The sequence below is a fragment of the Trachypithecus francoisi genome, unplaced genomic scaffold, assembly GCF_009764315.1.
Source record: "Trachypithecus francoisi isolate TF-2019V2 unplaced genomic scaffold, Tfra_2.0 Lachesis_group7, whole genome shotgun sequence".
NCBI classification, from domain to species: domain Eukaryota; kingdom Metazoa; phylum Chordata; class Mammalia; order Primates; family Cercopithecidae; genus Trachypithecus; species Trachypithecus francoisi.
This window is the reverse complement of record NW_022681472.1, coordinates 56,631,168-56,702,873: the sequence shown is the minus strand read 5'-3', so window position 1 is coordinate 56,702,873 and position 71,706 is coordinate 56,631,168. Positions and strand designations below refer to the sequence as shown.

At 43.2% G+C, this 71,706-nt stretch overlaps 1 protein-coding gene and 1 non-coding gene across 4 annotated transcripts; both read left to right on the top strand.

Annotated features, from left to right (window-relative positions):
- Positions 1-32,947: 32,947 nt before the first annotated feature.
- LOC117079706 lies at positions 32,948-33,071 on the top strand. The gene has a single exon (XR_004435561.1). It is a non-coding gene; the product is annotated as a U6atac minor spliceosomal RNA (small nuclear RNA).
- A 16,686-nt stretch (positions 33,072-49,757) lies between these two features.
- On the top strand, positions 49,758-69,307 carry PABPC1 (poly(A) binding protein cytoplasmic 1). Of its 3 annotated transcripts, XM_033202917.1 has the most exons (15): positions 49,758-51,365; positions 54,466-54,659; positions 54,858-54,973; positions 57,101-57,240; positions 59,954-60,048; positions 60,347-60,484; positions 60,677-60,772; positions 63,722-63,994; positions 64,234-64,324; positions 65,423-65,533; positions 65,615-65,769; positions 66,740-66,824; positions 67,348-67,478; positions 68,005-68,098; positions 69,025-69,288. In XM_033202917.1, the coding sequence occupies exons 1-14, from the start codon at positions 51,173-51,175 to the stop codon at positions 68,095-68,097; spliced, it is 1,911 nt and encodes a 636-aa protein (XP_033058808.1). In that variant the 5' UTR covers positions 49,758-51,172; the 3' UTR covers position 68,098; positions 69,025-69,288. The 3 variants fall into 3 exon arrangements, 2 of the variants coding, with proteins under 2 accessions (XP_033058808.1, XP_033058809.1); XM_033202918.1 differs by lacking the exon at positions 69,025-69,288 and having other exon boundaries at positions 68,005-68,282; XR_004435319.1 differs by lacking the exons at positions 65,423-65,533; positions 65,615-65,769 and having other exon boundaries at positions 69,025-69,307.
- Positions 69,308-71,706: the final 2,399 nt, after the last annotated feature.

Here is a 71,706-nt window from a genome sequence, read left to right as displayed (position 1 = left end):
AACCTCTCTGTCCCTCAGTATCCTCATCTGTAAAATGGGGCTCATATCAGTACTTATGTTACAGGCCTATTGTGAGGATTAAACTGTCGTATGTAAAGTGCTCAGAATAGTGACTAGCACAATATGCGCCCTCTATAAATGTTAGTTCTTGGGCTCATTATGTGTTGTGAAGAAAGTCTCCCACAGATCCATTTGGTTGAAGGGGAGGATAGAGACACGGGAAGGCATGGTGAAATGAGTCCTAAGAGTGGGGACAGTGTGAGCCCTGCCAGACAGGGGCTTCTCACAGGTGTAAGTCCAGGCCCACATTGAAGGCCTGGCCCCATCTCTCTCAAATGCTTTCTACAGAAGCCTCTCCCAGCTACCCCATGCCTGGATTTCTAGGACATAGGTTGGTGCTCTGTCTATACTGCCTTCTGTTATCATTGATGGTTTTATATTCAGCCTCCTCAACTCACATGTCAACCCACTGAGGAAGGAAAGAAAATGCTTCTCAATGGCCATGTTCAATCCAGTCCCTTTCCACTATACTGTGCTGTAAGTGTGAGGAGGATATGGGTGGGTGGTTAAGAACAGTCTTGGAAAGCCGGGAGCTATAAGCCCAGCACTTTGGGAGGCTGAGCTGGGCAGATCACAAGGTCAGGAGTTCAAGGCCAGCTTGGCCAACATGGTGAAACCCCGTCTCTACTAAAGATACAAAAAATTAGCTGGGCGTGGTGGCACACCCCTGTAATCCCAGCTACTCGGGAGGCTGAGGCAGGAGAATCGCTTGAACCCAGGAGGCGGAGGTTGCAGTGAGCTGAGATGGTGCCATTGCACTCCAGCCTGGGCCACAGGGCAAGACTCCGTCTCAAAAAAAAAAAGAACAGCCTTGGACTCAGGCTGTTCTCAGTTTTAATCCCAGTTATCCTACTTTTTAGATATATGATCTGGGCAAGTTACTTAATCTTACTAAACCTCAGTTTTATCATCTGTTAAATGGGAACAATACTATTACCTAGTATTGTAAAGGGCCATTGTAAAGACTGAGGCAATGCTGGAAAAGTATTTTAGCACAGAGCTCTTGGTCATAGAAAACATTCAGTAAGTGGTAGCTTTGATTATGCTCAAGGTATTAATAGAAGAACATCACTAAGAATCCTGGCTGGGCGCGGCGGCTCACACCTGTAGTCCCAGCACTTTGGGAGGCCAAGGCGGGCAGATCATGAGGTCAGGAGTTTGAGACCAGCCTGGCCGGTATAGTGAAACCCCATCTCTACTAAAAATACAAAAATTAGCTAGGTGTGGTGGTGGGTGCCTGTAGTCCCAGCTTCTCGGGAGGCTGAGGCACGAGAATCGCTTAAACCCAGGAGGCAGGGGTTGCAGTCATCCGAGATCAAGCCACTGCATTCCAGCCTGGGTGACAGAATGAGATTCTGTCTCAAAAAGAAAAAAAAAATCATATTAGAAGCACAATGTGTGGTTTACTGTGGATTGCAGCAGAAAGTACAAGAAGAGGTACCCACTGCAACTGTCCAGCAATGAAGTGATAAGGGCTACTGACCTATGCCACTTGGCCTCCAGTACTCCTTCCCGCCCCAAAGGTAGTGGTATTGGTCATTCAATCCCATGAAGATGACAGTCTTAGTTTCAGTATCAAAATGATAAGTACCTCCTATGGGTTGCATTAATAGCAGTTTCCTGGTTGTGATGTACTGTAGTAATACAAGATGGTGCCATTGAGGGATACTGGGTAAAGGATATATGGAATCAACCGCATATAAATATACAATTATCTCAAATTTTTAAAAACATTTTAAAATAAATTATTAAATTTGATATAGTTTGATTTGTGCCCCTACCCAAATCTCATGTCAAATTGTGAACCCCAGTGTTCAAGGAGGGGCCTGGTGGGAGGTGATTGGATCAAGGGGGCCGACTTCCCCCTTACTGCTGTTCTCATGATATTGAGTGAGTTCTCACGAGATCTGGTTGTTTAAAAGTGTGTAGCTCCTCCGTCTTTGCTCTTCCTCCTGCTCTAGCCATGTAGGACATGCCTGCTTCCCCTTCACCTTCTGTCATGATTGTAAGTTTTCTGAGGCCTCCCCAGCCATTCCTCCTGTACAACCTGTGGAACTGTGAGTCAATTAAACCTCTTTTCTTTGGAAATTACCCAGTTCTTTATAGTAGTTCTTTAGTTCTTAAGATTAAGCAGTTCTTTAGTTCTTCATAGTAGTGTGAGAATGGGCTAATACAAACTTTTATTTTTCATGACCTTTTTTGTGGACTTTTTTCTCCCTAATTCCCTTTCCACAGGTCTTTATTATTCCTGATATCCTGCATACAACATCACTTACGTTGCATTGTACCAATCACCACCAAAAACCTGGTGAGAAAATAATAATAATAGAGAATAATTGAGTGTTTATTATGAGGCAGAATGGTTTCAAACACTTCATATATATTTGTATTTATTTATTTATTTAATTAATTAATTATTTATTTTGAGACAAGGTCTTGTTTTGTCTCCCAGGCTGGAGTGCAGTGGTGCCATCACATCTCACTGCAGCCTCTACCTCTTGGGCTCAATTGATCCTCCTGCTTCAGCCTCCTAAGTAGCTGGGACTACAGGCCCACCACGCCTGGCTACTTTTTTTCTATTTTTAGTAGAGACAGGGTTTCACCATGCTGCCCAGGCTGGTCTTGAACCCCTGGGCTCAAGCAATCCATCTGCCTTGGCCTCCCAAAGTGCTGGGATTACAGACATGAGCCATCATGCCCTGCAAAAAAAAATTTTTAATTGACACATAATAGTTGTACATATTTATGGGGTACATAGTGATGTTACAATACATAAAATGTATGTACAGTGATCGAATTAGGGTAATTAGCATATCCATCATCTCAAATATTTATTATTTCTTTTCATTGGGAACATTCAGTATCCTCCCTCTAGCTATTTGAAACTGTATATTATATTGTTGTGAACTACGGTCATACTACAGTGCTATGGAACTCTAGAACTCATTTCTCCTATCTAGCTGTCACTTTGTATACCCCTTCCTCCTATATTTCCCAGCCTCTAGTATTCCCTGTTGTACTTTTTACTTCTATGAGATCAACTTTTTTTAGCTTCCACATATTAGTGGGAACATGCCGTGTTTAATTGTCTGTTCCTTGCTTACTCACGTAACATAATGTCCTCCAGTTCCATCCAGGTTGCTTCAAATGGCAGGATTTCATTCTTTTTAAGGGTTGAACAGTATTCCGTTATATATATATGTAACATTTTATATATAACTATAGATAATACATTATATATAATTATATTTTTTATGTATTTATAAAAATATATTCATATACGGTAGGCATGGTGGCTCATGCCTGTAATCCCAGCACTTTGGGAGGCTGAGATGGGCGGATCATCTGAGGTCAGGAATTCAAGACCAGCCTGGTCAACATGGTGAAACACTGTCTCTACTAAAAATACAAAAATTAGCCAGGCGTTGTGTCAGGCACCTGTAATCCCAGCTATTCAGGAGGCTGAGGCAGGAGAATCACTTGAACCCGGGAGGTGGAGCCTGCAGTGAGTGGAGATAGTGCCACTGTACTCCAGCATGGACAACAAGAGCGAAACTCCATCTAAAAAATATATATATGTGTATATATATATATGATTTATATATACCATATATTTATATTTTTTAAATATATATTATATATATATATATATATTATACGCACACACACACACACCACCTTTTCTTCATTCATCTGTTGTTAGGCACCTAGGTTGATTCCATATCTTGGCTATGATGACTAATGCTGCAATAAAAATGGGGGTGAAGATGTCTCTTTGATATATTGATTTCCTTTCCTTTGGATAAATGCCCAGTAGCAGGACTGCTGGAACATATGGTAGTTTTGTGTGTGTGTGTGTGTGTTTTTTTAAGGAACCTCCTCACTGTTCTCCATAGTGGCTGTACTACTAGTTTACATTCCCACCAACAATGTATAAGAGTTGCCTTTGCTCCACACCCTTGACAGCAGTTGTCATTTATTTTTTTCTTTTTGGTATTGGCCATCCTAACTGGGGTCAGATGACACATCATGGTGGTTTGGTTTGCATTTCCCTGATGATTATTGATGTTGAGCATTGTTTCTTTTTTTTTAGACAGAGTTTTGATCTTGTTGCCCAGGCTGAAGTGCAGTAACACAATCTCAGCTCACTGCAACCTCTGCCTCCCGGGTTCAAGTGATTCTTCTTCCTCATCCTCCCAAGTAGCTGTGATTACAGGCACCCACCACCATGCCTAGCTAATTTTTTGTATTTAGTAGAGATGGAGTTTCACCATGTTGGTCAGGCTGGTCTCGATCTCCTCACCTCAGGTGATCTATCCACCTTGGCCTCCCAAAGTGCAGGGATTACAGGCATGAGCCACCACGCCTGGCCCGATGTTGAGCATTTTTTCATACATTTCTTGACCATTTGTATGTCTTCTTTTGAGAAATGTCTGTTCAGATCATTTGCCCATTTTAAAATCAGATTTTTTTTATGTTGAAATGATTGAGTTCATTATATATTCTGGATATTAATCGCCTGTCAGATGAATGGTTTGCAAATATCTTCTCCCATTCAGTAGGTCATCTTTTTACTGTTGATTATTTCCTTTGCTATGTGGAAGCTTTCTAGTTTAATATAATCACATTTGTTTATTTTATCTTTTGTTGTTTGGTTTTGAGGCCATATTCATAAGCCATTTTCCCAGGCCAATTTTCTGAATTGTTTCCCCTATATTTTCTTCTAAAAATTTTATAGTTTTAGGTCTTACATTTTGAATATTTGATCAATTTGGAGTTGATTTTTGTAGAGGGTGAGAGGTGGGGATCTAGTTTCATTCTTCTGCATATGGATATCCAATTTTCCCAGCACCACTTGTCAGAGACTATCCTTTCCCAAATGTATGTTCTTGGCACCTTTATCAAAAATCAGTTGGTGACTGGGTGTGGTGGCTCACGCTTGTAATCCTAGCACTTTGGGAGGCTAAGCAGGTAGATCACTTGAGGTCAGGAGTTCGAGACCAGCTTGACCAACACAGTGAAACCCCATCTCTATTAAAAATACAAAAGTTAGGTGGGCATGGTGGCCCATGCTTGTAGTCCCAGCTACAGGGGAGGATGAGGCCAGAGAATCACTTGTGTCTGGGAGGTGAAGGCTGCAGTGAGCTGAGGTTGCACCACTGCACTCCAGCCTGAGCAACAGAATGAGACTCTTAGACTCTGTCTCAAAAAAAAAAAAAAAAAAAAAAATCAGTTGGCTCTAGATGCATGGATTGATTTCTGGTTTCTCTATTCTGTTCCAATGGTCTATATGTCTATTTTTTATGCCAGTACCATGCTGTTTTAGTTTACTACTGCTTTGTAGTATATTTTGAAGTTTGGTAGTGTGATGCCTCCAGCTTTTGTTGTTTTCGCTCAGGAGTTCTTTGGCTATTTTGGGTCTTTTGTGGTTTCATACAAATTTTTGGATTTTTTTTTCTTTTTTCTGTTTCTGTGAGGAATGTTATTGGTATTTTGACAGGGATTGCATTGACTCTGTAGATTGCTTTGGGTAGTATGGTCATTTTAACCATATTAATTCTTCTGATCTTCACAATAACCACTGAGGTGTTTATAATTTTTTTTTTTTTTGAGACAGAGTCTCGCTCTGTTGCCCAACCTGGAGTGCAGTGATGGGATCTCGGCTCACTGCAAGCTCCGCCTTCTGGGTTCAAACAATTCTCCTGCCTTAGTTTCCTGAGTAGCTAGGACTACAGCACGTACCACCACGCCCATCTAATTTTTGTATTTTTAGTAGAGACAGGGTTTCACAATGCTGGTCAGGCTGGTCTCGAACTACTGACCTCGTGATCTGCCCACCTCAGTTTCTCAAAGTGCTGGAATTACAGGTGTGAGCCACCACTCCTGGCTGGTTTTTATAATTTCTTTTTTCAGGTGAGGAAACTCAGGCTTTGAGAAATTGAGTAACTTGTGGGGTCACACAGCTGAGCCAAGACTATAATTTGTCTGACTCTAAAGTCTCCTTGACTCGTATTCTTTGTGGATCTCTTAAAATCTGAGAGTTTGATTATTAAAAACAATGTCTAAAAGTGTATGTTTACATAACCACTGAAGTTTCCTTTATCTGTGCTCAGTGGATTCTGCAGACAGACCCCCAAGGAATCACACAACATTAAGGAGTGACAAATTCAATCCCTCACTTCCTTCAAGCCTTTGTCCAGATGTCTTCTTTGGGCCTTCTCTGACCTTTATATTAAATGTCGCAAATCCCCATACACCCACACCCTCACCCCATGCAAGGATGACCAGTTGTGCTGGTTTGCCAGGAATGGAGTGGGGCTAAGATAAAGGGATTTTCAGTTTTCAAACCGGAGAGTCCCTGAAAAACCTGGAGAAATCAGGCACCCTACCTTGCTTAGAAAAGGCCACTGCCCTTGACAGCATGATGGTCATGGATGCCCTTGACAGAAGCTGTTTTTGCAGAGTTCTGAAGATGAGAGCACAATTAGGTTGGGTTTAAAAGAGAGTAGGCCAAATACAATGCAGTACCCTGGACTGGATCAAAACAGTGAGAAAACTGGTGAAATACGAGTACAATCTGGAGCTTAGTGAATAGTCATGTTGTTACCGGAAAGGGGTCCTGATCCAGACCCCAAGAGAGGGTTCTTGGGTCTTGAGCAAGACAAACTTCAGGTAAGTCTGTAAAGTGAAAGCAAGTTTATTAAGAGAGTAAAGGAATAGACTGGACAGGCTGGCTCATGCCTATAATCCCAGCACTTTGGGAGGCCGAGGTGGGTGTATTACCTGAGGTCAGGAATTCAAGATCAGCCTGGCCAACATGGCGAAACCCTGTCTCTACTAAAAATACAAAAATTAGCCAGAGGTGGTGGCACTCACCTGTAATCCCAGCTACTCGGGAGGCTGAGGCAGGAGAATCGCTTGAACCCGGGAGGCGGAGGTTGCAGTGAGTGAGATTGCACCACTGCACTCCAGCCTGGGTGATAGAGTGAGACTCTGTCTCAAAAAAAAAAAAAAAAAAAAAAATGGAGTTGCTCTGGTTCAAATGCCTCTGACAATGTCTCCATCGTAGTTTCTTGGCTTTAACAAATAAATGTGGCATAGTAATATAAAGTGTTAACACTGGGAGAAACTCGGTCAGGAGTATGTGGGTGTTCTCTGAATTACCCCTGCAACTTTTCTATAAATCGAAAATTATTCCAAAACAAAACATTGAGAAAGAGAATGGGAGGCGATCAAAAGGTAGCAGCAAATATCACAATTTTCTCAAGGTAGAACAATTTATCTGTGGTTGATTTTTGAGCTTTACAGAAATTCAGCCACTAAAACTTTCAGCCCTTTGGCAAAGATGCTTTTTCCCTGCTCTAAAGCAAATACTCCTGTAGAAGATGAACGATTAATCCTTATTGGTCATTTATACCTTAATATAAATGAGTTTATCAGCTACTTTTCAGAGAGCAAGTGGGTTGGGTAGGCAGGAAGTCAGAGTTTGCTTACATCGTAAATTAGTCTTGGGTATTTACCTTTTACTTTTGTTCTTTACATTACACAAATATAAATGCACATCATTCCTTGGATTGTTTCTTTCTTCTTTTTAATGGTCGCTTACAAAATTAGCAAAAATTGGGGCAGAAACATGTTTTCTTCCTTGGTTGGTTACAAGTGCTTTCAGAGTGTTCGCATTTTTACAACTACTTAGCTCCTGGCACTAACCCAAGAGTAACCCACTACAGAAATAGTATCTGATCCCCCAGACGGCTTCAGGAGAGCTGGCAGCGATGGCACTCCCTCGGAGAAAGACACGTTCTTGCCTTATCTCACTGTCACAGAGCCTTAAACTTTTTGCCTCTCCTGTTGTTATTTAGACTGAGAATATTGGATTCCTAGGAGGATGAGAAACCTGTGACTAAGTGAGAAGGTCTTATATGTAAAGAAGCTGTTACAGGCGTCCTTTTTTATTTTTTTTGGAGTAAAACACTAAATGTGGAATTTTATAACCCAATATTTATAAATGTCTTACGAATGAAAGCTGCTAACTGTATTTTAAATTTTAAAAACTTGACAATGTGCCAAAACAACAAAACTTTGACTTTTCAAGAATGAAATTACACTTAAGGAATTTTTAGTTCATTAAAAAAAACCCAAAAAACTTTAACTTCCAAAGGCAGAGGTAAATATACACTAGCCAGTTATTAATTGTGCATTTTCTACTAAACTTTAAAATACAGTTGACTTCATGAATACATCAACCTTTTCACCTTGAGGGAGGTATGACCTATGTTGTCACACAGGGCCCCACACTGAGAAGGGCCCCATGCTTAGTTTAATGTTCTGCTGTCACTGTCTTGAAATTCTTAATACTTTTTGAACAAGGGGCCTGGTTTTCATTTTGCACTAGGACCTGCAGTTATATAGCTGGTCCTGCCTGGTATGGAGCCTCCCTGGTATGGAGTAGTGTTTGGTGGAATATTTATCAAGGGAATGACTAGAAGGAGTCAGCCATGCAAAAAATCTTCGATGGATGTCCAGGCAGAAAGGCCAGCAAGCGCCAAGGCTTTGTGGTAGGAAAGAGCTGGGCGTGTGAGCAGGGTCACCACACGACATACTTCCATAGGGCATCATTCACCCTGCAGCCTACTGAATGCCTCTCTTGGAGTTATGCAGGGTACAACCTGCATGTCTGCACATGGTGGGCCATGCATGAGAAACAGCAAAGTCAATGTGGACAGCTCCTCACAAGAGGGAGGGGAGTGGTAATGCCATGAGATCAGAGAGTCAGGCAGGCCAGATCACAGGGGGTCTCACAGACCATGGTGATGAGTTTGGATTCTATCCTGCGGTGAGATGGAAGGCAGATGAGTTGTCAGATGAATGGCATGATCTGATTTACTTGTAAGGTGACACTAGCTTCACCAGGGAAAATGAATGGAGGGGGTCAGAGTGAAAGCAGGAAGATGAGTTAGTAGTCCAGGTTAGTGATAGTGTCATGGTGGCTTGGATTTTAGTGGTAGCAGCACAAAATAAGGTGTGAGCTGATTTAGTTTAAATTTTAGAACTAGTAGTAGTACTTACTAGAAGTAGTTATGCCTAGTTTCTGCTGGCAGCTACCAGCCTTGTTTGTTCTACACCATAGGTAATCACTAACTTCTTAAGGTCATCAACATGTCAGTGTTGACGGAGGCTTCTGTGACTCACTTGTTCCGAGAGTATATAGTTGCATAATAGATCTGGGCTTATTCCATTTACATTACAAAATCATGTTCATATATGAAACAAAGAATCTGACATTTCCGGTTTATTTATTTTTGGTTACCAAGAGTCACTTTTGTATCAATAGGAAATGAAACTGTAACAAATATAACTATCAAAAGTCCTCAAGACAGGAACTGCTGTATTATAATGACTGTGTTCCCATAGTGATCTCACAAGATATGCAAAAAACTTGGGCCACTTTGCAGTCAGCACACGACCATGGATTGACAAGAAGGCCGTTGGTGGATGGTGGGCAGTCTGCCTGTAGCTGCAACGTCCTTCCAACAAGCAAAAACATTCACCAGTAACAGAGGGCTGAAAGCTGCCGTAGGCTTCAGTTACCTTGAAAGCTTGTTGATGCACAGTTGTCAAAGATTTAGGAGTATAGAATTAAAAAGCCAAGCTGAGCACTTTGAAGATAGGCAACCTTATATCGTTCCAAGTCCGAGATCAACCTCCAGGATAAACAGGCAACCTGGAGTATGAGGTCACATTGGTGAAGTTTGTCCTTGACCCCCTGAGCCATCTTCAGCAATATCCAGCTGTTTGTACTTTAAAATGCAGAAAAGTAGGATCGGTAGTGCCGTGGATTAGAACATGAGTCACGCCTTTTAGTCATGATGCTCGTCTTCCCAGTACGTGGTGGGCAGAAAGGTATAATAGCAACCACTTTCATTGCTCTGAAGCTAGGCTGCCGGGCAAGACTTGCCACGAAGACAATAGGCAACGCGGCTGTGGAATGTTTGGGAGGAAGGAGAAGCCCATAAACCTGCCTGATGTGTCAATTAGACTCAAGGTGGGTCTGCTCAAGCAAATAGGAGGAAGACAGATCCCTGATAATTTTAGAAACAAGTCCTACAAACAGACAGACACTAACCAGGAGGCAGTTCTATCCCAGCCTGGTGTGGGAGACAGTGCTAAGGGCTCCTGCGTAGGCACAGAGGTATCAGAAGAGCAAACGGGCTCCTTGGCAGCTTCTCATGGGAAGAGAAGACTAAAGCCAGAAGACAGGGCTAGTCCTGGCTTTGCCACCTACTAGCTGTGGAACCTTAGGCATGTTCCTTAAGCTGTTTGGATCTCAGCTTTTCTCATTTGTTGCCAAAGACCTTCCTGAGTGCTTGTCCTATGTGTCATCTCTGCGGCATTTGACACTGGTACCCACCCTGGCCTTAAGTGCCTTGCCTCTTCCATTGACTTCTCTCACCCCGTGTTCTCTGACTGTCCCAGCTACTCCGACCCCTCGTTCTCATCTGCTTCATTCGTTTCTCTTCCAGTGCTCACCTCTTAAGTGGCAGTACTCCCTCTTCCCATCTCATACGCCGGGCAATCCTATTCACATCCAAGCTCTGACTACCATGACGTTTTCTAAATCTCTGTCTCCAACTTCAACCACTTTCAGGGTCCTTGGACAGGTATTGCAACTACCCACAGGATTGGACATTTCTACCTGGATATTCCGTTTTTTGTTTTGTTTGAAACGGAGTCCTGCTCTGTTGCCCAAACTGGAGTGCAGTGGCACACTCGTGGCTCACTGCAACCTCCGCCTCCAGTGTTCAAGCGATTCTGTTGCCTCAGCCTCCTGAGTAGCTGGGATTACAGGCACACACTGTCATGCCTGGCTATTTTTTTTTTTTTTTTGTACTTTTAGTAGAGACAGGGTTTCACCATGTTGGCCAGGCTGTTCTCAAACTCCTAACCTCAGGTGATCCTCCTGCCTCGGCCTCCCAAAGCGCTGAGATTACAGACATGAGCCACCACGCCCAGCCCTACCTGGATATTCTGCAGTCAACTCAGATTCATTAAGTCTAGTACTAAGCTCATATTCTTCTCTCTTCTTCTAGAATCTCTATCGCAGGCCAGGGGTGATGGCTCACACCTGTAATCCCAGCACTTTGGGACACCAAGGCAAAAGGATCATTTGAGGCTGGGAACTAGAGACCAGCCTGGGCAACATAGCAACTTCATCTCTACTAAAAATAAAAAAGAAAACTAGCCAGGTGTTATGGCACACGCCTATAGTCCCAGCTACTAGGGAGGGTGAGGTGGGAAGATCGCTTGAACCCAGGAGTTCAAAACTACAGTGAGCTATGATCACACACTGCACGCCAGCCTGGGTGATAGAGTGAGACCTTGTCATAAATAAATAAACAAATGAAAATAAAAATAGACTCTCTACCAGTTAACACCATCACCCTCCAATTGTCTAGAAACCTAGGAGTTGTCCACTTCTCCTTCCTCTCCCTCACCACAAGATCAAAGCAGTCATCAGAGTCATCAGAACAGAATTTATTTCTGAAGTACATCTCTTCCTCTCTGACACACACCTGCTGCTTTAGTTCTGTCCTTCACTGTGCCAATATTCATTCCTTTGATTTTTCTTTTAGTACAGAAGCCCAGTTTGAGCTGTATAGAAGGCTTCCCAGCTAGAGATTAGATTTTCCAAGGTTCCTTACAGCTAGTTAAGCCACAGGACCACATGGCCACATAACTAAGTTCCAACCAGAAGAATGTGAGCAAAAGTGATACACTCAACTTCCAGGTACTTTCTGGAAAAAGGAAATGGTTTCCTTCTTCCTTTCTCTTCTTCCTTTCTTTCTGCCTCTCCACAGGCTGCTCCCATAGTCCTAACATGACAAATGAGGACAAAATCCTAGGTTAGTGTTTCTCAAACTTGAGTGTGCATCAAAATCACCTGGAGGTGACTGGGCGCTGTGGCTCATGCCTATAATCCCAGCACTTTGGGAGGCCGAGGTGTGATCACCTGAGGTCAGGAGTTTGAGACCAGCTTGGCCAACGTGGTGAAACCCCGTCTCTACTAAAAACACAAAAAATTATCCAGGTGTGGTGGCACACACTGTAGTTCCAGCTACTTGGGAGGCTAAGTCAGGAGAATCGCTTGAACCCAGGAGGTGGAGGTTGCAGTGAGCTGAGATTGCACCACTGTACTCCAGCCTGGGTGACAGAGCGAGACTCTGTCTCAAAAAAATAAATAAATAAATAAAATCAACTGGAGGGCTTGTTGAAATACAGATTGCTCATGTCAGTTTACCATTGCCATGGCAACACCCAGGGAAAAAACACAGATCTCTGGGCCCCACCCCTGGAGTTTCTGATTTGCTAGGACTTGGGAGAGGCCTGAAATTTTTCATTACTAATAAGTTCCCAGGTGATAGTGATGCTGCTGCTCCAGCAGCTGCATTTTGAGAGCCACTCTCTTAAGAGGTAGCAAAGTAACCAGGTAAAAGAAAGCTGGACCCCTGAGTGGCCTCACAGAGCCGTGTCCCTTCTGTGGCTCTTGACCACTCACTTTGACACTGTTACATGAAACTCTTGTTTGGGCCTTATTTTGAGTCTCAATGTTATAAAAGTTTAGCCTATACCCAAATAATACACCCCTTAGATCATCTTTCATGATACAACTTACGCTATCTTTTTGTTTTGTTTTGAGATGGGATCTTGCTATATTGCCCAGGCTCAAGTGCAGTGGGTATTCACAGGTGTAATCATAGCTACAGCCTTGAACTCCTGGGCTCAAGCCATCCCCCCACCTCAGCCTCCTGATTAGCGGGGACTACAGGTGCGTGCCACCATGCCCAGCCCAGCTTACACTATCTTTTAAGCCACTGATCTGACATGTCATTCTCCTTTATTAAATTCTTCAAATCTTTCCTATTGTCCAGCACAGCTTGATGCAACCAAGATGTCCTGACAAACATTAACCTGAAGCATTGTGAGGAAGGGAAGGAATCCCAGGCAGCCAGCTGGAGTGGGAGGGACGGGCATGACCCTCTTCTATTCCTTGGGCCATGGTGAGGGATTTTCAAAATCCAAGCATTCTCAAAGTAGAAAGTATATAGTGACTTCATCATCAGGGTAGAGAATAATAATACCTAGTATCCTTTGGGTTAGATAACAGGCATATAATCCTCCAATTGCCCTGCAAGGGATCTACTACTAATATTTCCATTTTGCCACTGAAGAGACAGAGATGCAGAAGTAAGTAGACCACCTGTGGTAGGTACCAACATGTGCTGCTCAGAGCCCGTGCACTTCACCCAGCTATGGGGAGTGCAGTGAGCAGACAACTTCCTCCTGCAGGGTCTCCACTGCTGCAGACATCACCTGAGGCCTGGTCCCACCTGGGGCAGCCTGTGTCTGGTGATGGAGCAAGGTAGGGTTATAAAGGCCTGGCCATTTCAGTCTGATACAGGTCAACCCTGGCAGGCCATACTCGTTCCAGAATTTCCCATCAGATTGGCCAAGACTTTGTTGGGCCTGCTGTTTGACTTCCTCTGCCCAACCCTGCTTCTTCCTTCTTCCTCTCATAGCTGTTAATTCCTAATAAACATCTTACACTCCAAATCTGTTCCAGTGTCTGCCTGCAAAGAAGCCAACCTGCAGCCCAGCCCATGAGTAGGGGAAGCTGGGCTTCAAACACAAGCCATCTGCCCATGATCACAATTCCACAGCGCATTGCAAAATCCACTCACAGGAGAAATTCAACTTCCTTGGCATGGCATTCCAGGCCCTTTATAATGTGACTGCAATATTCTTCACTCACCTTATTTCCTACCACTCACCAAGACAGGCCCTACTCCATTCCCATTCCAAGCATTTGCTCAAGTGGTATATTGACAGGAACGCCCTCCTTCCTCCTGACAAGGTCCTTCCAAGCCTAACTCAGACACCTTCTCCTCTGTGAAGCTTCCCTGTGGTCCCCAGAGAGGAAGGAGGTGCTTGGGGTAGTGAATGGAGCCTGGGAGTCTGTCAGGCCTGAGTTCAAATTCCAGCTTAATGACCTAGCTATGCGACATGGAGAGAAGTCCCTAACTCCATCTCCTATCCTACACGACGATAGTAGCAACTTACTCACCAGGTTTTGAATTAAACGAAATCTATACATCTGCTGGGCACCATGACTCAGGTATATAATCTCAGCACTTTGGGAGGCCAAGGCAGGAGGATCACTCGAGGCCAGCCTGGGCAACATAGAAAGACCCTGTCTCTATAAAAACTTTCCTTTTAAAAATTAGTTGGGTATGGTGGCACATGCCTGTGGTCCCAGCTATTCAGGAGGCTGAGGCAGGAGAATTGCTTGAGCCCTGGAGTTGGAGGCTACAGTGAGCTATGATGACACCACTGCACTCCAGCATGGACGACAGCAAGACCCTATCTCTAAAAATAATAACAATAATAAAATAAAATAAATCTGTCCACCACCTAGCCCAGTGCTTCTCGAACTTTAATGTGCATAAATATGTACTGAACATTTTGCTCAGATGCAGATTCTCTTCTTTTTTCTTTCTTTTCTTTTCTTTTTTGAGACAGAGTCTCGCACTGTCACCCGGGCTGGAGTGCAGTGGTGCAATCTTGGCTCACTGCAACCTCCACCTCCCGGGTTCAAGCAACTCTTCTGCCTCGCCTCCCAAGTAGCTGAGATTACAGGTGCCTGCCACCACGCCCAGCTAATTTTTTGTATTTTTAGTAGAGACGGAGTTTCACTATGTTGGCCAGGCTGATCTCAAACTCCTGACCTCAGGTGATCCACCCAACTTGACTTCCCAAGTCCTGGGATTACAGGCGTGAGCCACTGTGCCCAGACAGATGCAGATTTTCAATCAGTGGGTCTGGGGTGGGGCCTGAGATTCTGCATTTCTAACAAGCTCCCAGGTGATGCAGCTGCTGGGGGTCCGTGGACCACACTTGGAGTAGCAGGGCAGGGCCCTAGCCCAATACATGGCACTTGGCTAGCACTCCATGACATGTAGTCTCCCCACCCGTTTCATTACTCCCTCCTCCTGGCACCCATAGCATTTCACTCTTACCACCTGCACACTGCTCACCACACCATACTTTAGTTGGTTACTATGTTCGCATCTCCCACTGCACTGTATTGAGGACAGAAATTATATTATCGTCTTCTCAGTATCACCAGTGCCCAGCAGAGGAACAGGTATATGAAAGAGGATCAATAAATATTTGATGAATGGAGCCTTTAAAATGGAAATAAAAATATCAACTCTGCTTGTCTCAACAAGTTGTTGTAATGAGCAAATGTGATAATTTGGGAGAGAGAACGTAGAAACACGTATCGAGTGGTACAAATATAAAGTATTTTTACCCGTCAGCCCTCCAGCCAGCAGCAGTTCAGACGGATGCAGCTGAAGTGTGTTTACTCATGGCATTTGCTCAGACGCTAGCGATTTTAAAAACTCAGATTCATCTATAGTTTAAAAATAAACCGTATCCTCTTCAGGATAACAACCGTGGCACTCTTTGCCAATTATAAGAAAGTAATTATAATGATTTCAATGAAAAGGATGTGTCTTTCAATCCATAGGCAACCAATCAATCAATCATGAAGCAGGCACAGAGTACCTCTCTCCAGGAGGCATCGGGCTTACAAAAGACATTTGCTTATCGACCTCCCCCAAATGAGCAGGAGATATCAGCCTTGACATCTCATGCCTGTTTGAAGGGTGTAACATTCAAAGAGACATCCAGATGAGGCAAAAGAGAGAAACATATCACAAAATGTAGACTATAACAAGTCAATGAGTATTCCTCTCACGCAGCTTGATATCAGGTATGCTTTCTGGATTCATGTGGGTACTGTAAGTCTCAGACATGGGGGGAGGCAGATGGCCCACACAGCTGCAATAGAAAAAGAATTTTGAGCCGGATGTGGTGGTGTGTGCCTGTAGTCCCAGCTCCTCAGGAGGCTGAGGCGGGAGGATCCCCTGAGCCTAGGAATTAAAGTCTAGCCTGAGCAACATAATGAGACTCTATCTCTTAAAAAACAAAACTTGAAAAAAAAAAAAAAGTGATTTTTTTTTTCTTTCTTTCCTTTTTTTTTTGAAATGGAGTCTCACTCTGTCACCTAGGCTGGGGTGCAGTGGTGTGATCTCAGCACACAGCAGTCTCTGACTCCTGGGTTCCAGCGATTCTCCTGCCTCAGCCTCCCGAATAGCTGGGACCATAGGTGCCACCACACCTGGCTAATTTTCATATTTTTAGTGGAGACAGGGTTTCACCATGTTGGCCAAGCTGGTCTTGAACTCCTGACCTCAAGTCATCCACCTGTCTTGGCCTCCCAAAGTGCTGGGATTATAGGCATGGGCCACTGTGCCTGGCCAAAAACAAAAAAGAGATTTTTAATGAAAAGATGACTCACTGAGTGAGGGCAGAGTCAAGATAACCAAGCGAGGCACCTAGGGACCAAGAACAGTGGAAGACATCACCACCAATGCCAAGAGTCAGGGGCAAAAATTGCTATTACCAGAGCTTAAAAACTGGAGCCCTGGTGTAAACACCAAGTGCAGTGGTATTTACAACTAATTTATCACAACCAGCTACTGATTCCTTTGTTCCTTCTTGACTCCCACTGCTTTGCTTGACTAGCCTAAAAAAAAAAAAAGGCCGAGTGTAGTGGCTCACACCTGTTAATCCCTGCACTTTGGGAGGCCGAGTTGGGCAGATCATGAAGTCAGGAGTTCGAGACTAGCCTGGCCAACATAGTGAAACCCTGTCTCTACTAGATATACAAAAAATTAGCCAGGTGTGGTGGCAGGTGCCTGTAATCCCAGCTACTCAGGAGGCTGAGGTAGGAGAATCACTTGAACCCAGGAGGGGGAGGTTGCAGTGAGCCGAGATTGTACCATTGCACTCCTGCCCGGGTGACAGTGTGAGACTCTGTCTCAAAATAAATAAATAGGCCAGGTGCGGTAGTTCATGCCTATAATCCCAGCACCATGGGAGGCCAAGGCAGGTGGATCACATGGTCCGGAGTTCAAGACCAGCCTGGCCAAGATGATGAAACCTCGTGTCTACTAAAAATACAAAAATTAGCTGGGTGTGGTGGCACATGCCTGTGATCCCAGCTACTGGGGAGGCTGAGGCAGAGAATTGCTTGAACCTGGGAGGCAGAGGTTGCAGTGAGCCGAGATCATGCCACTGCACTCCAGCCTGGGTGACAGAGCAAGACTCCGTCTCTAAATAAATAAATAAATAAATAAATAACTGGAGCCCCGGAAAAGTGTCTGCCCCATGGAAGCTGTGACCACAAAGGGACACAGTCACTATGACTCATAATGGAGAATCACAGGGACAGAACGAGAGGAATACATATTCTGACATTTCTCTATTTCTAGCCTCCTGCCACCCACTGGTGTCTCCCATTGACTTAACCCAAGCCTTCCAGCAAGGGAGCCTAGGTAGTGCACCACATAGACATCAGCCTTCCAGGCACAAAGCGAGGCGGAGAAGGACAGAAAATGAATCAGTTAGTGGGCTGGGCACTGTGGCTCCCACCTGTAATTCAGCAGTTAGAGAGGCTGAGGCAGACTGCTTGAGGCCAGGAGTTCAAGGCCAGCCTCGGTAACATAGTGAGACCATGTCTCTGCGAGAAAAAAAAAAGAAAAAAGCCGGGCATGGTGGCTCATGCCTGTAATCCTAGCACTTTGGGAGGCCGAGGCGGGTGGCTTACCTGAGGTCAGGAGTTCAAGACCAGCCTGGTCAACATGGTGAAACCCCGTCTCTACTAAAAATAAAAAAATTAGTCAGGCATGGTGGAGCGTGCCTGTAATCCCAGCTATTCGGGAGGCTGAGGCAACAGAATTGCTTGAACCTGGGAGGCGGTGGTTGCAGTGAGCCGAGATTGTGCTACTGCACTCCAGCCTGGGCAATAAGAGTGAAACTCTGCCTCAAAAAAAAAAAAAAAAAAAACCACTAAATAGTGGGTGTGGTGGTGCACAACTGACAACTGTAGTACTTCCAGCTACTCCGGAGGCTGAGGTGGGGGGATCACTTGAGTCCAGAATTCAGGTTTCAGTGAGCTGTGATTGCACCACTGTACTCCAGTGCCTGAGTGACAGAGTGAGACCCTGTCTCTCTCTTTAAAAAAAAGAAAAAGAAGGCCGGTGTGGTGGCTCACACCTATAATCCAAGTACTTTGGGAAGCTGAGGCAGACGGATCACCTGAGATCAGGAGTTTGAAACCAGCCTGGCCAACATGGTGAAACCCCATCTCTACTAAAAATACAAAAATTATCCAGGCATCCTGGCGTGTGCCTATAATCCCAGCTATTCAGGAGGCTGAGGCAGGAGAATCACTTGAACCCTGGAGGCAGTTGTTGCAGTGAGCTGAGATTACACCACTGCACTCCAGCCTGGGCAACAGAGTGAGAGAAAGAAAGAAAGAAGGAGAGAAAAAGAGAAAGAAAGAGAGAGAGAAAGAGAGAAGGAGAGAGAGAGAGAAAGAAGAAAGGAAGGAAGGAAGGAAGGAAGGAAGGAAGAAAGAGAAAGAGAGAGAGAAAGAAGGAAGGAAGGATAGAAAGAAAGAAGGAAGAAAGGAAGGAAGGAAGGAAAGAAAGAAAGAAAGAAAGAGAGAGAGAGAGGGAGGGAGGGAGGGAGGGAAGGAAGGAAGGAAGGAAGGAAGGAAGGAAGGAAGGAAGGAAGGAAGGGAAGGATCAGTTCGGAGTTGGGATAGAGCTGGGCATTCAGTCAGTTCAGAGATACCCTTGAGCTCTTCCCTCAATTGCCCTGATCCTGGTGACACTAGTCCCTGACTATCCTTTTCCCCACATTTTCTAGGTGCCTGGTCTTTCTGACTCTTCCAGTCTTCACAAAACTGCTCATAACTGGAGCAGATCCTCTAGTTATGTAATGTAAACCAGTATAATTCAAGACCACCCAGTTCCAATTAGAATCTGAGAGACTAAGACAGAAACAACCATCAATTCTGCATCCATCACTAGAGATAAAGAATCTTTGTAGTCCACCAAACTGTAATGTCTAGTAGCTCAGGGCTAAGAAACGAACTTACTTAACCAAAGATTACTTTTCAATTAATTGTGCAAAAGTATATGCAAACCACACAAAAAATGAAAGTAGCATCCAAGTGGGAGCAGAATGCTTTGCGAACAGTTCCTCTGTGCTTATAAATTCATATTGGATGTGCATAAATCCAGAGAGGCCAGGAGTTCATCCTAACTGGAAGAGAGCCTCTCCTCCCCAAAAAGGGACCTCTGCACAGTCAGCAGGCCAGCACGCTGCTGTTTGGCCTGAAAAAGGAACTGGCCGAATGCCAGGATGAAAGTTTTCTTTTTTAGCAACATGTTCATCATTGTCTTCATCAAAGTGACTATAAAAAAATGCCTCACAAAAGAATGACATAATCCTGGACCTGCCCTCTGTTGTTTATAGTATAAGCAAGATTTACTAGTGCAAATAGGTGTGGACAGATTGAAGATGTGTTATGGTGAACCAGCAAAAAAAAGAAAAAAGAAAGAAAAGAATTCACAGCCTACACACAAAAGGGGTAAGAGCAAGAGTCAACAGAATGCACATACAGTAGTCCTATGGGGTAAGTATTATCATTATCCCTTTTCTATAAAAGGTGAACATGAAGTTTTAAACCTCACATTCACATAGTGAGTGGCTGGTAGAGCCATGTATACCTAACAACTGGCTTGGGTACCTGTTTCTTTTTCTCTCTCTCTTTTTTTTTTTTTTTTTTGAGATGGTGTCCCGCTTTGTCACCCAGGCTGGAGTGCAGTGGTGTGATCCCCACTCACTGCAACCTCCGCCTCCTGGGTTCACCATGTTGAAACCCTCCTGGGTTTCACTATGTTGGCCAGGCTGGTCTCCAACTCCTGACCTCAAGTGATCTGCCCGCCTTGGCCTCCCAAAGTGCTGGGATTACAGGTATAAGCCACGGCACCCAGCCTCGGATACGTGTTTCTGTACAGCCAGTATGCGTGGTGTCTGACAGACCCACCTGCCAGTCCAACCTCCACTACACTAGTTGTTTGATCTTGTAAAAGCTCCTTGACCCTCTTGGCTTTTATTTTATAAATAAGTTAACTTATTTCCAAAAATGGAGACAGGCCAGGCGCAGTGGCTTATGCCTGTAATCCTAGCACTTTGGGAGGCCAAGGCAGGTGGGATCACTTGAGGTTAGAAGTTTGAAACCAGCCTGGCCAACATGGTGAAATCCCATCTCTACTAAAAATACAAAAAAATTTAGCCACATGGTGGTGGGCACCTGTAATCACAGCTACTCAGGAGGCCAAGGCAGGAGAATTGCTTGAACCCAGGAGCTGAAGGTTGCAGTGAGCTGAGATGCGCCACCGCACTCTAACCTGGGTGACAGAGGGAGACTTTGTCTCATAAATAAATAAATAAATAAAAATCAAAAGGGAGAGAATGGCATCTACTTTGAACAGCTATTCTAAGGATTCAAGGAAATGTATATATGGGAAGTAAAAGTCCTCAGTAATTGGCAATAATTATTAATAGATATTAATAAGAAACTATGAAAACGGGCATGTAAAGTTTTCACTAACCTAGAAAAGACCCCTGTAAGAGTCTGTTCTGAACCCTTACAACAAAAAGAACGCCTGGGGGTGCCGAGCAACACGGTGGCCATGACAGGAGGATCCCTTGAGGCCAGGAGTTCCAGACCAGCCTGGTCAACATAACAGACCCTATCTCTATAGAAGAAAAAAGAATGCCCAGGGGCTCTCAGCATGTGTGTACCGAACTCCCGCCCTTGCCCTCCTTGGCTCCAGGCTACAAGCCTTCTCTTGTTCTCTGTCCCTCTTCTGAGCAAATGCACTGCTGCTTGACTTCTGACTTTAGGGCCCTTAGAATTTTTCAGACGGCACTAAGGCCAGAAGTTATCCTCTTTCCTGATAAACCAGCCGTGTGACTTGTACATCCTGCAGTGCTGAGAGGAAGGAGGGCGGAATGGGAAGTGGGAAAGGTTGGCCTTGGGGAGAATGCTAACCCTAACCCTAACCCTAACCCTAACCCTAACCCTAACCCTGAGCTGAGATTATGAAAGGATTATTGACGGAAACCTTCACTAGGAAAGGAAGACTTCAGGGGAGGCCCCTTGAATTCAGCTCCAGCTGAGGCTAGAGGATCATTCAAGGCTGCAGTGAGCTTTGATGGCACCACTGCAGCACTGTAGCCTGGACAACAGAACGAGACTGTAAAAAAAAAAAAAAAAAAAAAGAATAAGCCTACAAGCCAATAAAATCATGTTTTAAAACAATTTTTATGAAAATGAGGCAGTTTGTGGCAAATTTTTTTAAAGGCAGAATACAAAGCCATATATTAACAATGTCCAAAATGAGTTGAATATATATGTATATATAATTCACAAAAACTTTGATTCTGCTTGTAGCTGGGTGATTTTAATTTCCAAGTTTATTTTTTCTGAATTTTTCCTAAATAACATGTATTACTACCTAGGAAGTTTTTTCTTAAAAAAAAAAGAAAGAAAGAAATGAATCTGGCTGGACGCAGTCACTCACACCTATAATTCCAGCACTTTGGGAGGCTGAGGTGGGCGGATTACTTGAGGTCAGGGGTTTGAGACCAGCCTGGTTAAAATGCAGAAACCCCATCTCTACTAAAAATACAAAAATTAACCAGCCATGGTGGTGGGCACCTGAAATCCCAGCCACTCGGGAGGCTGAGGCAAGAGAATCACTTGAGCCCAGGAGGCAGAAGTTGCAGTGAACCAAGATCTCACCATTGCACTGCAGCCTGGGCGACAAAGCAAGACTCGGTCTCAAAAAAAAAAAAAAAAAAAAAAAGAAGTAAATGAACCAACAGATCAGTAAGTAGTAGTTTCCTGTGAAGTGAATTATGGGTTCATGAATATTTTATATTTCTTCATTTATATTTTCTGTATGCTTTAGATTGTTCTACATCAATATATGTTGTTTTTATACTAAAAAATTAAGTTTTCATAAGGGACACAGTAACAGTAGAAAATAAAATAAGGGAAAATCCATAGTTGCCCAGTTCTTTTTTTTTTTTTGAGGTGGAATTTCTCTCTTGTCGCCCAGGCTGGAGTACAGTGGCGCAATCTCGGCTCATTGCAACCTCTACCTCCTGGGTTTAAGCGATTCTCCTGCCTCAGTCTCCCAAGTAGCTGGGAGTATAGGCACACACCACCATGCCCCACTAATTTTTGTATTTTTAGTAGAGACAGAATTTCGCCATGTTGGCCAGGCTGGTCTCAAACTCCTGACCTCAGGTGATACGCCTGCCTCGGCCTCCCAAAGTGCTGGGATTAGAGGCGTGAGCCACCATGCCTGGCTGCACAGTTGCCCAGTTCTAAATCTAGAAACTGTCCTTTCTCTTTCACTTCCTACACCCAACTTATCAGCAAGCTCTGTTAACCTTACCTCCAAAATGTATCCAGGATCTCACCTGTTCTCCTGCTCTTCCTCCATTGCCACCCTGGTTCAAGCCTATCACCTGGATTATACGACAATAACCTTCTAACTGATCTCTCTGATTCCATTCTCTGCCCTATACAATCACTTCTCCACGTCATGGCCAAAGACAGCTTCTGACACATAAAGAGGATCATGTCGGTCCCCTGGCTTAGAACCTCCAATGGCTCCCAATTACCTTTACAATAAAACCCACACTCCTCACCCCAGCTGGAACTCATGCTTCAACCTCCTATCCCGACACCTCTCCCCGTTGACACCTCTCCCCCTCAACACTTCTCCCACTCGCTCCTTCTTTTTGTTTCTCAAACATGCCAGGTCCTTTCACACTTTAGGGAGAGCTTGCATTTGCTGTTCCCTCAGCCTTCGAGCCTTCATCCCACGGATCTGTAGCTGCCTGTTCCTTCTTCTCATTCAGGTCTCAGCTTGAACCTCCTCTCTGCAGAGGGGACTTTGCTGAGCGTCAGAAAGGGCCCACCAGTCCTCTCCAGCTGGTCACTCTCACTATAACCCCCAATACTTTCTATTTTCTAACTGCCTGCATCACCAAAGTAAAGAGAAGCTCTTTATCCTTCTTATTCAGCCATTTTCCTAGAACTTAGAACAGAGCTCAGCACAAAGAAAGCACAAACTATTTTTAAATAAGATTAGGGGAAAGGTGGCCGATTCGAATCACAAGTCTATACTCATCAAGAGAAAGGAAAGCAAAATCCTTTCCTCTGACCAATTTTTTTTTTTTTTGAGACAAGGTCTCACTCTGTCACCCAGGCTGGAGTGCAGTGGTGAGATCACAGCTCACTGCAGCCTTGACTTCCTGAGCTCAAGTGATCCTCCCATCTCAGCCTCCCAAGTAGCTGGGACTTCAGGTGCATGCCACCACGTCCAGCTAATTGTTTCTATTTTGTATAGAGACAGGATCTCACTATACTGCCCAGGCTGGTCTTGAACTCCTGGCCTCAAATGATTTTCCCACCTTAGCCTCCTAAAGCACTGGAATTACAGGCTTGAGCCACCGTGCTTGACCTGGACTTTGCATTTAACAGGTAAGTTTATGCCATCATGTAGAGATATGATTTTAAATGTATTTGATTCAATAACATATATACATAGGTCAGTATTCCCTGGATGATCCCCTAGGTCCCTTTTTCTAGAGGCAACTACTACTACCAACCTGATAAATGATCACATCATTCATGGGATTTACTCATGCTTACTGGATCAGAATCTTTAGGCTGCAAATATTTTCTCCAGCCCTTCCCACATGTTCAACTATCACAAAGACTTGTGTAATGAATACAAGATACAAAATCAGAAGATTGTTTACCAGTTTTAATTCATATTCTTACCAGGCTATTCCCAAACCCTTTCAGGCCCTAGAAAGGCCTATGCCATTTGCTGCAGTTGGACAGATTTCTAGACAAACTAGAAAATCTGGATTTCAGGACAAGCTCAACATCTAGACAGACAACACCCTGGCGGGGGTTTCAGAGATTAACAGATGTACTCCCCTCCGATATCACCCACATGGGCTTTCTATGACAGGCACAACTCCATCTCCTTTGCTGTAAGGCAGTGTGGTATCATATGGGTCATTCAAAGAACACGGGCTAAACAGCCTGGATTCAAACCCCAGGTTTACTTCTTGAAAACTGTGTGACCTAGGACATCTTGCTTAACTTCTCTGAGCTCTTTTCTCTAGTATAAAATCGAAGAATATCTACCTCCTAGTGTTGTTGTGAAGATTAAATGTAATGATATACACATGAATGGCTCTCAACAAGTAGTCATCTCATGGTTAAATGACTTTGGATTTATGTAAAATTCAGATGACCTCCCCCGGGGGTGTCTTCCATGACTGACCACACCCAACTCTGTGGTATCAGCATCTGCAGGTCCCCAACGAGTCTCTCTCTTCCTGTCTGGAGTCAGCCCCTCTGTAGTTGATCCCCATTGCAACCCTCCTCCTGCTCCTCCAGGATCTGCTTTCATCGTTATTCTCTCTTCTATCTTGAATCTCTCTTTGTCCATTGACTCTCTCTTCTCTCACAGGCTTGCTCAAGTCTTTTAAGTCTTTTTTTTTTTTTTTTTTTTTTTTTAAGGCAGACTCACTCGGCCACCCAGACTGGAGTGCAGTGGTGCCACCATCGCTCACTGCAACCTCAAACTCCCAGGCTCCAGCGATCCTCCCACCTCCTGAGTAGCTGGAACCAGAGACATGCACCAGCACATCTGACTAATTTTTTATTTTCTGTAGAGATGGGGGTCTCGCTATATTGCCCAGACTGGGCTCAAACAGTCTGCCCACCTTGGCCTCCCAGAGTACTGGGATTACAGGCATGAGCCGCCATGCCCAGTCACGTCTTTCATACTTGAAACAAAAAGCCCATTGGTGACTCTTTTTTTTTTAATTTTATTATTATTATACTTTAAGTTCTAGGGTACATGTGCATAACGTGCAGGTTTGTTACATATGTATACTTGTGCCATGCTGGTGTGCTGCACCCATCAACTTGTCAGCACCTATCAACTCGTCATTTACATCAGGTATAACTCCCAATGCAATCCCATTGGTGACTCTTGTGTGTTCTCCTTTACTTCCCACTCTTGTCTTCTCTCTTAACAAGATTTTTTTTCTAAGTATGAAAAGTTTTAATCACTAAACTTAAAAAGAACCTGAGTGACTGGTCAGACCTCTCAGGCTAGGACAGGAATTCCAAGATCAGCTCAAGCCTGAAGGCTAAGTATACCACCCTTCTCACGGAAGAGCTGGCTTCCGTGTTGGTGATAAACGGATCCTGGCTGAGGTCTGGAGCAGAGTGGGATGGACTGAACAGTGACAAAGGAAAGGAGCCCAGTTCCTCCACAACTCTCCCCTGCTTTTAAGAGCCTGGAGAAGGCTGGGTGTGGTGGTTCACACCTGTAATCCCAGCATTTTGGGAGGCTGAGATGGGAGGATCACTTGAGGCCAGAAGTCTGAGACCAGCCTGGCCAACATGGCAAAACCCCATCTCTACTAAAGATACAAAAATTAGCTGGGCATAGTGATGTGCTCCTGTAATCCCAGCTACTTGGGAGGCTGAGCCAGGGGAATCACTTGAACCTGGGAGGCGGAGGTTGCAGTGAGCCGAAATCATGCCATTGCATTCCAGCCTGGATGACAGAGCAAGACTCTGTCTCAAACAAACACACACAAACTTGAATGACTCTTCCCCTTGAGATGTGTGGATCTCCTTGTTTGATCCCTATCTCTCAGCCACCCCCCAACTTTCACTAGTTGTCCTCCCACTTTGCTGTGCTAATTCTCTTCTCTGTGCCTTGGATTATGCTGGGAATGCCCTGCCTACCTCCCTTTACCTGAAAACCTTATCACCTTTTAAGATAAAATTCAGATGTTATCAGCCAGGTGCGGTGGCTCACGCCTGTAATCCCAGCACTTTGGGAGCCCGAGGTGGTTGGATCACAAGGTCGGGAGATGGAGACCATCCTGGCTAACATGGTGAAACCCTGTCTCTACTAAAAATACAAAAAAAATTAGCTGGGCGTTGGGGGGAGTGCCTGTAGTCCCAGCTACTCGGGAGGCTGAAGCAGGAGAATTGCTTGAACCCGGGAGGCGGAGCTTGCAGTGAGCCGAGATTGCACCACTGCACTCCAGCATGGGCGACTGAGCAAGACTCCATCTCAGAGAAAACAAAAAAAACCCCCCAAAAAGCAATTCAGATGTTAACATCTCCAAGAATCCTCCCCTGAACCCTCAGGCAAGATTGTGGCTACGTGTCATTGTACCTTGTGATAATAAATTCCAAGAAGACTGGCAGCCTGTCTGCTGAGATATTTCCTAGCTGACTCAGAAATCTGATTTCATCAGCATTTTAAGAACAAATTAGCCAGGCATGGTGATGCGTGCCTATAGTCCCAGCTACTCAGGAGGCTGAGGTAGGAGGATCCCATTAGCCTGGGAAGTATTTCTCAGCAAATAAAGTTTTCCACGATATCTCCACTCCTCACCCCATTTTCCCTGCACAACTCTCACCCCATGCTTCTGATAATATCAGATATATGTGAAAGTTTCTAGTTTCTTTCTTTTTTTTTTTTGAGACAGAGTTTCACTCTTGTTGCCCAGGCTGGAGTGCAATGGCGCGATCTTGGCTCACCGCAAACCTCCACCTCCCGGGTTCAAGTGATTCTCCTGCCTCAGCTTTCCAAGTAGCTGGGATTATAGACATGCGCCACCATGCCCAGCTAATCTTGTATTTTTAATAGAGACAGGGTTTCTCCGTGTTGGTCAGGCTGATCTCAAACTCCCGACCTCAGGTGATCCACCTGCCTCGGCCTCCTAAAATGCTGGGATTACAGGCGTGAGCCACCACACCCGGCCTCTAGTTTCTATTTGGCTGCTACAGAGAGGCCTTCAACAAGAGCTTGGAAATACAGTTCAGCTCTTGAATTATGACTTTAAGGATCTTGATGACTTTAAGGATCAAAGTATAAGCTGAGAAGATGGCTTTTACTAACAGGTTCTTCAGTAGCTACATTAAAGGATTAATGAGCAAGAGGCACCCGGGCCAGGGTTTGGGGAGTAACTTTTGGTTGGCCAGGAAAGCAAAAAGGGAGTCACATAAACTAGCATGGGTAGTGATTATCCAGACTTCAGCCCGGGATGAGGGGACACAAATGAACTGTCTTCTGATATCATGGTCCCTTTGGCGAACCCATTCCTGATGCGGAGATAGAGGCATCAAACTTTCACCCCGATTCCACCAAATGCTTGATTTACTCAGCTTCCATTGTTCTGATTTTCATTCATCTCCATGGGTAGGTCTGTTTGCTGTTTATAACAATAATGACTATTACTATTTTGCCAACTGCATTGACTTCAGTAAAAGGGTAGGTCTGTTTGCAGGGAAAGAGTACATTAGTCTCTCACATTCCAGTATTACAGTTTTAAGAAAATCATCATTCTTTTTGAAATTAATCTGTTCATATCCTGCTTCATACATTACATTTTTCTTTCTTTCTTTCTTTTTTTTTTTGAGACAGAGTTTTGCTCTTGTTGCCCAGGCTAGAGTGCAATGGCGCAATCTCGGCTCACCATAACCTCTGCCTCCTGGTTCAAGGGAGTCTCCTGCCTCAACCTCCCAAGTAGATGGAATTACAGGCATGCGCCACCATGTCCAGCTAATGTGTATTTTTAGTAGAGATGGGGTTTCTCTGAGCTCTTTTCTCTAGTATAAAATCGAAGAATATCTACCTCGTAGTGTTGTTGTGAAGATTAAATGTAATGATATATGTGAATGGCTCTCAACAAGTAGTCATCTCATGGTTAAATGACTTTGGATTTATGTAAAATTCAGATGACCTCCCCTGGGGGTCATCTGTTGGTCAGGCTGGTCTCGAAGTCCTGACCTCAAATGATCCGCCCACCTTGGCCTCCTAAAGTGCTGGGATTACAGGTGTGAGCCACTATTCATGGAGACTTTACACATTTTTCAAGAAAATAGTTAATTTGAGCCCACTGCTAAGAGATGAATTTTTGTCTTTCTTTCTTCCTCTCTCTCTTTCTCTCTCTCTTTCTTTTTCTTTCTTTCTTCCTTTCTTTCTCTCTTTCTCTTTCTTTCTTTCTTTCTTTCTTACTTTTTCTTTCTTTCTTCTTTCTCTATTTCTCTCTCTCTCTCTCTTTCTTTCTTTCCTTTCTTTCTTCTTCTTTTTTTTTCATGGTGTCGGTCACCCAGGCTAGAGTGCAGTGGTGCAATCACGGCTCACTGCATCCTCAAACTCTTGCGCTCAAGCAATCCTCCCACCTCAACCTCCCAAGTAGCTGGGACTACAGGCTCCAACCACTGCACCTGGCTAGTTTTTAAAAACATTTTTGTAGCATTGGGGTCTCAGTATGTTGTCCAGGCTGGCCTTGAATTCTGGGTTCAAGCAATCCTTCCACTTAAGCCTCCCAAAGTTCTGAGATTACAGGCATGAACCGTTGCACCCAGCCCTTGGGGAAAATTTTAGGCAATGATTCCTCTCCTCTATCTCCACTCCAGCACAATTTTCAAGAGCTGCAGCTCTTTTAACAACTTGTTAGGGTTAGAAGTTGCCACAGCAGTAAAATTGTGGTGAAAACAACATAGGGAAGTGATGGAAGCTCAGTGATCAGACCCTGAGGCCTATAGAGAAGGAAGGTGAGGAATAGCGCTGTTTTGGTGTTTTTGTTTGTTTGTTTTGAGACAGTCTCACTAATTTTTTTTTTTTTTTTTGTATTTTTTGTAGAAGTGGGATTTTGCCATATCGCCTAGGCTGGTCCTGAACTGCTGGCCTCAAGTGATCCACGCATCTGGGACTCCCAAAGTGCTGGGATTACAGTCCACCACGCTGGCCAGCACAGTTTATTCTGTGCATCCATACCTAGCCCCACCCCACCATCTCAACCTCAGTGGATCTCAAGTGCAGTCTCTACATCAGTGGCATCAGCACTGCAGGGGATTTGGCAGAAATTCAGCGCCCTACCTCTGACCTACTGAATCAGAAACTCTCGTGGTTGGACCCAGCAATCTGTTTGAACAAACCCTCGAGGTGAGTGTTTTTGGATTCGAGAATCACTGATCTAGGGCAGAGTCCAGGGCCCTCCTCACAAGGCACACCCTGACCCATAGCCAGGCAGACCTGCTTCCTGGATGGGTTCCTCCTGATGTTAGAACATGGCTTTACCCTGGACAATGTCAGGGGCCTCATTTTATGTATTCTCTGGGTCTAGCACACAGGAAGTATTTAAGAATGGCTAATGGGCCAAACCTGGTGGCTCCCACCTGTAATCCTAGCACTATGGGAGGCCAAGGCGGGTGGATTGCCTGAGTTTAGGAGTCCAAGACCAGCCTGAGCAACATGGTGAAACCCCGGCTCTACTAAACATACAAAAATTAGTTGGGTGTGGTGGCATGCACCTGTTGTCCCAGCTACTCAGGAGTCTGAGGCAGGGGAATCACTTGAACCCGGGAGGCAGAGGGAGGTTGCAGTGAACCGAGATTGCACCACTACACTCCAGCCTGGACGACAGAGTGAGAATCTGTCTTTAACCATCCTGGCTAACATGGTGAAACCCCGTCTGTACCAAACATACAAAAAAAAACTAGCCGGGCGAGGTGGCGGGCGCCTGTAGTCCCAGCTACTTGGGAGGCTGAGGCAGGAGAATGGCGTAAACCCGGGAGGCGGAGCTTGCAGTGAGCTGAGATCCGGCCACTGCACTCCAGTCCCGGCGACAGAGCGAGACTCCGCCTCAAAAAAAAAAAAAAAAGAATAGCTAATGAACTAAACTGAAGTGCATATTTTATATATGTTTGGAATCATTTATTCTGTTCCTTAGCTCTCTATGATTCAGCAATATTCAAATTCTCCTCTCTCTCACACCATTTCTTTCTTTCTTTCTTCTTCTTTCTTGGGGGGAGCGGCGGGGACAGACTGTCACTCTGTTGACCAGGCTGGAGTGCAGTGGTGTGATCTTGGCTCACTGAAGCCCAACTTCCTAGGCTCAAGCAATCCTCCTGCCTCAGCCTCCCAAGTAGCTGGGACTACAGGTGCGCACCACCATACCTGGCTATTTTTATTTTATTTTTGCTATGCTGATCAGGCTGGTCTCGAACTCCTGACGTCAAGTGATCCTCCCATCTCAGCCTTCTAAAGTGCTGGGATTACAGGTGTGAGCCACTGCACCTGGCCTCACATCATTTCTTTCAGTTTTCCCCAGGGTTTCTTTTCTCCCTTCCCCATCTCCCTAATTCCAGTGTGCAGAGCTCTCAAACCATCCTGCTGTGCAGACTCCATGCTTTCCTCTCTAAATTCAGTCCTTCGGAAATGTATTCCATTCACTGTCCCAAGTATCACAACCATGGCCTATCTTCCAGACACAGAATCCACTTGAAGGCCCCAGCGCACAGCGTTCGGCGTCGCTACCCCACGCTCTCTACCCCATCATTCCTCCTGCCCACCTGCCCCCAATGTTTTAACTTCATTCCTTCTGTGATTGGTCCCACTATTTTCTTTTACTGTGGCTCCTACTCTTACTACTCTTACTGATATCCCTAAGTCTGTCCTTCGTCTGTCACTTCTATTCCCTTCTATTCCAGTTGATGCCACGATAACTAAAGTCTTCGTTCCTGGTCAACTGTGAGTGTCTCCTAACTGTTCTAATCTCAAGTATCTCCTAGCTTTGATCCAAACCGTAGCACATCGCTCTCAGATTAACTTTCATCAGACACCACTATGGTCATGACAGGGAGGGGTACACCACAGAACTATAATGCACAGGCACCAAGCCTGTCACCAGGGAATCGGCATGTGCCCCTCCCATGGAGTCCACCCACCTACCTTATCCTCAGAGCTTGACTTCTCTCCCTCCCCATTCACTCTAATTTTCCTCCCTTTTCCTCTCAGTTTGTCCTCTGGAATTGATAATTTATTGCGTCCGCTATTTTACTCCTAACTTATTCCTGTCGTCCCCTGAGGACTGCCTTTGGACAATCAAAATGGCCAGTGAGAGCGCTTTGCTAAATCTAGTTCTTCAGGTAAAGACAGTTCTTTCTCCTAAGAGGAGTTCCATTCTCCTAAGAGGAGTTTTGTTGGCAGATTTTGATCTTAACCACATACTTTTTCTCCCCACTACAGGTGATGAAGGGTGGAAGAGGTTCAGGCTGTAATGGGTCATCAACTACACTTGACCTAGAACAGGTCCTCAGGCAGGAGGTCAGGGCCTCCAGAAGCTTCCTGAGCACACTGGAATCCCGAGCGAAGTCTCTAAGGAGGCGGTGGGAAAGAAGGTGCAGAACTGGAGTCTGGCCAATTCCACTCGCATAGAGAAAGCTGACCCCCCTTCCCTTGGGATGCCCAGTAGAGAAGAAGCTAGAATCTAGAATCAGAGACACAGAGGCCAAGGAAATCTGACCATAGAGAAACCTCCAGCCAAGAAGGTAAACCAAATCATTCCTTGGGAAGGTATTCCTAGATTTGCTTGGGATGACATAATTGTTTTCTTAGTGCATATGCATCTCTTAATCCTGGGAAGATTTAGAATTACATAGAGATATAACGAAGGCAATCAAACCTCATGTTGTTTTTTGTTTTGAGACAGAGTCTCACTCCGTTGCCCAGGCTAGAGTACAATGGCATTATCTTGGCTCACTGCAACCTCTGCCTCCTGGGTTCAAGCAATTCTCCTGCCTCAGATTCCTGGGTAGCTGGGATTATAGGCACATGCTATCACGCTCAGCTAATTTTTTGTATTTTTAGTAGAGGTGGGGTTTCACCATGTTAGCCAGGCTGGTTTCGAACTCCTGACCTCAAGTAATACACCCGCCTTGGCCTCCAGAAGTGCTAGGATTACAGGTGTGAGCCACCATGCCTGGCCTAATTTGCATTTCTCTAATGATCAATGATGTTGAGCTTTTTTTCATATGTTTGTTGGCTGCATTAGTGTCTTCTTTTGAGAAGTGTCTGCTCCTGCCTAGACATACTTTTAATTTTTTACTAAAGTGTCCAAAAATTAACCTTGCACAGGCATCATGGTACACACCTGTAGTCCCTACTACTTGGGAGACTGAGGCAGGGAGATTGCTTGAGCCCAGGAGTTTGAGACCAACCTGGGAAACACAGCAAGACCCCATTTAAAAAAAAAAAAATTAAAATTAACCTTGCAATGCTGCCTTAAAGTATATAACTTGCTGATTTAGATTTTTTATTATGATTTAAAAACCTTTTAAAAGTTTATGTACTATTTTGGAACTTTTTATTTTTTATTTTGTTATTTTATTTTATTTATTTATTTTTGAGATGGAGTCTCGCTCTGCCACCCAGGCTGGAGTGCAGTGGCACGATCTCGGCTCACTGCAAGCTCTGCCTCCCAGGTTCATATCATTCTCTTGCCTCAGCCTCCCGAGTAGCTGGGACTACAGGCGCCCGTCACCACACCCGTCTAATGTTTTGTATTTTTTGTAAAGATGAGGTTTCACCATGTCAGCTAGGATGGTCTCGATCTCCTGACCTCGTGATCCACCCACCTCGGCCCCCCAAAGTGCTGGGATTACAGGCATGAGCCACCGCGCCCGGCCCTATTTTGGAACTTTTAAGAGAAATTACAACTTACTGTATGTATTAGTTTAATGTATTTGTTTAATGAGAATTACTTAAGAATTTGGAAAAGTGTGTTAATCAGAAAATTGATGTATTTGAAAAAATAATCAAATTTTTAAATTAATAAATGCAATTTAAAATGTTTAAAATGATTAACCAAGTGGCTCAGACATGTTTTGATTTTTAAATAGCATAATAAAATGGAAATGTTTAACGTAAAAGCTTGAGATTTTAAACGTGAAAGTAGTGAATATTAATTTTTAAAAACCCAAGTAGTGTTGTATGAAAGGAGAGAAAGTTAGCACACCTCTTGACAAGGATGAAAGAGGCCCTCAAGCCTGACAACACACATACAGTTAAGGCATTGCCACATACTTCGTGGCATCTGACCATCTTTAAAAAATAATTTAAAAAAAAGTAACTTTTTTACCTTTTTTTTTTTTTTTTTTGAGACAGGGTCTCACTCTGTCGCCCAAGCTGAAGTGGACCCCGGATCACTGCAACTTCCACCTCCCAGGCTCAAGTGATCCTCCCACCTCAGCCTCCTGAGTAGCTGGGATGGAAGGCACTTGCCACCACATCTGGCTTTTTTTTTTTTTTTTTTTTTTTTTGTGGAAACAGGGTTTCTCCATGTTGCCCAGGCTAGTCTCAAACTCTGAGCTCGAGTGATCCAACTGCCTGGGCCTCTCAAAGTGCTGGGATTACAGGCGTGAGCCACTGTGCCCAGCCCCAAGTAACTTTTTTTTTTTTTCGATGGAGTCTCACTCTGTCGCCCAGGCTGGAGTGTAATGGTGCAATCTCGGCTCACTGCAACCTCCTCCTCCCAGGTTCAAAGTGATTTTCCTGCCTCAGACTCCTGAGCTGCTGGGATTATGCTACCATGCTCAGCTAATTTTTTGTATTTTTAGTAGAGATGGGGGTTTCACCATATTGGCCAGGCTGGTCTTGAACTACTGACCTCAAGGGATCTGCCCACCTCAGCCTCCTAAAGTATTAGGATTACAGGCATGAACCACCACAACTGGCCCCGAAGTAACTTCTAAATAATCATTTCAGGGTGAAAAGTCCTAATGAGTTTTTAAAAAGTCTTTTATTTTTATCTTTCTTTTTTATGCTACCATAGAGAAAGTTCACCAGGAAATATCTGAATCTATAAATGTAAATTATTTGTAATAGTAAATGTACAAGAAAAGTGCATTTGAGTTGGGTGAATAGGCAGCAAGTGTGCAGAGTTGGGAAAGCGAGCCAGAGGCTAATCAGAATGACACAACACAAGCTCTGACTTCTTACCTTCTCTCCAGACTTGTTTCTCCAGTTGCCTACAGACCTGCAGTTGAACAACCTTGCTTCATCTTCAACTTTGCATTTCAAAAACTTAGCTCATCACTTCCTCATCCCCATCTCCCTATTCTTGGCCTCAGCCAAAAGGCTTCCTGTCATAAATAATGTGTTTATTGCACCATAATCAGCACAGCACAACAGGCTGGTCGCCTTGCAGTCATTTTTTCACTCTTTCCTCTCCTTCTCTTTTACTCTAAATCCATCAGTCAGTCCTGATGAGCCTTTCACGCTGGGTCCACTTTGCTCCAATATCCTCAGTCACCACCATCAGCTATGGCCATGTTACCTCATGCCAAGATTACTGCCGCAGTCTTCTGTCAATTTCTCCTGCTGCAATTCATTCCACACAGAGCTCCCACAAGAGCCATCAAACTTTGTTTCCATCTCTAATTTTTATTTGCATAAGCTTTTATGAATTCCCCAATGTCTGTCAAATAAAACCCAAGCTCCCTTTGCTATCCAAATGTTTTTACCAATAGGGGTACTCTTAATCTTCATCTTTTGTTATTCTTGATGGGACCCCTCTGTTTTAGTCAAACTAATTTGCTGGTCCCATTCTCCAATGGCGTTGTGCCTACACACACATCTTTGCACAGGCCATTTCCTCCGTCTGGAAAACTCTGACCCCTCTTGATTTCCACCCCTCAACTCTGGTTGCTTCCTCTCCTTCCAAACCTTGTTAAACACTCACCTCTTCCCATGCTTTATAATAGATCTCATTTGACTATAAATAATTCACAATCTCCTTGGCATCAGTATACATTTCTGTAATTAATTTCCACGTGTTTATAGTATTCTGTAACAATGTCTTTGGTTTTACATATGTACTGTTTCCTTAAAAGAAATATAAAGTTTTTGGTTGGGCACAGTGGCTTGTGCCTGTAATCCCAGTATTTTGGGAGGCCAAGGCAGGTGGATTACTGGAGGCTAGGAGTTTGAGACCAGCCTGGCTAACATGGTGAAACCCCATCTCTACTAAAAGTACAAAAGTGCCTGTAGTCCCAGTTACTCTGGTGGCTGAGGCATCAGGATTGCTTGAGCCCAGGAGGCAGAGGTTGCAGTGAGCCGAGATCATGCCATTGCACTCCAGCCTGCACGACAGAGCAAGACTCTGTCTCAAAAAGAAAAAAAAAAAGGCTATATAAAGTTTTTAGAGAAGAGTTTTACCAGAAAACTTTAATCCCTCCTAAGTTCCAGTAACCTCACCAGTAAAATGGCCACAAAATGCTTTACAGAGTAGGGGGCTTGGGCAGATCAAATAAATTGACATCAATAGAAACTTGCAGATTGGGCACAGTGGCTCATACCTGTAATCCCAGAATTTTGAGAGGCTGAGGTAGAAGGATCACTTGAGGCCAGGAGTTTGAGACCAGTCTGGGCAACTTAGGTCTCCAAAAAGAAAAATAAAAATGTTTTACAAACTTTAAAGCACCAACAAATGCACATTCCCTTTGTTTTCTTTTTCTTTTTCTTTTTGTTGAGACAGGGTCTTGCTCTGTCACCCAGGTCGGGATGTGGAATGATCTTGGCCCACTGCAGCCTCAACCTCTTGTGCTCAAGCGATCCTCCAACCTCAGCCTCCTGAGGAGTTGGAACTACAGGCTCATGTCACCATGCCCAGCTAATTTTGTCTATTTTTTGTAGAGACAAGGTCTCACTATGTTGCCCAGACTGGTCTCCAACTCCTGGACTCTAGTGATCCTCCTGCCTCAGCCTCCCAAAGTGCTGGGATTCCAGGTGTGAGCCACCACGTATTTTTTGGTAATGACAAGGTAAGCACTTGACTAATAAATGTTGACTAAGAGACAGATACGTGTCAACTTAGTGATTCAACGAGATTATAAGATGCAGAGCATACATTATGGCATAAGCAGCATCACTCATAAACTGCAATCACTTGCAGAGCAAGCAGCCTAGTGATTCAAACATACTGAATGTCTATGACTTACAAAACAAGTTAATGGGACTCTAGATAGAGGCTAATGAATCAAAAACCTCACATAAATCAGTTTCTATGAAAGTAATTCATTATATTTATTCAGTTATGAGGGACTATTTGAAAAGCATAACATTTGTCCAAATTCCCCCAAGTTCTGATCCTATATTTGAAAGGCATTCAAATTTGCTTATTCAACCTTTTTTGCTTTAGCAAATATTAGCTGTATACCAACTATATACCAAGCTCTATTTTAGGCCCTGGAGACATACCAGTGAAGACAGTTCAAGTTCCTGTTCTCAGGAATCTTATATTTCAATCAGATAAGTAGCACTAAATAAACAAAATAATTACAGATTATAGTTAAGTGCTATGAAGAAAGCAGAATGGGGACTGGGTGGGAAGGACTACGGATGGCATATTTAGGGAAGACATCAATGAGGGTGCCTTTTTTGTAGAGACAGGGTCTCACTCTGTCATCCAGCCTGGAATGCAGTGGCATGCATGATGAAGGCTCACTGCAGTCTCAAATTCCCAAGCTCAAGTGATCCTCCTGCCTCAGTCCCCCAAGTAGGTGGGACTACAGGCATGTGCCACCACACCCAGCTAACTTTTTTAAATGTTTAAGAAATTTTTTTAGTTTTTTGAGATGGAGTCTCACTCTGTCACCCAGGCTGGAATGCAGTGGTGCGATCTCAGCTCACTGCAACCTCCACCTCCTGGGCTCAAGTGAGCCTCCCACCTCAGCCTCTGAGTAGCTGGGACTACAGGTGTGTGCCACCACACTCAGCTAATTTTAGTATTCTTTTAGTACAGATGGGGTTTCACCATGTTGGCCAGGCAGGTCTCAAACTCCTGGCCTCAAGTGATGTGACCATCTTGGCTAGAATTACAGGTGTGAGCCATTGTGCCTAGCCTAATTTTTCCAAATTTTAGTAAGGACCAAGTCTCGCTATACTGCTCAGGTGGGTCTCAAAGTCCTGGCCTCAAGCAATCCTCCCTCCTTGGTCTCCCAGAATGCTGGGACTACAGGTATGAGCCACCCTGCCACCCAGGATGGAGGATGAAGTAGAGAGGCACAGGAGCCCAGGAGGGAGCATGCCAGCTGAGAGAACAGTGAGTGCAAGGGCCCTAGGGCAGCAAAGAGCTGGCTGTGCTAAGAGGTCTATGTGGCTGGAGCCTCCTGATTAAGAAGTCTGGAGCCAGATCACACAAAGCTTGGTGAGCCTTAGGGAGGAGTTTGGATGTTATTCTTTGTGCAACGGAAAACCACTAAAGGAAATTACATATTATTGAAATTTAAATTGTGTTATTTTTTAAACAGTCATATTTATTATTATAATATCTTGGGTCACTTCACAAAACTTCAAAACTTAACTAGATTTTGTTCAAAATACAAGTTTTTTTTTTTTTTTTTTTTCTGAAGACTAGCTCTGTTGCCCAGGCTGGAGTGCGGCAGCGCAATCTCTGCTCACTGCAATCTCCACCTCCTGAGTTCAAGTGATTCTCCTGCACCAGCCTCCTGGGATTACAGGCATTGCCACCAGGCCCGGCTAATTTTTGTGTTTTTAGTAGAGATGGGGTTTCGCCATGTTGGCCAGGGTGGTCTTGAACTCCTGACCTCACGTGATCTGCCCGCCTTAGCCTCCCAAAGTGCTGGGACTATAGATGTGAGCCACCATGCCCAGTGCCCGAAACACAAGTTTTGTCAAGAAAAAGGACTAGGTATTTTGAAATGCGAGCTTCCTGCATATGGGCAGGGCGCACACTGAGTAGCGGCTGTCATAGGCTCTACTTGCTGTTATTATCACCTGTCTTATGAAATTATGGTTTTTTGAAATTATTTTTGGAGAGACAGGGTCTCACTACATTGTCCAGGCTGGTCTCAAACTTCTAGCTTCAAGCCATCCTCCTGCCTTGGCCTCCCAAAGTGTTGGGATTATAGGAGTGAGCTACTGTGCCCGGTCAAAATTAGGATTTTTAACATTTCAAATGCAAGCTATCTTGTTGACTGTCAAAATGGCAGCCAAGCCACCTTCAGGTATCTTTTAAAACAGATTCTTAAGACTACACAGTCATAGTAAGGAGACAGTTGATGAACTGATATAAAGTAACCCTTAAAATATGTTAAGAGGAATTAAAAATGCCTTGTGGATAACAATGATACGCTAACATTACTTGTAAATGCATAAAGTATCTCTGGGATATATAAGAAACTGGTAACATCGGTCACACCTGTGCTGAAGAGACCTGGGTTGCTGAGGGATAGGATGGGAGAGACTTCTTACTATACATCTTTTTGTCGTTTTAGTGTTTTGAAACAATATGAATTTACCTATTCAAACAATAAATTTAAATTGTAAATTTTTTCTGTATAGATCCTTATCTGAAAGAAAATGGACAATGTTCCAGAATTGATGAGAAGAAATTTGCGTCACTGGGTAAACCATCTATTTTTTTGTTTTTATGTTTTCTTTTTCTTTTGTTTTTTTTTTCTCAAGAGGCCACACTGAGGAAAAACCATCTAATTTGAAGGAGGTTTAATAGAACAGTGCAGTGGCTCAGGCATATAATCCCAGAGCTTTAGGGGCATCTCTTGAGGCCAAGTGTTCTAGAGTAGCCTGGGCAACATAGCAAGACCTCCTATCTCTACAAATCAGTTTTAAAATTAGCTGGGCATGGTGGCACAAGCCTGTAGTCCCAGCTGATTGGGAGGTTGAGGTGGGAGGATTGCTGGAGCCAGGAGTTTGAGGCTGCAATGAGCTATTATCACACCACTGCACTCCAGCCTGGACAACAGAGTGAGATCCTGTCTCTAAAAAAAATTAAAAGTGGCTTAAAATCTAGACGTATACTGTCCAATACATTAGTCATTAGCCACATGTGTCTATTTTACTTTAAATCTAAATTAAATGAAATTAAACTAAAAATTCAGTTTCTTGGTCACAGTAGCCACATTTCAGTGTTCAGTAACCATTAGCTACATGTGACTAATGGCTACCATATTGGTCAGACCAGATATACAGTATTTTCATCATCATGGAAAGTTCTATTGAACAGCTTGCTATATACTTAAACAAAATGACACCAGGGTTACAAACTACCTCTTAAAATTTATTTGACAGGCCGAGCACAGTGGCTCACACCTGTAATCCCAGCACTTTGAGAGGCTGAGGCAGGTGGATCAACTGAGGTCAGGAGTTCCAGACCAGCCTGGCCAACATAGTGAAACCTAGTCTCTTCTAAAAGTACAAAAATTAGCCAGGTGTGGTGGCATGCACCTGTAATTCCAGCTACTCAGGAGCCTGAGGCAGGAGAATCACTTGAACCCAGGAGGTAAAGGTTACAGTGAGTCACTGCACTCCAGCCTGCGTGACAGAGCGAGACTCCATCTCAGAATAAATACATAAATAAAACAAAACTTAGTTAACTGAAACAAATTTGAACATATTCCAACACCAATTTTCCTGAGATGATTCACTAAAATGACATTTTGAGGTGTAATCAAAACCCTCAGTATTCAATTTCAAAGGCAGCCAGGGATACCCTGGGAAGGTGCCTACATACACAAATATTTCATCACTACAAAAAAGCAGTTTGCACTAGTAGACACAGGTAGTTATGGCCTAAGAGTTAAAGAACTATTTTTCTCAGTGTAAACTTAAAACTAACACACTTGTTATTTACTGAATTTGGTATTCTGCACTGATTCAATAAATGAGTCAGTAGTACTAACATAACAGGGTAAATAATGAGATTGATTATATTCAATTTCTTTAGTACAATTCATCGACTTTTCTCATTTTTGCTATCATTATGAATTCATCATCTCCCTACTTAAAGCATTTCAACTAACTATAGCCATCATTTTCCTTTTGATACACAGTTTAACATAATTTAGTCAATGGGTGTCCCATTAAACTGGCTTCTGTATTCTTCCATTATTTTCAACACTGTTATTTTTATTTTTATATTTATTTATTTATTTGAGATGGAGTCTCGCTCTGTCACCCAGGCTGGAGTGCAGTAGCATGATCTTGGCTCACTGCAATCTCCACTTCCTGGGTTCAAGTGATCCTCCCACCTCAGCCTGCTGAGTAGCTGGGACTACAGGCACACACCATCACAACTGGCTAATTTTTGTATTTTTGATAGGACAGTGTTTTGCCATGTTGGCTAGTCTGAACTTGAACTCCTGACCTCAAACGATCCTCCTGCCTCAGCCTGGGATTGGGATTACAGGCGTGCTGTAAAATGCTGGGATTATAGGCGTGAGTCACCATACCAGGCCCCAACACCATTACTTTCAGAAAGTACTTGCTTTCTGGCCCAAACAAAAGGTTCCAAGACTCACCTGTGCTTCCCTAGACCCAGACATGGAATCAGCCATTTTTCTGAGGTATGTTGGTTCTTTTAAGTGAAAAATGGTTTTAGACCTTAAAATTTAGCCAGCAGGAGTGCATATGATCAGGCTCACGTTGGTGGTGTAATATTGCTCCTTGGCAATTTCATTGAACAAAGTTAGAAAAGACATATTTTATTAAGTGTTATTAGTTTGTATTAATATTTTCAACTTAGTTCTTACGTTACTGCATGTCTACTCCAATTTTTTATTCTTCTTCCAAGTTATAATTGTAATTCTCTTTCTTTATAATTCAATGAAACACGAATTATCACTCTAAATAAAAATGTTAAATTCTTAACAAAGTTAGCATAATCCATTATTTCTTTTATTTGGCAATAGAAAAAAGCATGAAGTAGTAATGCAATTATCAACACTAACAGTAAAACTAGTGAATAACGTTCAAATTATTTGCTTTTCTCTTAAAATGCATCTCACTAAGGATGATCAAACCAATGATTTTGTCCCTCACAAGAAGTCTTCATTTTGTTTGCTTATTGAATACTTCACGAATGTGCGGTTCCATCCTCTGAGTTCACATGAGAGCATTGGCAGGCAAACAACTGATACCTCTGAGTTCTTAGACAGGAATGGCTTTCAGCATCTCAATTTTCCTCTTCAGAGGCTAGGACTTTTTAAAAATGCAAATTATCTTATCAATAGTTAAATGGTAGATAGGCTACCTTCACATTATCTTTTAAAAATAGATTTTTATATGGAAGGAAATGAACAATGTTCCAAAATTATTCATGACAAGGAAATGGTATAATGTAGGTAACTTGAGGTAATTCTGATTAACAGTAGGTTTATCATTCAGACAATACAACTATAGATTTGCAAGACAGAGACACACTGGACAGGTACCTACACACAACATTCTGTCACGACAATCATTCGACACGCACTTGTCAGGACACAGGCCATTACCACCATTCAGTGTAAACATATTTTCTTGCTCAGCCTGTGAAGGAGCCAAAAGAAAGATTACTAGAAGGAAGTTATTCATACCTGGTTGGTTTCCTAGAAGAGAAAACAAACCAATGAACCCTAGTTACAGGAGCTGTCCCATAATTAGTAATACAAAGCTGGGACTGATTTTGTCATTTAATCTGGTAGGTAGGTCATTTATGACTCACAAGAGCTGCCTGGCACCTCTGTCATGGCCTATCCCAGAGAAGGCAGTGCTACCACTCAGCACACCGCTAGTGAGCCTGGACCTGCATCTCGCTGTGAGCTGACCTTATTTGGGCCTCACTTGGCTCCCCTGAGCTGTTGTTTTAAGCAATAGGGCTCCTTAAGTGGTGACTACTATCATTTTTTTTAATTTTTCATTTTATTTTATTTTATTTTTTCTGAGACAGCTTCACTCTTTTGCCCGGGCTGGAGTGCAGTGGCGTGATCTCGGCTCACTGCAACCTCCGCCTTCCGGTTTCAAGCAATTCTCCTGCCTCAGCCTCCTGAGTAGCTGGGATTACAGGTGCCCACCACTGTGCCCGGCTAATTTTTGTATTTTTAGTAGAGATGGAGTTTCACCATGATGGCCAGGCTCGTCTCCAACTCCTGACCTCAAGTGATCCGCCCACCTTGGCCTCCCAAAGGGCTGGGATTACAGGCGTGAGTCACCGCGCCCGGCTTTATTTTTTATTTTGAGACAGGGTCTCACTGCGTCTCCCAGGCTGGAGTGCAGTGGTGCGATCATGGGTCACTGCAACCTCCACCTCCTGAGCTCAAGCAACCCTCCCACTTCAGCCTCCCAAGTAGCTGGGACTACAGGTGTGCACCACCACACCTGGCTAATTTTTGTATTTTTTGTAGAGATGGGGTTTCACCATGTTGCCCAGGACAGTTTGGAACTTCTGGGCTCAAGCAGTCCATCCACCTCAGCCTCCCAAAGTGCTGGGATTATAGGTGTGAGCAACAGTGCCCAACCTCAGCTCTTTTAAAAATCCCAGATAAAATCACTGATATTTGAGATATATTGCCTAAAGGGTGCACCACCATCAGTTTCTGTAGATTTCGTAAGCTTTATGTTAAATTTAGTTCTCAACAGGAATGCCACTAGTACATTACAATTTGCCATTATTTATTTTTCTTCGGAGATAGAGTCTCGCTGTGTTGCCCAGGCTGGAGTGCAATGGTGTGATCTCGGTTCACTGCAACCTCTGCCTCCCAGGTTCAAATGATTTTCGTGCCTCAGCCTCCCAAGTAGGTGGGACTACAGGCGAGAATCACCATGCCTGGCTAATTTTTGTATTTTTATTAGAGAGAGGGTTTCACCATGTTAGCGAAGCTGTTGATTTGCCATTATTAGGAGCTGACAAAAGAGGCTGGGCATGGTGGTTCATGCCTGTAATCCCAACACTTTGGGAGGCTGAGGAGGGTGGATTGCTTGAGCCCAGGAGTTTGAGACCAGTCTGAGCAACATAACAAAACCCTGTCTCTACAAAACATAAAAAATTAGCTGGGCATGGTGGCACTCACCTGTAATCTCAGCTATTCAGAAGGCTGAGTTGGGAGGATCACTTGAGTCTGGGAGGTGGCGGCTGCAGTGAGCCAAGATCGTGCCACTGCATTTCCAGCCTGGGCAACAGAGTGAGATCCTGTCTGGAAAGGAAAGGAGAGGAAAAAAGAGGAAAGGAAAGGAAAGGGGAGAGAGAAAAAGGAAAGACTTGACAAAAAAATTGTTCTTGCATTAAAAACAGTCACTTGCATGTGGCTTTTGTTTCAGAAAAAATAGAATATAAAAACAAATAAAAACAAAAATCACTATTTAAGACAACTGCCCTAGACAATTTCTCCAGAAAGTAAGCTCCATAAGGGCAGACACTTTAGTGGTTTTAATGTTTTATAACAACATTTATAAAAACACATGCTGTAGGCCTAAAAAGCATTTGATTTGTAGTGAATGAATAATTGACTTACACAAGTCAATGTCTTTAAAGAGCTACACAATAAATTCTTTAAAAGATTTACTACAGGAAAAAAAATTAGTCTTCCTGAATAAAACTGTTGTGCTGCTTTTCATTAGACAGTTAGGAACTTGTTTCTTTGACTTCCAGGAAGATGAACGTGAGGCTATTCCAAGAATATCTCAGTTGGCCTTCCTTTGGCTCTCATCTTTCCAATCCAGTACTTTTACACCACCACTGGAATTACCTTTTGGAAAAAACCTGAAAGCCAAAAGTTTAGATCCTGTGTTCCCTTTTCATTCAAGCCCTAATCTATTGTTCATCGTACTTGCCCCCATCTCCCGCCTGCCTTTACGCCCTCCTATTCACCGTTTCAGCCAAGGGTTCATCATCCCTTCAACACATGCTGCTTATTTCCACCTCCACCACATTCCTGAGGTTATTTCTTCCACCTTACAATGCCCTTTCCTTTCCTTACTCCAAGTACTGGTCTGCCCCCTGTCATTCCCACATCAAAGACATCCTTTGAAATTTGCACTGCCTGTGTTTGAATCAAAGTTGTTCTACTACTTAAGCCTCAGTTTCCTCATTGGCACTACTGTGGTTTCCTGCCTGATAGGATTCTGTGAGGAGGCAATAAAATTATCCAGGTTCAGCCAGGACCAGTGGCTCATGCCTGTAATCCCAGCACTTTGGGAGGCTGAGGTGGGCAGATTACCCGAAGTCATGAGATTGAGACCAACCTGGTCAATATGGTGAAACCCCAGCTCTACTAAAAATACAAAAAAAGTAGCTGGGCATGGTGGTGGGCGCCTGTAATACCAGCTACTCGGGAGGCTGAGGCAGAAGAATCACTTGAACCCAGGAGGCAGGGGTTGCAGTGAGCTGAGATTGTGCCATTGCACTCCAGCCTGGGCAACAAGAGCGAGACTCTGTTTCAAAAAAAAAAGAAAAAAAAAAAAAGAAAATTATCCAGGTTCAATAAATATCCATGCTCCATTAATATTAACTCTTAATAAAATTAAAATTTCTTCTATTTACCTGAAAAGTATTTTTGTCATTCTTTATATCTTCTTGTTGTTTGTTTAGAGACAGGGTCTCGCTCTGTCACCCAGACTGGAGTATAGTGGTGCAATCATAGCTCACCGCAGCCTCAACCTCCCTGGCTCAAGTGATCCTCTTGCCTCAGTCTCCCAGTAGGGGGGACCACAAATGCACACCACACCTGGCTTTGTTTTGTTTTGTTTTGTTTTAACTTTGTAGAGATGAGGTCTCACTGTGCTACCCAGACTGGTCTTGAACTCCTGGCCTCAAGCAATTGTGCCACCTCGGCCTCCCAAAGTGCTGGGTTTACAGGTGTGAGCCAGCCACCATGCCTGGCCAAATATTTTATATCTTTTTTTTTGTTTTGAAATGGAGTCTAGCTTTGTTACCCAGGCTGGAGCATAGTGGCATGATCTCAGTTCACTGCAACTTTCGCCTCCCAGGTTCAAGCAATTCTCCTGCCTCAGCCTCCCAAGTAGCTGGGATTACAGGTATGCGCAACCACGTCCAACTAAGTTTTGTATTTTTAGTAGAGATGGGGGTTTTACCATGCTGGCCAGGCTGGTCTCGAACTCCTGACCTCAAGTGATGGGCCCGCCTTGGCCTCCCAAAGTATTGGAATTACAGGCATTGAGTGACCATGCCCAGCCCCAAATACTTTACATCTTAACCTATGTTCTTAAAGTATTTGTGCCTTAAGAACAGTGGTCCTAGAATATGACCCATCACAAGAATATTCTCACTTTGATCCCTCTTGTTAGTTTTTTTGTTATGCATCTAATATTTAATATTGTCTCAATGGGGTCATTGCATTTTTCTGTTCTCTAAATTAGTTCAGGACAGTAACAGTTGTATCTCTTTCATGTGTCTGCATGTGTACGTTTGTTTTATTTTTTTTTTGCCCCCCCCACCCTCCTATGTATGTCTCTGTTTAATACTTCTGTCATACATTTGAACTCGGTATCTACTAAATCAATTGATGTGTGGTAATAGAGAGATATGAGGTACTCAATAAGTGGTAGCACTGTATATTATGCTATTTAAGTTTACATATAGGCCAGGCGTGGTGGCTCACGCCTGTAAACCCAGCACTTTTGAAGGCTGAGGCTGGTGGATCACCTGAGGTCAGGAATTCAAGACCAGCCTGGCCAACATGTTACAAAAATGAGCCAGGCTTGGTGGTACGTGCCTGTAATCCCAGCTACTTGGGAGGGTGAAGCAGGAGAATCACTTGAACCCGGGAGGCGGAGGTTGCAGTAAACAGAGATCGTGCCACTGCACTTCAGCCTGGGGGACGGAGCGAGACTCTGTCTCAAAAAAAAAAAAAGTTTACATATAATATTTTACTCAAGTCTTACAAGACTCCTATTAGGTAGGTAGTAGTATCCTTGTTTTGTTTTGTTTTTGTTTTTGTTTCTGAGATGGAGTCTTGCTCTGTCCCAGGTTGGAGTGCAGTGGTGTGATCTCGGCTCACTGCAACCTCCACCTTCCGGGTTCAAGTAATTCTCATGCTTCAGCCTTCTGAGTAGCTGGGATTACAGGAGCATACCACTACACTTGGCTAATTTTACGTATTTTTAGTAGAGACAGGGTTTCACCATGTTGGCCAGGCTGGTCTCGAACTCCTGACAAAGTGCTGGGATTACAGGCATGAGCTGCCATGCCTGGCCATAGTATCCCTGTTAGATTAAATGATTATTATAACAACTACACTGGTTTAACATAGATGGCTATGCCATTAGAAAAGCACCTTGTAAGAAACCTTAGTATTTTGAGATTTCTCTTATTCTCTTCTACAACAAAATCATTAACTACATTTTTTCCCAATATTGTTTCTGTGTTTATGACTCTGTGTTTATGACCCTTGACTTTATGACCCTTGATCCTGCCGCAGCATTTTATCTCTAAACTCCAGGAGCTGTTTCAGGGAGTGTTTCCTGACATGCTGACTGAGTTCTCATTTCTAGTGCTTAGCTTGGAAGTAGTGGACTTTTGGTACCCAAAGTCAGGCAAGCAAGGACAAGCAAGGACTTCTGGACAAAAGGAGTTTCTGGACTCCAAAGCTGAGGACGCTGTACGGCGGTGATCCCACTAATGTTCTCAGATCCCCTCTTTGATGTTAGCAGTCTAACTGCCATTTTCTCAGAATTAATGTCATGTTACAACATCGGACACACAATCTAGAAACAGGACCCCATTTCAAACTCATACACATTCCTTCCTTCGTTCTTGATTGGTATGAGAAAAATATGTAATGAGTACGGAAGAAAACATAAACTCGAAGTCAGTCTCATTACAGGAATTCCTTCGATCATGGGCCTGACAATTTGCAAATCTGAGTAGGTGTTATATTCCTCACCAACCCGGCAAAGCAATTAAGTGGGTAGCTCATCTTCTGAAACACTGCGTAGTTTTGATTTTATCACAGACAGCATATAATATTTTTTTCTATTTCAAGGATCTATAGAATGCATACCCCTTCAATTGAGAGGGATCTGCTCTATTCACTTATCTATTTCAAATATATCTTTCTATATTACCTAAAGCTCTTACAAGGCCAGGCAACTTTAATTTATCTTACATTACACAAGATACTATAAATTACCCTGGATATATTCTGAATATATCCTGGATATAACCTGAAAATTACTTATAAATTGCTAGTGAAGTTCAAGTGAATAAGCTCTCTGGAGAACTTTACAGTTTACTCATTAAATAAAAACAGGTTAATTGAATGACTTTAATGTCATTAGATATTCTTAGGCACCCACAGTGAGATGCTGCACATATAAAGACATTATTCTGTCCCACAGCTTGCAATCTAAAATTAGATAAACACAGGCAAGCCAGATAAACATAGACAGCACATTTTTTAAGACAAAAAAAAAAAATGATGGGAGATAAAAATGAGAGTAGTGAATCAAAAAGGCAGAAGGAATCAACAAATATTTCATCTTCTGCCTTTTATTCGTAGCCTTAATTACTTCTATCACAAGCAGTCAGACTGCTAACATCAAAAAGGGGGTCTCAGAACATTAGTGGGATTACCACTATACAGTGTCCTCAGCTTTGGAGGTCCAGAAACTCCTTTTGTCCAGGAGTCCTTGCTTGTCCCTCCTTGCCTGATTTTGAGTACTAAAAGTCCACTACTTCCAGCACTAGAAATGAGAGCCCAGCCGGCATGTCAGGAAGCACTCCCTGAAACAGCTCCTGGAGTTGAGAGGTAACATGCTGCGGCAGGCCAAGGAGTCTGGAGGTGAACACGGCCCTAGGTGCCCACGTGACCATCAGGTTGAGACCTCCCAACTAACCACCTCCTCATCCTATATGGTCAGTCTACAAGGCCTAGCTGGTCCTCTCCTGAAGGTTTGAAAAGAACCTCTCCTCTTAGGTTTAAAAAGAAAAAATACACCCTCAGTGTGCCAAGCTTCATGGTAGATGATAGGGATGCAGATAAACATGACATAAGCCCTCTTTTGGAGCTTACAACTTATTTTGCGAGACAACTCATAAACAGACTATTTTGATGTAATGTAGTAAATGTAGTGTCAGGGTGCGGGGGGGCAGGGGAAAAACCGAAGGAGGGGTGCCCAATCCTACCTGGTGGTCAGGGAATGCTTACTGGGGTAGAGGAGGAGGAGTCTGAGAGGCAGAACCAAGAGAGTGTAGTCCACATGCCAAGAGTGTGTGTGACAAAAGAGATGGAGGAAAACAGTGTCAAACTCTGCAGATGTCCAGTAAAATAGACCTGAAGAAAGTCCACTGGATTCATCAAATAGAAAGGGATCATTGGCAACTGTTGGGGCAATTTGAGTGGAGCTGGAAGTCATACAGTAGTGTTGAGGAACTAAGGAGAGATAAAGTAGAAATGAAAAGCTTGGCTATGAAAAAAAAGTGAATGAGAGAGGAATATGTCATTAAGAGAAGATTGGTTTGTTTTCTTTTTGATCCGAATTGACCAGTTTCTGATCTGAGCGAAAGGAGCTGGCTGGAAATAAAAAGAGGTGATTGATGGATCAAGGGAACAGGTTCTTGGTTTCAGTTCCAGATCCCACTCCTGTTTCCTCCTGGGCTCTGACTCTCTCTCCTATTCTATTAAATAGCAGTTGCCTTTCCTCAGGGATAGACTTTGCTTCTACTTTCCCTTGCACTTACTCAACTGTTCCTCCATAAAATATGACAATGACATCTACTAAACCCAAGAGCCACAGCTGCATGGATGTCCTAATGAGTGACTCCCTTCCCAAACTATGTATTCTCCTACAAAGCACTAATATCCTTTTCTAGTGATGAGAATGCTTCCACTTACCATCCAGGGCATCATTGCCTGTCAAGCTGCCCTGGAAGCCTAACTACTGTTTTTATTTTTATTTTTTGAGTCTCACTCTGTCACCAGGATGGAGTGCAGTGACACGATCCTGGCTCACTGCAACCTCCGCCTCCTGGGTTCAAGCGATTCTCCTGCCTCAGGGCCCTGAGTAGCTGGGACTATAGGTGCGCGCCACTATGCCCAGCTAATTTTTGTATTTTTAGTAGAGACAGGGTTTCACCATGTTGGCCAGGATGGTTTCGATCTCTTGACCTCGTGATCTGCCCCCCTCAGCCTCCCAAAGTGCTGTATTACAAGCATGAGCCACCGCGCCTGGCTACTTTTTGTATTTTTAGTAGAGATGGGGTTTCACCATGTTGGCCCGGCTGATCTTGAACTCCTGACCTCAAGTGATCCGCATGCCTCAGCCTCCCAAAAGTGCTGGAATTACAGGCGTGAGCCCCCATGCCCGGTCACATTTTATCCTCTTTCTAATAAGAGCAAAATAGTATGTATGTGGGATTCCATTGGTTTAAATTCTATTCAAATGAGAACAGATAAAAAGTACTTAATTCCACACCTAGCAATACAGTTGGCATCCATTAAAGTTTATTGAATTAAAGAATAAATTGGACAGTCATTTAACTTCTTTGAGACTGTTCCCTTAACAGTAAAATAAAATTATTACTACTTGCTCCACCTCCCACACAAGATTGCTCTCAGGAACAAATGATAGTATGTTTACGCAAGTGCTTTAAAAACTGTAAAAGCACTTTACTACTTTCGAGTGGAATTTGTATGTTGATTTAATGTCATTCCTACAGCCGCTTTTCATTACTATCAATTCATTAAATTTAGCATTCCTATTAAAACCCACCACTAATGTGCAGAATTGTTTTATTTATAATACGTTGTTTTAGACTATTCCTAATTTTGTCTGGTTGCAGGGCTGTGGTGCCATATAGTAGTGATTATGACAAACCCATACTTTCAGGAAAAACATTCATTTTTCTCCACTCCTGGTTTCTATCGCCAAGAAATGTCTGGCAGAAGCAGCACAAATCACTGACTCCAATCTAGCACCTTAAGGTAAGAAGTGATCAAAAACCCCCATACAGCTATTCCAAATTAAATCCACTTTGACCAACGACAATCTCCAGTGAAGACACGGAGGAGGGTCGGGCTGGAAAAGCAGAGGACGAGGAACCCGAGGGGTCCTCCCCTCTCTCTCCCTCCCCCCAACTCCCCGCCGGGAGCTCCGCGTGTTGGCGCCGGGGTCCGGCGCGCAGGACGGTTGCGGGTCCCGGAGCGGGCGGCCACGACCCCTGCAGCCAGTTGGGGTCAGCGAGCGCCGCGTCCGTTGGGGACTCCAGCTCCCAGCAGGCACCGCTTCTGCGGCCGACGCGCGTGGCGGCGGTGCCCGCTGGGACTCGTAGTGCGGTCCGGGTAGGAGAGAGCGGGGAGCCACCCCGGCTCCATCTACGCACCTTTCGGAAACCGGGCCCGGAGGGGACCACGCCCGCTCACCCGTGCCCGGCGTCCCTCGGAGCTGGGGCGAGAGGAGCCGGGCCGGCCGCGGCGGGAAGAGGCCCCAAGCGGCCGCGCACGTGGGCGGTGCTTAGGGCGTAGGAACCCGGAAGCCCCTTGCACCGCCCACCGCCGCGGTGACGGGTTAACGCTCCTCCTGGTGGAGGCGGGGGAGGGCGGGGCGGAAGGCGGGGCCGCCTCAGCCGACACCCCCGAGGACCGCCCGCGTGCCGCCCTCCCCTCCCCCACGGACGCGACGCAGCGCGAGCTCCGCTTCCCCGGCCGCGGCGCCTGCGCAGAAGCCCCGCCCCTTCGCCCCAGCCCCACCCCCACAACGCAGCCTCCGCCGCCGCCACCTCTCCCTTCCTCTCTGCTCTTTCCTGCTGTTTTCTCTTCCCTCCTCCCCCTGGCCTCCGCGTCTCCTCCTCTTTCGGCGCTGACGCTCGCGTAGGGCCCTGGCGTCAGACGCGCGGGGGCGGGGCGAGTGCGGCGGGGTGTATAAGTAGAGGGTGCAGGAGGCGGTGCTTCCCCTTCTCCCCGGCGGTTAGTGCTGAGAGTGCGGAGTGTGTGCTCCGGGCTCGGAACACACATTTATTATTAAAAAATCCAAAAAAAATCTAAAAAAATCTTTTAAAAAAACCCAAAAAAATTTACAAAAAATCCGCGTCTCCCCCGCCGGAGACTTTTATTTTTTTTTCTTCCTCTTTTATAAAATAACCCGGTGAAGCAGCCGAGACCGACCCGCCCGCCCGCGGCCCCGCAGCAGCTCCAAGAAGGAACCAAGAGACCGAGGCCTTCCCGCTGCCCGGACCCGACACCGCCACCCTCCCTCCCCGCCGGCAGCCGGCAGCCAGCGGCAGTGGATCGACCCCGTTCTGCGGCCGTTGAGTAGTTTTCAATTCCGGTTGATTTTTGTCCCTCTGCGCTTGCTCCCGCTCCCCTCCCCCCGGCTCCGGCCCCCAGCCCCGGCACTCGCTCTCCTCCTCTCACGGAAAGGTCGCGGCCTGTGGCCCTGCGGGCAGCCGTGCCGAGATGAACCCCAGCGCCCCAAGCTACCCCATGGCCTCGCTCTACGTGGGGGACCTCCACCCCGACGTGACCGAGGCGATGCTCTACGAGAAGTTCAGCCCGGCCGGGCCCATCCTCTCCATCCGGGTCTGCAGGGACATGATCACCCGCCGCTCCTTGGGCTACGCGTATGTGAACTTCCAGCAGCCGGCGGACGGTGAGCGCCGGGCTCCGCGGTCGGGCGGGCGGGCGGCCATGAGGCTCGGGCGGCGGCGGCGGGCGGGGTAGGCCGGCGGCCCCGGGGCGGGGGGCGGGAGGGCATGTCACCCCGCGACGGCCAGCGGGAAGGCGCCGGGGCCCCTGGAGTCACGTTCCCCGAACCGGCGGGGACTCGCGCTGCCGGCAGCCGCACGCCCGGCTACTTCCTCCTTTGCGACCATTTTCTCGGCCTCAGACGCTCTCAAACTTTAGGGTGATGACGCGCCGGGAGGGTGGGTAGATTCGGTTCCTCCGCCGCGCTCCCGCCGGTGACTCCGGGATTCTGGGACGTTGAGCGCTGAGCTCCTTTCGTGGGTAAGAGGTGGAGGCGCTCCCACCACCCGGAGATCCTGCCGGCGCCCCAGCCTGGGGAGGAAGTGCAGTTCGGTGCTCAAAAAATACCACGTGTTGAACCCTGTAACCTCGCAGGCCCGAGGCCTGCTCCTGCTCCTGGCCCAGTCGCCTGGGGGAGCCACCAGGCCTTAGAATAAAGTTCCTGTGGCGATGTGTGGTGTGGTGGTGGTCCTTAGGCTTGTGAGTCCACTCCCCAGAACTCATCAGTGACTGATGGATCTAGAAATGGAATTTACCGGAGACGTGTATTCGGGGGTTTCCCCTAGATCAAGCATTTCTCTAACATTAAAAGGGCAGAGTGGGAGGAGGGGTTGTGGGAGCCGACCACTTTGAAGGCCAGTTTTCTCAGGCAACTTAGACCATGTTTAAATTTTACCTTAGATTCACAATACTGGTAGTTTTCGAGTATATTATATGTTACCTTCTGAAATAGTTTCTGTCGTTTTGAGGGACTTTTCTTTATAAAGTAGTCAATTTTGGCTATAAAATGTTACTTCAGTGTAATTCCAACTGGACCAGTCTTACCTGTAGCATGCAAGAACTTAAAGTTTCTCTTTTATTTTTAAAAGTGGCCCATGATACTTATAAATCTTGGGAAATGACTGAGTACAAACCAACAGAGATGAAACTGAGCTTGAAATTTATGGGGGGGAAATGCAGCTAACTTTGTGCTTTTATTTGGAAGCTAAACAGTTAACAGAAATACAATTTTGTAAACAGATAATATCTATGGTCTTTTGAGTTGCTAGGATTTGTCTTTACATCAATTGGCTTTGAGAAGTCAGTTTCATTCCATTTTACAGCCCAATTTTGCCTTTTCCAAACCCTCTACAGGCTGGCCACTTGAATATGTGTCAAATAATCGAAATAAGAAGAATTCGTTTTTATTTTAGTAGAAAAGGCCTTAAGGGTGGAATTTAAGCTTCTGTTAACATTAATTCAGTAGAACTTAGGTTACTGATCAGCTCTTCACTGTGTAAAATTGATACTGATTTTGGAAGCGAATATTGAGTGACACAGAGCCAGAAGTTGTAAAACTGCACTGCAGGTTTCCTGCCCTTTTGCTCTGTAAGCAGTAACTCCAAATGTCACTTCGTAACAGTTCTTGTCAACTTTAGGCAGGATGTATCAATGCCTGTCAGATGGGGGTAGATAACTTTGGGGCAGGTTATCACAACCTAAGAGTTGGTAGAGAAAAGACGGGAATGAATTCTAGAGACCATAAAATGGTAACTTGAAAGTGTTAACTCTTTCTCAGCTTAATGTTTTTAAATCCAAAAAACAATTTTTACATTTCTTGGGATTCGAAGAGTTGAACTTCAGGTTGCCGTGGTTACAGTGTACAGTATATATTATCAGTCTGTACCAGTAAGACCAGTACCCTAACTACTGAAAATAATATGGCAGTTTTCCATTTGTCTAGTTCTATGTGTACAATTTGCCATCCAATTAATTCAGTGGATTTCTTGTTCTTATTTTTTTAAAACTTTATTGCTATATTGATAGGCAGAATAGCTTCTGAAAGTGACCAGTTTTCAATTTCATAGGAAGAGGTGACTCATTGAAAAATAGCTCAAGCAAAGTCAGCTAAAAAAAAAAAAAAACTAGGGAAGCTGAGTAGGTGTGGTCACTTGATAATGAGCTAACAGCTGATTATCACTATATTCTAGAAACTGGAACTTTCATTTATAAAAAAAGAGGTGGCCGGAAAATTCGTCCTGTCAATAACTTTAAATTTACATTGGCATGGAATTTGTGGAAGTTGTTTCAGGACTTTAAAAGGGACCGTTTTTCCTCTCTTGGGGGACCAGTCTTTTCATTTCAGGATGTGTTATTTCATTTAGAGCCTTTAATGAATGGTACAGGAATACATCCAATTCAACCCTTTATAGACCCTGAAATTAATTGTAGATTTTGAAATTTTTTAGCACTATTCAGAAATAACTAAATCAGTTGTTAAGAAAATCAGCGATCTAAAGTGAAATTGATTTTGTGTGTCAAGAAAGCGTTAATAGTGATTTCTGAATATTGCAGACCTGGTGTTTTTAAAATTCTGTGATTATGAAACCGAGTATGTCCAACTTCACATTAGCTTTTGAAAGCATGATTCAAACCTTGGTGTAGCCTTTCATTTTCTTAAATGGAAATTGTGCCATGAATCACTGAAATCCTCCCTCCTCCTAATAATTAAGAAACTTTCAATTTTTAGGAAATGGACTGGTTTTCGTATAATATTGTTAGTCATTAGCAATGAAATGATCAATTTTAGCAAGTAGTTGGGAAGAAGTTAAACTATTTAAATCTATAAACTACTTCCAGCTTGTAGATAAATCTATTGGGTAATGTCTTATACTATTAAACGGGTCATATGTGAAGGAATTCGGATTTTGTTAACTAGGGAAAAAAGTGCTTTTAGATTTAATGGCAAAGCAAGAGATTGCTTCAGGAATTCATTAATTATTAGCAATATGGCATCCTTTTATATGTGAGAAATTTCAGGGGCTTCTGGTATTTGTCTTTGCTTTATACAATTTAGGTCCTACGCTAGTGTGTGATACTCGAAAGGTCTAGCCATCTTGAAGCTTAAAGAGGGAAGTGTTCAACTGTGAGACCGTGTGTCCACCCACTCCACTCACCATAGTTTATGTAAAGTAGCCAGCAAAAATTTTGAAGTAATATTGACTCTGAAAATGTCTTTCCTGCAGCGGAGCGTGCTTTGGACACCATGAATTTTGATGTTATAAAGGGCAAACCAGTACGCATCATGTGGTCTCAGCGTGATCCATCACTTCGCAAAAGTGGAGTAGGCAACATATTCATTAAAAATCTGGACAAATCCATTGATAATAAAGCACTGTATGATACATTTTCTGCTTTTGGTAACATCCTTTCATGTAAGGTAAGCCAAAAATGTCCAGTAAACATGTTTATATTGTTGAGCTACTTTTAGTTTAGTGCTTGAAATAGGAACTGTGCTGTAATGGATATCTTTATTTCACAAATATCCAGGTTAGATGGCTAACAGATTGTCTCTCAACACTGAACAAATGTTAAATCAATAGCAAATAAAGAAAAATGGGTATATGTTTTTCCCTAGGTGGTTTGTGATGAAAATGGTTCCAAGGGCTATGGATTTGTACACTTTGAGACGCAGGAAGCAGCTGAACGAGCTATTGAAAAAATGAATGGAATGCTCCTAAATGATCGCAAAGTGTAAGTATAAATATCTAATCATATTTTGAATCTTATTTTTAATAATTCCAAATCATTTTAAGTTAATATTTGTCAGGGAGAAGTTAGATACACGTAAGATAAAAGAATAAAAATAAAGATGAATAACAAAATTTAATGCAGTTGTACTGGAGTGAAAATAAGCTAATCTTGATTTTTATAATTGAATTTTTTACACAATAAGTATAACATACAAATAACAGGTTTAATAAAATTAACATTCATGCCAAAAGGAAAACAGAAGATAGGTAAACAGAAATATGAAGCTTTTTCAAAATCAGTGCATTAGTGAAAAATCAGGAATTCAGACCTAATATTCATAATTCTTGAGGTGCTGGTTAAATTACCGCATTTTATAGGTGAAGAAACTCAATTTGCTTTTAAGTACTGTAAAATGAGAGACATACATTACTCACAAGTCTAGGCGCAGTGGCTCATGCCTGTAATCCCAGCACTTTGGGAGGCTGAGGCGGGGGCATCACCTGAGGTTGGGAGTTTGAGACCAACCTGATCAACATGGAGAAAACCCATCTCTACTAAAAATACAAAATTAGCCGGGCGTGGTGGCGCATGCCTGTAATCCTAGTTACTCAGGAGGCTGAGGCAGGAGAATCACTTAAACCCAGGAGGCAGAGGTTGCAGTGAACTGAGATTGCGCCATTGCACACCAGCCTGGGCAACAAGATTGAAACTTTGTTTTAAAAAAAAATTAGTACTCACAAATGCCTGTCACCAGTGCTTTAGGAGAAAAAAAAGCAAGCCCAACCCTGGCAGGACCGAGAAAGGAATGCTATATTGCTCTTTTGAGTAAAAGTGATATAACTCTTTTGGAAATTTGTAACTGTCCTAAGAAGAAATACACAAAGGGTCTTTCATAAAGTTTCAGCTTTACTGCAGTGTGCCTTTCTTCTCAGCCACTGGGAAGCTGAGGCAGGATGCTTGAGCCAAGACTGTAGTGTGCTGTGATTGTGCTTATGAACAGTTATTACACTCCAGCCAGGGCAAAATAGCAAGACCTTGTCTCTTAAAAAAGTTGCAGCATTATTTACAAAGCAGAAAGTGATGCCCACGATGAAATACGCTCCTTTTGAGAACATTTATGAAACTAATAGCATAGTGAAGACCAACCATATTTTATGGGGAGATAAGGCAATTATTTTTATTTTACTTCCAAAGCTAGGTTAGAGATAAGGAGATTTAGATGACTAGGGTTAGATTATGGAAGATGGTTTTTCCTTCTGCTTTGCTGTGTATTACAATATGCTATGACACACATGCTACCTTTTCTTCTTCAGTGATCCTTATTCTTTTTATTTTTATTTTTTTGAAACATGGTCTTGCTCTCTTGCCCAGGCTGAAGTGCAGTGGTGCAACCTCTGCTTCCCGGGTTCTAGCGATTCTCGTGCTTTAGCCTCCCAAGTAGCTGGGATTACAGGTGTACACCACCACACACAACTAATTTTTGTATTTTTAGTAGAGACAGTTTCACCATGTTGGCCAGGCTGAATTTGAACTCCTGGGCTCCAGTGTTCATGCCACCTTGGCCTCCCCAAGTGCTGGGATTACAGGTGTGAGCCACTGCCTAGCCCAGTGATCCTTGTTGTGAGTTACTACTGTTAACATTCAGGAAAAATTAAATTTTAGTGTCGTTTTGTTGAAAATGCTGCAGTTAATGTCAGGCTGTTGTATGTTAGAGTACAGGATTGGGAAGTTTAAAGTTTTATTCTAGGAGATGGCAGAGAAAGCGCAAGGGCCACTTTGAAATGACGATGAAAGCTTTTTAATTTGATAGAGTTCTTTTTATTGGCATGGTACACATGCACTTCCAATCATTTGTATTGATGGGAGTGATCCCTTTAACCCTGAGTTAGCTAGAGAAGAGAGAGGTGTGTATTAAAAGTTTCGTTTTTTGTGATTGTAGTTAGAGGTTTATTCATGTATTTCATGGTGTCACATCTTAAATTATGGCCATATTTCTCTTTTGTAGAGTGCTCTTTATTAGGGATTCTGAATATTCTCAGTAACAATAGCAAAACCAACCATCAGGCTTAATTTATGTGAACTTTATAAAATAGTATCTAATGTTATAGTCCTTGTATATCTTATTAGATTTGTTGGACGATTTAAGTCTCGTAAAGAACGAGAAGCTGAACTTGGAGCTAGGGCAAAAGAATTCACCAATGTTTACATCAAGAATTTTGGAGAAGACATGGATGATGAGCGCCTTAAGGATCTCTTTGGCAAGTTTGGTAATGTGTCTTAATTAAATTTTTACACACAAAGTTCTGAATTAGTGCTTAATATTAATTTTAGCTATTACTTTATACTAAAAAAGTCAATAAAATTAGACTTACGTGGTACTTTAAAATACTTGTGGTTATTTGAATTAAGCTGCTGGCCATCTATTAAACATAAATAGAATTCTATTCAGGTTAAAGGTTAATAGCATTAGATTAGCACAGTAAGATATGACTAAGTAATTAGGACAGATTTTAAAATATTTTACATTAAGAGGCTGGAGATACATATATGTGTGTGTGCACGTGTGTGTGATTAGAGATCCTGTGTCATCAGAAGCATGCATTTGACACAGCCAGCTTACAGTGGAACACAGCCTCATAGGACAATAAAGCTGGTCAGTTTAAGTAACATCATGTTGGAGCAGTTTAAAACAATGATTTTCAGCAATGAAGCCAGAAATCCAGATTTTCCAGTGATTCCTTGGTATTTAAAATACTTATTGGCTGGGCGCGGTGGGTCAAGCCTGTAATCCCAGCACTTTGGGAGGCCGAGACGGGCGGATCACAAGGTCAGGAGATCGAGACCATCCTGGCTAACCCGGTGAAACCCCGTCTCTACTAAAAAATACAAAAAACTAGCCGGGCGAGGTGGCGGGCGCCTGTAGTCCCAGCTACTCGGGAGGCTGAGGCAGGAGAATGGCGTAAACCCGGGAGGCGGAGCTTGCAGTGAGCTGAGATCCGGCCCCTGCACTCCAGCCTGGGCGACAGAGCGAGACTCCGTCTCAAAAAAAAAAAAAATAATAATAAATAAATAAATAAATAAAATACTTATTTCCTGCATTTAAAAATAACTTCATAAAACCTGAAATTAATGAAACACAAAGCAGCCTTAGTTTAGGTAGGGGTGTAACAGAAAATACACGTGCAGATGATTTGCTTGACCCTGCCCTTTGCACTTTTTGTTGAACTCAGAGGTGGCTTGCTTTTTTTAGTATGTCAAATAATAAAGAATTAGGAAATATAATAGTAAATCTAGTACTTTTTTTTTTTTTGACTCTTGCTCTGTCACCCAGGCTGGAGAGCACAGTCGCGTGATCTCGGCTCACTGCAACCTCCACCTCCCAGGTTCAAGCAATTCTATCTCCTCGAGAAGCTGGGATTACAGGTGTGCACCACCATGCCCAGCTAATTTTTGTACTTTAGTAGAGTCGGGGTTTCACCGTGATGGCGAGGCTGGTCGCCAACTCCTGACCTCAAGTGATCCCAGCCACCTCGGCCTCCCAAAGTGCTGGGATTACAGATGTGAGCCACTGTGCCTGGCCAGGAAACCTAATACCTTATTGCCATGCTAGCATGTCACATTGAGCCCTCCACTAGAGCAAAAAACGTACCATTTTGCACAAAGATAGATAATATAAAATGTAGAAAGTGACATCATGTTTCACAGCTCAACCCCCAAATTGTCTTTAGCTACTGTCTTTTATATATTTCAATTGTTGTGTTTCTTAATATATTTTAATTAGAAGCTATTTGTAAAAGTTGATGTTGTTAACTACCTATCCCATGAGTAGTGCTGCATAAGTTGACCACAAATATGTGAATATGTCATATTTTCTTTGGCCTCAGGAGAGAGGCACATTCAGAAGAAAATCTGCCTTTGCCCATACATCTTCTGAATTTCTGTAATCAAATGTGATTTTTAACCTTTTCTGCCCCACTTGCTTGAGAGACCACCTTCCTCAGTTACCTGTCTCTCCCACTTCAGAGGGAGTTAGGGGAAAACATGTCTTCAGAAATAAATGCTTTCTCCTCCAGGTAATTCACCTGTGTCTTTAAAAAATTTTTTTTCCTGTCTTTCAAATTCCTAAATCACCTATGTCTTACCAAAGAGTCCAACCATGTATTCCTTCCACTCCCTGTTGAAAGTCAGGTAGGCCAAGGCTTAATAAATACTTGTGTCTTAATTGATACAAAGAAAATCAAATTGGTCTGGCACAGTGGCTCATGCCTGTAACCCTAGCATTTGGGGAGGTCAAGGAAGGAAGATCACTTGAAGCCACAAGTTTGAGACTAGCCTGGGCAACATGGCAAGACCCTATCTCTACAAAAAGTAAGTTAGCCAGGCATGGTGGTATGTGGTCCAGTAGTTCCAGCTACTCGGTAAGTAGAGGCAGGAGGATCACTTGAGCCCAGGAGTTGAGGTTAAAGTGAGCTTATTCATTGTGCCACTGCACTCCAGCCTGGGCAGTGGAACCACCAAGTTAGCCAGGCATGGTGGTATGTGGTCCAGTAGTTCCAGCTACTCGGTAAGTAGAGGCAGGAGGATCACTTGAGCCCAGGAGTTGAGGTTAAAGTGAGCTTATTCATTGTGCCACTGCACTCCAGCCTGGGCAATGGAATGAGATACTATATCTGTAGAAAAGGGAAGGCATCAAATTATTGGGTAAAAAACGCAACTGTTTTGTGCTAGAGCTGAGAATAAAACTTTTTACAGCCATTTAAAGTAAACCTTAAATGGAAGGAGGAATCCTTCAGGGGAGGGAAGGTATTTACCTTCTTAATAATAAAGGGTCTTTCAAGGCTGGGAGAGAGGAGTCAATTTATGGAGTTTTGAAATTTTATCTCATTTTTTTCATGGCTTTGTCTTTGTATATTGAAATTTGAAATGTATAATGTGAACATTGTATGGAATATCTTTGATTTATTTAAAAAATTTTTTTAGGGCCTGCCCTAAGTGTGAAAGTAATGACTGATGAAAGTGGAAAATCCAAAGGATTTGGATTTGTAAGCTTTGAAAGGCATGAAGATGCACAGAAAGTAAGTGGTCTGTATTCAGCAGGAAGAAGGGGGTACAAAGTTGAGTTGCTCTTGTGTTGAAGTTTATGTGCATAGTAATAGCTATTTTACATGTTCTTATGTTTTCAGTTATTTGCATTTTATGCAGTAGCTTTGAAAGTATAACTTGGTAACCTATATTGTCCCAAAACCTTGAGATTTTGGGATGGGTTTGTCTTTAGCTTTTGTGACTTAACAAATTCGTCTTAACCGTTAAGGAAATGAACTGTAAGTTGAAAGTTTTGTGATTTTTTTTTTTTTTTTTTTTTTTTATTGGAAGGCTGTGGATGAGATGAATGGAAAGGAGCTCAATGGAAAACAAATCTACGTTGGTCGAGCTCAGAAAAAGGTGGAACGGCAGACGGAACTTAAGCGCAAATTTGAACAGATGAAGCAAGATAGGATCACCAGATACCAGGTTCAGTTTTAATTGAACAAGCAAAATAAGACAGGGATGAGGAAACCTATTTTACGTTGATTTCAGTTACTCCCAGGTAACTGGAGGGTTTGAGAGGGGAATAGGAGAAGAAACATGGGATAAAATAATAGGAGATGTAATTAGGTACCACCATGGTTTTCTTTTTCTATAGTTTTCTTTTCTTCTTTTTAGGGTGTTAATCTTTATGTGAAAAATCTTGATGATGGTATTGATGATGAACGTCTCCGGAAAGAGTTTTCTCCATTTGGTACAATCACTAGTGCAAAGGTAAGAAAACATATGGTGCAGATTTTTGAAGTTTGATAAAAATTCATACCTGTAGATATATGTATATAAATTTTGCATTAATTATAGCCACTAGAGAGGTGTTTGCTTCGTTACTTCTAAAACTTACATTCACATTTGAAGTAGTTGTCATAGCGTAAGGGTTAACTTATAAATGGCAAGCGCTGAACTCTTTGCTAAGGAAGACTGATAACCTCACATAATATGCAGTATTCCAACAATTAGTCATTTTACTAAAGCAATTTATTAGGGACTTATAATTGTTAGTATAGTTCTGATCTGTTTGTTCATGTCTACAATTCATTCTGGGTAGTCAAGCCCCAATTACTTCCCCTGCGCCCTAGCAGTAAGAATAGAGATCATATTTTCTTTTACTTGAAATGAGAGATTAAGAAACACAACAGTAGTATTGTAGTACAGATTCTGAAATCTTGATTTAAGAAGTTTTCTTCCAGATGTTTTTGTCTTGTGTCTGTGGGCCAAGAGTCCCTCTATATGCAAAGTTTTGTGCATATGTAATTTTGCTTGGGTTGGGGAAGAGTGCATAGAAAAAATTACAACTCAACTGGAATGACGCTGTGGCTGATCTTTCTAGTCAGCTTTTCCTGGCAAGCCCGAGGAAGCTTCTGTGAGAGTGAGGAAATGTTAGGGGAAAAGTGTGTGAATACAAGTAAGATGGAAGTGCTATGGTTGTCTTGTGTTTCAGATTATGCTTTTTATGTAAGAGTACTTGGAGTATGATAGCATTTATTCCTGAATGTTTTTGTCTTCAGTGTGTTCCCTGGATGTTGTTTAAATTGAGTGTTGTGCATCAGCATATTTTGAATATATGAAGCATGCATGTTTTTCTGTTTCTTGAGACAGGATTTTACTATGTTGCCCAGATTGGAGTGCAGGGACATGGCACAGTCACAGCTCACTGCAGCCTCAGCCTTTCCTGGGCTTATGCCAAGCTTGTCCAGCCCGCTGCTTGCAGGCCACATGCAGCCCAAGAGTGCTTTTTTTTTTTTTTTTTTTGAGACGGAGTCTTACTGTGTCGCCCAGGCTGGAGTGCAGTGGCCGGATCTCAGCTCACTGCAAGCTCTGCCTCCTGGGTAGCTGGGACTACAGGTGCCCGCCACCTCGCCCGGCTAGTTTTTTGTATTTTTAGTAGAGACGGCGTTTCACCGTGTTAGCCAGGATGGTCTCCATCTCCTGACCTCATGATCTGCCCGTCTCGGCCTCCCAAAGTGCTGGGATTACAGGCTTGAGCCACTGCGCCTGGCCCCAAGAGTGCTTTTAATGTGGCACAACACAAACGCTTAAATTTAGGAGGGTTTATTTTTTATTTTTATTTTTTTGCCTTTTTTAAAGATGAGTCTCACTCTCGCCTGAGCTGGAGTGCAGTGGTGCAATCTTGGCTCACTGCAGCCTCCGCCTCCCGGGTTCAAGTGGTTCTCCTACCTCTGCCTCCCGAGAAGCTGGGATTACAGGCGTGCGTACGCCCAGCTAATTTTTGGCATTTTGAGTAGAGATGAGATTTCACCGTGTTGGGCAAGCTGGTCTTCAACTCCTGACCTCAGGTGATCTCCTAAAGTGTTGAGATTACAGGCGGGAGCCACCGTGCCTGGCTGGTTGTCTTTTTACTGATTGAGGGTACCTTTGTTTTATTATTTTTTTTGAGACGGAGTTTTGCTCTTTCACCCAGGCTGGAGTGAAGTGGCATGATCTCAGCTTACTGCAACCTCCACCCCCTGGGTTCAAGCAGTTTTCCTGCCTCAGCTTCCCGAGTAGCTGGGATTATATGCACCTGCCACCACGCCTGGCTTATTTTTGTATTTTTAGTAAAGACGGGGTTTCTCCATGTTGGCCAGGCTGGTCTTGAACTCCTGACGTCAGGTGATCCGCCCGCCTCGGCCTCCCAAAGTGCTACCATTACAGGCATGAGCCACCGCGCCCGGCCGAACATTTGTTTTATATTGGAAATATTTTCTTCGGATTTTCCACTTTATGGACTTTGTGTGTGTGTGTGTGTGTGTGTGTGTGTGTGTGTGTGTGTGTGAGATCTTAGAAAGGCTTTCTATTTCTACATTTTACATTCAGACTCAGAATCTACCTGGCGTTTAAGATTTTTCAATGTAATGTGAGTGAGAGTTCTACATTTTTTCATTTGTCCCAGTGTATCATGTATTGAGTAGCCCAAAGTCCTTTTTCCCCAGTACTTTAAAATGTTAACTTTTAACACAGTGAATTCCCATAATTGCTTGGGTATATTTCTGAACTCTTATTTTATTACCATTTGTTCCTGTGCCACTCGCATACTGTTTAGTTTTATAGCACGCTTAATATATATATATTGCTGGCCTAGTGAGTGGTTCTTTGCAAGTCTTCATTTGTCATTTAAAAGGTCTTTGCAATCAATTTTAGAAGAACCTTCCTCTTGAGTGTTCTTTGTACTGTGATATTTATGGATCTTCTGCTCTTGAATGTGAAAACTTTAAGGTGTGGGTATTGTAAGATTCAACTACTTTTTTTCTCAAAGGCATAGTAAAGCATCTTGTCAGCTTGAATTGTTAGAGTAGTCACAATTTAATTGGGAAATGCTTCCAGTAGTGCCCAAAAGTCCATTTAGTAGACCTGGGATGTATTTATTTAGATAATTTTAATATTGAAAATACAATCAAATTCAGTATCTAAAATCTTTAAAAGTTTCTGTGCGGCCTTCACTTCTGTCAGTTCTCTGGCTTGGCTAGAAGTGCATATGTGTAGTTTACCCTTAATAACTTGGGTATTAAGGAAAAATTGTGAACTCAGTGGGTGAATACAAGAAGATTAAGCATTAACAGGGTTTAGTTATTTGATTCAGTGATTTATCATTGTCTAAATTGTAATGCTCTTTTTATGTGCCTCATTCTACCATTGCGTTAACTTTTTTTTTCTTCCTTTTAATAGGTTATGATGGAGGGTGGTCGCAGCAAAGGGTTTGGTTTTGTATGTTTCTCCTCCCCAGAAGAAGCCACTAAAGCAGTTACAGAAATGAACGGTAGAATTGTGGCCACAAAGCCATTGTATGTAGCTTTAGCTCAGCGCAAAGAAGAGCGCCAGGCTCACCTCACTAACCAGTATATGCAGAGAATGGCAAGTGTACGAGCTGTGCCCAACCCTGTAATCAACCCTTACCAGCCAGCACCTCCTTCAGGTTACTTCATGGCAGCTATCCCACAGGTAGGTTTTAGGAGGCAACCAGAACCATGAAGGTTTTCATATTTGGTCATTTCTAGTGTTTTTTTGTGCCCCTCGCCCCCCAAATGTGAAACATTAAGAAAGGTGAATTATGATTGAGTTGGGAAAAATGCTTGAGTGTGAAGGCCTGGCAAATGTTTTGAAAAAGTACGTATAATTTATTGCATTATTTGCTTTTTTCTTCAACTGATAAACTCATGTGCTTTTTTTTTCCCCTGCAGACTCAGAACCGTGCTGCATACTATCCTCCTAGCCAAATTGCTCAACTAAGACCAAGTCCTCGCTGGACTGCTCAGGGTGCCAGACCTCATCGTGAGTATTTTTTCTTTTAATTAAGGTTGGGGATTGAGTTTAAAAATACACATTGGGTAAAACAGCTCTTCTATGTCAATGTTAGGTTAACTATTGCATTTCACATAATTTGTGGTTATGGATGTTCATTTTATAGCATTTAAAAACAGTACTAAGATAGTAATGTCTACAGTGATTTGATTTCCTTTTATAAAAGTTTTGGGAATAGGTACAGCTCTTCTTATTTATTTATTTTTGAGACAGAGTCTCGCTGTGTTGCCCCAGGCTGGAGTGCAGTGGCTCAGTTTCGACTCACTGCAACCTCCACCTCCCAGGTTCAAGCGATTCTCCCTGCCTCAGCCTCTGGAGTAGTTGGGATTACAGGTGCCTGCCACCATGGCCAGCTAACTTAATGCATTATTGATAGATTTCACCGTGTTGGCCAGGCTCGTCTCGAGCTCCTGATCTCAGGTCATCCGCCCACCTCAGCCTCCTAAAGTGTTCAGAGTACAGGCATGAGCTGTGGTACCCAGCCAGTTTAATATTTTGTTAGGCCACAGTTTTAAAGGTCTCGTTCCATTTAATCATGTATGAGAATCAGAGTCGTGGCATTTTAAGTCTTGTCCTGTGGAACAGTACGTTATATTCCAAGAGCACTTAAGAGTTTATTTTTTTAGACAGGGTCTCACTCTGTCTTCCAGGCTGGAGTGCAGTGGCATGATCTTGGTTTACTGCAGCTTTCATCTCCCGAGTTCAAGTGATCCTCCTGCGTCAGCCTCCCAAGTAGCTGGGACTACAGGCACACACCACCACACCCAGCTAATTTTTTAAATTTTTTGTAGAGACAGGATTTTGCCCTGTTGGCCAGGCTGGGAGCACTTAGAATTTTATCATGATTTTACTTCAGGTATATTTATAAGTACTCGTCCTTGTATGAATTGATGTTTTTACTTAGTGATGCTCTTGAGTCTGGGAAAATGGCAGGTGTAAGACTCAGCTTTAAAAAGCTTTGTCACTTTTTAGGCTTTTATGCAAACCTCAGATCGAAGAAAACAGCATGAACACTTTTCAGTCAGTAAATTTTCCCAGTTAATGTATATTCAAATCTTTAAAATGCAGCATTCCAAAATATGCCCGGTGCTATCCGCCCAGCTGCTCCTAGACCACCATTTAGTACTATGAGACCAGCTTCTTCACAGGTTCCACGAGTCATGTCAACACAGCGTGTTGGTGAGTCTTAATCCTTCCTTTAAAAATTGATCACCAATTTGAAAGAGCAAGATAAAAATACAAAACGTTCTTATTTTTTAGCTAACACATCAACACAGACAATGGGTCCACGTCCTGCAGCTGCAGCTGCTGCAGCTACTCCTGCTGTCCGCACCGTTCCACAGTATAAATATGCTGCAGGAGTTCGCAATCCTCAGCAACATCTTAATGCACAGCCACAAGTTACAATGCAACAGGTATGGATTTAATGATTTCTTAATGAAAATCACATTTCTTGGGTGAAATCAAAGGTGTGAAGACAGCTGGGTACAGTGGCTCACACCTGTAACCCCAGCACTTTGGGAGGCTGAGGCAGGCACATTGCTTGAGACCAGGAGTTTGGGACCAGCCTGGGCAACATAGCAGGACCCTGTCTCCACAAAGAAAACTAGCTGGGTGTGGTGGCACATGCTTGTAGTCCCAGCTACTAGGAAGGCTGAGGCAGGAGGATTGCTTGAGCCCAGGAGTTTGAGGCTGCAGCAAACTGTAATCCCTGCTGGGTGACAGCAAGACTCTGTCTCAAAAGAAAAAATGTGAAGACAGCTGCATGATAGATTTTTGAGAGCTTAGCCTATCTGGAACATCCTGCTAATATGATAGTACGTAAAATGTCTTATGCTTTAGGAATTGGACAAGCAGCCAGAAATTCACATCCTAAATCACCATGCCTGGTCTAAAACAACTATTATAAGTAGCTATGGGCCGGGCGTGGTGGCTGTATGTAATCCCAGCACTTTAGGAGGCTGAGACGGGTGGATCACTTGAGGTCAGGAGTTTGAGACCAGCCTGGCCAACAGGGTGAAACCCCAGCTCTAAAAATACAAAGATTAACCAGGCGTGGTGTGGCACATGCCTGTAATCCCAGCTACTGGGGAATCTGAGGCAGGAAAGTTGCTTGAATCCGGGAGACAGGTTGCAGTGAGCCAAGATTGCGCCATTGCACTCCAGCCTGGGCGAAAAAGCGAGACTCCATCTCAAAAATATATATATATATATATCTATGGTATATGATACATAATAACTACTTTGGCCTCTAATTCACTCACTCAACTTCTCCACCTCATGTTTCGATAGAAGTCTACCACTTCAGCAGATGTCCATTGATGACTATTTGTATTTGCCTTTTTTTCTGTGCTTTAAACTTAAGAGTTCTCATTTTCTGTCTAGCCTGCTGTTCATGTACAAGGTCAGGAACCTTTGACTGCTTCCATGTTGGCATCTGCCCCTCCTCAAGAGCAAAAGCAAATGTTGGGTGAGTACTTCCGTCTCACCTTGCCAGTTTAAAGAGACTAGAAAATATAGGAATCACTTAGGCACCATTTGTACCTAAAATTGACAACTAGGGCAGTGGAAGTGATCTGAATTGGCATGAATGATTATGCTACACAGTTGATCTGCCTAATTAAAACCACTGGAAAGCCAATAAGAAAATGTATTGTTAGTAATAAATAGGGTAGTAGGGCATTAGTGACCGTGGGCCCTCACTACATTTTTGAGATAAGGAATTTGGAAGCAAATGAGAAGAAAATTTGTGACTTTGCCTGAACACCGATTTGACAACCTAATGATAACATTGCTTAATTGGCAAGCCGATAATGTCAAGAGTTAATTGCCTTGTGGCTGATTTTCTTACTCTGTTCTTCCCATGAAGACATAATGAAATTGTGGATTATGGTTTATTATATACGTAAGACAGAAGTATGGTTCTGAACCCCAGTTTAATGTGGTAATATTTATTTTTATTGAAGGGAGTTTTTGAATGTTTCTGTTCCTAGGTGAACGGCTGTTTCCTCTTATTCAAGCCATGCACCCTACTCTTGCCGGTAAAATCACTGGCATGTTGTTGGAGATTGATAATTCAGAACTTCTTCATATGCTCGAGTCTCCTGAGTCACTCCGTTCTAAGGTGATTTAAATTTATTTACCATGTTGCCTCTTACACAGTTATTACATGGCTTTTTATGGGGACTTAATTGTATAGAGCACTTACATCGTGTTATATATAAGCCATGTACAATTGTAAAGTCTGCATAATAACCTGTGGCGCTATTATCCCCATTTTATAGATAGGGAAACTGAAACAGGCTGAATAATTTGCCAAATGCTTACACAGCTCTTAAGTGGCAGAACCTGGCTTCAAATCCCATCAGCTCCAGCAGCCATACTCTCAACTGCTGCTGCTTTCTCTAGTGGAGACAAATATTTTTCGAGCTTGGGGAGGACAAGGAAAGAGAAGTGCAAGGGGGTGATTCATAATTCTAGAATAATGGTGTAATGGAACTCAAAATTGAATGTATATAGTTTAACGTAACAATTTATACTTTCATCTGAGGGAAGAAACTTATCTTTGTTGGGAATTGGTATGTTACCAATATGAAACTCTTTATTTCCATTCCTTTCCTGAACCAGTTTATCTGTTGCACCTTTCTTAGGTTGATGAAGCTGTAGCTGTACTACAAGCCCACCAAGCTAAAGAGGCTGCCCAGAAAGCAGTTAACAGTGCCACCGGTGTTCCAACTGTTTAAAGTGAGCTTTTCCCTCTGGTTTATTGTTTTAAGCTTGTTTTCTTCATCTTTTATAAAGTTTGTTGAGCATATTTTTGAAATGTACATAGCAAAAGATCATTTTATAAGTCATTTAAATGTATTGCTAATTTTTCAAGGAAAAGTAGAACTAACTATAGAGGAATTAAAGGAATTTTACCCGTTAACTGTTGGATTCTTAAAATCCAAGCGCTTTCAGGTTTGTTTTTTTTTTTGAGATGGAGTTTCGCTCTGTCACCCAGGCTGGAGTGCAGTGGCGCGATCTTGGCTCACTGCAACCTCTGCCTCCTAGGTTCAAGCAATTCTCCTGCCTCAGCCTCCCAAGCAGCTGAGATTATAGGGCCATGCCACCATGCCCAGCTAAGTTTTGTATTTTTACTAGACTCGGGGTTTTGCCGTGTTGGCCAGGTTGGTCTGAAACGTCTGACCTCAAGTGATCTGCCCGTCTCGGCCTCCCAAAGTCTTGAGATTACAAGGCGTGAGCCACTGCGCCCTGCCAGATTTTGTATAGTAATATACATTAAATGGCCTGTCACAGGTTGGCTTTCATAGTTAATACCTTTCCTTTTTGGGTGGTGCCCTTGGATCTCTACTGCTATCTTTCATTACTCCCAAGAAATTGAGTAGTGCAGCCAGGATCAGGACCAGGGATTGGCAAATCTTTTTTGTAAAGGGCCAGGTAGGAAATATTTTGGGCTTTGAGGACCATATTATCTCTGAAATGATCTTGTTACAATGTTACCATGGCATGACAACCATATACAGTATATATACAAATGAACAGGTATGGCTGGGTTCCAATAAAACTATAGATAAAAACAGGCAGCTACATTGGATTTGGCTAAGGGCTTTAATTTGCTACTGACAAGTGATAGTCCTGGTCTTAATTTATTTTTTTAACATTTACAGATTGATCAGGGACCACGAAAAGAAACTTGTGCTTCACCGAAGAAAAATATCTAAACATCGAAAAACTTAAATATTATGGAAAAAAAACATTGCAAAATATAAAATAAATAAAAAAAGGAAAGGAAACTTTGAACCTTATGTACCGAGCAAATGCCAGGTCTAGCAAGCATAATGCTAGTCCTAGATTACTTACTGATTTAAAAACAAAAAAAAAAAAAACACAAAAAAATAGTAAAATATAAAAACAAATTAATGTTTTATAGACCCTGGGAAAAAGAATTTTCAGCAAAGTACAAAAATTTAAAGCATTCCTTTCTTTAATTTTGTAATTCTTTACTGTGGAATAGCTCAAAATGTCAGTTCTGTTTTAAGTAACAGAATTGATAACTGAGCAAGGAAACGTAATTTGGATTATAAAATTCTTGCTTTAATAAAAATTCCTTAAACAGTGCACGGTTTTGCTTTTTTTCAAAGTATTTATAATTGCCTTGCATAAATAGGTAATATCTTAATGGTGCTGAGCTGACGTAAGAATCTTCCATGAAAGATGTACTGTTAAGTTCAAGGGGTCTGTTGGTTTTATGTAAAAGGCACAAGACAGTTCCTGTAGTGCATTTTATGAGTTAAGGTTTCCATATGGATTATTGAAACAATGTGTATTTGTTACATGATCTTAATATTTCATGTACGAGACTGACACCCATCAACTTTTGAAGATAAACCAGTTTATGGGGTTTTTTTTGCAGGTAGAGGTGGGGTCTTCCTATTTTGTCCAGGCTGGTCTTGAATTCCTGGGCTCAAGGTGTCCTCCTGCATGAGCCACCATGCCTGGCCTGCCAGTTTGTGATTATATTGAGGTTTCTAGGCTATGAGATTATTAGCTTAAACTCTTGCATCATATAAAACAATGACAGCTACTCTTGAAGAGGATGTAGATAAGCTTTGGTATGATTTTAATATTAAAGTGTTAAAAGTTATGATTAGTTTTAAACCTTATTTTTGTAAGGTCTTTAATTTGGTAGTTCATGATTGTGACTTAATTTTAGTGTAATACCCAAAGTACTTGTTAAAGGTGAAGATGTGGGGTTCTTTTAGGAGGATGGATTTACAAGATCTAGCCTGGGGTATAGGGTATCTGCATAAAACTGATCACCCAGGGAGTTTACACTTTTGAGTTTTAACTTCTAACCCATCATTCTCTGTGGACTACTGCCAGAGTTAGCTTTCTAAGTTAAACGTGGTTATCTCATTCCATGCTAAATAAACAATTCTATTAACCTTTGGGATTAAATAAATCCAAACAAAACCCTGGCTTGTGACAGTGGCAGCCCTCCCTGCTGATGAAGCCTAGTGATGCTTCTGTACCTAGAATGCTTTTCACTTTGGCTTCTTCTTTTGAAACTCAAGATAATACAAACTCCACCCTCCTACCCTTTAGCATAGAACAGTGCATCCAGTGGGGATCCTGATTATTTTGTGTTTTGCCTCACCGCAGACATACCCTCTCGGGCTGGTGGTTCATTACAATTTCTTCTGAAAGATTTTCTTCACTGTTAAGAAGGCAGAGAAACACCTTATTTTTTCAAAATTGTAATACAAAATGGTTCAAATTTTGAGGATATAAAAGAGCTGGGTATTTTCAGACGAAGTCAGATCTATAAAGTTCACACACTAGTTCCAGAATCTAGTGGCAGGTTGGGTTATAGCTTTATGTTAGGTAGCTGATTGGAAGTCAGTATTTGTTGTGAATTCGAAGATAAGTCATTCATCTGTTCTTGAAATGTCTGCTTTTTCAGGTGTAGCAAACTAAGTGGCCAGAGCCAACAGCTCTGGAGAGGAGACATTTGGATTCTTGCAGGAATTAAGGAAACAGAGTTGATCCTCATTTGCAGATTACATATTTGCAAATTTGCCTACTCACTAAAATTTATTTGTAACCCCCAAATCAGTGTGCATGCTGCTTTCATGGACGTGTACAGAGCAACAAAAAGTTAGCGTCACCTGACATCACACTTGAAGACGAGTATCCCTTTCGTGGTCTCTTGAATACTATGTTCTTGACATTTTTGTGCCTTTTGTGGGTGGATTTTGCTGTTTAAAATGGCCCCAAGGATAGTGCAGAAGTGTTACCTGGTGTTCCTTAGCACAAGCAGGAAGAGATGAGCCTTTTGGAGAAAATGGGTGTTAGGGAGGCTTTTTTTCAGGCATGGGTGTCATGAGTTACATGAGTTCAGTATTAATGTATGTTAAATAAGGTATCAACAGAAACACATAAAACAAGGTCATGTATTAATTGCTGGACATGTCACAGGCTTACAGGAACCTAATCCTGTCTTTCCCCTAGGGGGGCAACAATTTGGTACAGGTTGATTATCCCTTTTCAGAAATGCTTGGGATTTTGGAGTATTCACATACACAGAATGAGATCTTGGGAATGGGACTGAAGTCTAAACACAATATTATTTCATACACGTTACAGCCTGAATGTAATTTTTATACAGTATTTTCAGTAAATTTGTGCATGAAACAAAGTTTTGACCGACCCATCACATGAGGTCAGGTGTGGAATTTTCCACTTGGGTCATATCAGCACTCAAAAGTTTTGGGTTTTGGAGCTTTTTGGATTAGGGATGTTCAACCTGTATTTTCTGATTCAGTGTTCATGGTGATTTCTTCCTTTTT

What these genes read in the sequence shown, in the direction of transcription:
- PABPC1 (XM_033202917.1), top strand. Translation starts at nt 51,173, where the DNA reads ATGAACCCCAGCGCCCCAAGCTACCCCATGGCCTCGCTCTACGTGGGG. An exon ending in CTCCTAAATGATCGCAAAGT is followed by an intron (nt 54,974 to 57,100) that starts GTAAGTATAAAT and finishes ATATCTTATTAG; the next exon opens with ATTTGTTGGACGATTTAAGT. An exon ending in TCAGGGTGCCAGACCTCATC is followed by an intron (nt 64,325 to 65,422) that starts GTGAGTATTTTT and finishes TTTAAAATGCAG; the next exon opens with CATTCCAAAATATGCCCGGT.